Here is a 71,664-nt window from a genome sequence, read left to right as displayed (position 1 = left end):
GCCGTCTCTCCAGCCCTGGCCACTTCTTCTATTCCTTTGCCTGGAAGAGGTCTCTGAGTAAAAGAGGCTGGATGAGAAGCAAAAGAGTAACTGTTGCATTATGCAGCATCCAGTCATAACAAGGGGATTAGATTTTGATCTGCTTGCTGAAGTTTGCTATTTCTACTCTGGTACCTGGTGGTCAACTCGTTGCCAACATCTGTATAACATCAAACATTTGCATCCATATGGAGAATGTATAATTAAAGCTTGCTGCACACAACTGCGAAAACTTTCTCATATCCTCCCTAAATTGCACTGCAACCCCCAGATGAGGGCTGGGAGCCAAAATGGAAAAACTCTGGCATAAATATTTAACTAACTTGAGATATGTATTCTTCAACTATTAGCTAATTATTTTCTGCCAGCCGTAAAAGGCATCTGGTTCGTTAGCACAGGACACACAAGGATGCTGCAGGTTGGACACATAAGTGGGAAATGAAACGTGACTCTGTGCTAATTAATATTAATGAATGGATTGAGAACCAACATCTCTTTCTTTGAAAATATGAGCTCACCAGGAGCCCAAGTATGATTTGTTATGATTAGTGCTGGAGTGACAACCATTACCAATCCCAGAAAAGCCTCTGTTCCTTGCAGCATCTCTTTGGGAAGGACTTAATTGGCTTCTGGAAGAAGTGAGGATGAACAGGGGAGGTGGTTTCAGACCAACCTGCAGGTATGTGTTTGATCATCACCCTGGAATAGGCATAAAAGTAACAACAATTCCTTTTGTGTGCATGCACTGTGGTTCCCAAACTTCGGTTGGCTTGCTGAGGCAATAGCCACAGCCTGCTGTCAAAACCCCACCAAACTTATCCCTATCCCTCAAAAAACTCAGTCCTTTCAGCCCTCTGTCCCTCTTCCTCCAAACTTGGTCCCTTCTTCCCTAGACACCACCCACTTTGCTGCTGTTTCAGACTGCCTTGGCAGCCAGCTAGCTCAACTCTGAGGCCTTGTGCCTGAATTGAGTGTGCTTCTCCTGGGAAGGAGAAAGTTTGTCCTCTCTTTCATACAGCAGCTCCCTGGGGTATGTTCAACATGGAGCCAAGGGAAAGTCTGGATGGTTACCAGGGCAGTTTTCTTCCTTAGCCGATGTACAGCCATGTGATAGAAATTGCCATTCCGTTCCCTTCTTTCAAGTCTATGTGGGTTGCTCTCCACTCCTAAAACATGCTAGCCATTAACAGAAATGTTTGTCCTCATACAAAGATCTTGAGCAACCATCATTTTGTAGCCAGTTGCTTTGCTTAGCTATCACATCATATCACTTGGCTTTAGCTTTGAGTGCCTGTGCTGATAGAGCTGCAGCTTTTCAGGGCTCAAAAGGAAATGCTACACTCTCTTTCTTTGGTTAAGCCTGTTCAGTCAAGGAAAAGGTCTCCAATTTGGTTTCTGCCCTTGAAGCAGCTCTTGAACTTGCATTATTATATACATTTGGGAAATATATTGGGGTTTTGGATTGTATCAATCTTTTTTCTACCTAGGAATTACCACTCATCCCATCATTCCCCAACTGTTTCTTTGCTGTGTTCTCCATTTCTCAGTCAATTTTCTACTAACAGCTGACTAGTCCACCAGCTAATTTCCCTCTGGTCTTGAACAAACATCAGCAAAAAATCAGCTGAAGCTGAAAGCCTGGTGCTGGTTTATACTGTAATTTTCCTGAATCAGGCAAGTCCAAAAGACCCACTAGGACCATTAGTATGTCTCCAGAAAGGGAAGACAACCGCTGCCTCTGAACCACCATTGCAGTTCCCATTAGTACAGCTTTAACATTGCCACTCCGGCATTATCTTCACAACTCTCTCAAGTCTTTGTAAAATCAACCATGTCACTGAAGGCTAACAGAGAAAGAGAGAGAGCAACCGATGTGCAACATGTGCTGTGGGCTTATAATGGGAATCGGAAACTGGATCTAGGAATCTTTCCCCAAGGTCGTCTGTCATGTCTTGTGATTTTATGTAAAACCCTTATATTTCCTCCCATGTTGCTCAAGACTTGATGGAAAACTGGGTTAACGAAAATGTAAAGAATCCCTCAATGCAGCAGAGACTGCTTCAGAGCCAAGCTTCCCAGGGGAAATAAATGATGAACAAAAACAAACAACAGCACAGCTCAAATGATTCCTCCCCTCACCACAGTCCTGAGATTTCATAATTGCTCCCTTCATGGCCATTTTGGTTTGTAATATGCAGAGTAAAGATTTCCATTATAGCTGTGTTTACTTAATCACTATAATTTTTTTTAAGTGAAGTTCAGGCTGTTGAAAGCACTAGGCTGCCAGCCCCAAGCAAATTAGCCATCAGCAAGTTGCAGCTAGAGGCTTGCTCTGCTGCAATCCGTAGCAAAGGGTTTGCTCCCCAGCAGTCCCTTGGTTCTCACATGGGTCACCCACCTCTGGAAGCGAGAAGGCTATTTAACATGTTACACCCTTTACCTTAACAGGCAAGACGAGGGCTTCTTTTTGTGTTTGTATGTAAAAAAACCCTGATCTCTGGGAATGGGATACTCATGTGGCCATCTGGGACAAGTCTGACATCCATCAGAGGGAAGCTAGACAACTGCCAAATGCAGAATTCATTTCAGAAAACAGCAGGACATCGACTACATCTGCAACACAGTCTTTCCAGTGAGGTTACATTGAATATTCTCATCGTGCATGGCAGAATATCCTGGTATGAATATTTAATCATGCAGGGCAAATATAAATAGATTGAAATTCTAGGTGATGACAACTTTCAGATGACCTGGGCCAAGACTAGAATTTGTGATTTCAGATGGGAAGGCTCCACCTCCCATTCCTCTCCTCCCAAGCTGCTGATCCCCTATCATGGGAAGTGGGAAACACCTTAGCCTTTATAAAAGCAGCAAAAGCTACCACACAGGGGACTTAAGACAAACGCATGGAAACAGAGTCAGTATCTGCAGCTGCTGGAACAAAGGCACTTTCTTGGTCAGGGTGTGTGAGATCGGCTGTCACTCGAGGCACTTGGCAACATCATTTTCTTGGCACTCTCATGGTTTCCAGCACCCCAAATCACTATGCTCAAAACCAAACCAGCTATTGCCATTTTCAAGTTGGACTGACCTGAGCTACTGGACAAAGCCACCCCATCCTGTTGGCTTGTAACCTTTCGAGAATAAAAGATCCAGCCTCCGAAACAAAACCCAGGAGAGCAGTAGATGGGCTTCCTTGGCCTTAGTGGAACTAGGATCGCCAGCAGGGATCTCAGATTAGTCTAGTGGGCCCCCTTCACACGGGCCTCTCTGAACCCTCACCCACCACACCTCCCAATGTCTGTACAGATGGGAGGAAAAAGAAGTGTATGTGCATTGATTTGAGGAGAGAATATAGACCAGCTCCATCACAGTATCAGATGTGATAGAATCCCATAGAAACAGCAGAAAGCAGACACCTCAGTTATTCTGGCCTGAAGCTATTGCAGCACTGAGACCCAGCGCATGATCAGACAAAAAAGACATACATTGTCAAGAAGACAGGGCATTAACAAGCTATTCCTTTCTGTAGTTAGAAGTGCAAATTCCTCTATTCCCTTGTTTAACTAACTGTAACTCATATCATACTTTCTGCTGATAGGAATACAATTCAGTCATTTCAGCAGGGTTGTCAGGCACCACAAATGGTCCCTGCATTGGCAGCTTCAGGTATTATCCTCATTTCCTAGTGGGAGAGATTCAAAAGTTCAATATCATCTCTGCTTGCAGAAACAAATCCTCATAAAGTGAAGCTATCATAGCAAATATTAGTGAACATCTTTGCTTTCAGAGAGGTGGAGGGGGGGTGCAGGAGATATCTCACTGTACAGGCAACAGGCAGAGATTAGAAGAGCACCAAGTGGCCAGGTGGTGAGGGAACCCACTTCTGATTTACAATTGCAATGATTGCAATGAATAGGGAGAATCTATGATTAAAGACATGTCTGAAAATAACAGTGATGATTTCCACTTGTATGCCTTTGATCAGACAATCTCACAGTATTGTATAAATGAAATCTCCCAATATCTCTGCAAAGTTGGAAAGCCTTCTACAGACAGGAACATGTCAGAAATAAATAGCAGCTGAACGGTGTTAGACAGGTGATGGCTTAGATAATTCATCCTCTCTTGGAAGAAGAGCTTCTAGAGATAGAATTTGCCCCAATTAAAAGAGAGGAATAGATCCGCAATATGAGCTATCTTGGACTACATGCACAAATTACTGTGCAAAATGATCATCCAGCCCGTTCAGTTCTCATTTCCGTAGGTGAAAGTGCCAAGAAGGGAACTAATCACCTGTCTGTAAGGATGATTTTAAAAGACGGAGACACTGCCCATCAAGAACCCCACTGGGACTCATCAGCACTGTTCAAACAGGCTGCTGGTAACCACCAGGAGGTAAGAACTGTACTTTCAGTCACTGTCTCCATAGGATTAATTTGAATCAACCATCTGGAATGGAAAAATGTATATCCATTACCATGCCCTTGTGCACTACATTCCCTGGGACCATCACATCCAGCCATAAGCTGGAGAGTCCTGGACACATCACCTCACCTGCCTCTTTGGAAACCAGGACCCATGTAGGCAGCTTTTGCACAGGTTTCACTGGGCTTTGCAGGTAAATCCCATCCAGGGGCAGGAGACATTACTGAATATTTCTCTTGCAATAGGGGAGGTGGACCCAAAACTGAACAAAGTGTAGAATTTTCTGTGGTAAGACAATTGTTTATGTTTGGAAAGCTTAAAACAGTTATGTTTGGTCTTGCTTGGGTGCTGGTGGGGTAACATATGTGTGGGGTGCTGAGAGGGTTAAATGTGGCTCGTCACTTATTTCGCTTATGAGTATGTTCGTCCTCCTGTCACTAAGAAAGAACCCAAAATACATTCTGATATTCAGATCTGCTATTTTAGCTTGTGCTTTTCTCTATTATTCGGTGAGTATGAAACGGCTTTTCACTGGTTCAGAAGCTATTTGTATAGTATTTTTCGAGGATAAGTTGTAGGGGTCAGACACCCCAGCTTCACTGTTATGGTTGATAACCATAATTCCTGGTCTTCTTCAAGAGCCAGTAATAAGCTGCCTGCATTAATCCTATTTAGATGTTTGATTTGGGTATATCTGTCAGCAGACAGATTACATAAATACAAGATTTGATGAAAAAATCCTCATACAGAAATAAAACCAAGAGCAGTTTTACCCCTGGTCAAGAAAAGGAAAACATTACCCAGCAAATCAAATGCTGGAGATGCTCTCCAGGTGGCCAGAGGGACCTTGCTCCAAAAGAGATGGCAGTCGTTAATCTATTTAGGGCAATTGCAAAACACCATCCTTAATAACTTAGAATTTAAATATATTTTGTACAGAAAGATTAAATCTGCCTGAACTCCCCGAAAGCCTTCACAAAGGAGACTAGATGTAAAACCAGTGTGTTGCTCCTCCCTCACTGCTGCTGTCCCCTGCCTTAGGGACACTCTCTTCCAAGCAGGTACAACAACATGGATAAAACCCAACTCTGTCCTCACCCCTGTGTCACCAGCAGCAGCTGCAGTTTCTCGTATAAGCACATGAAACAGCCCAAGCCCCACTACGTGTTCCCTGTCCAGGTCCCCTAAGCCTGCCTGGCAGAGGCACCTCTTTGGCTTCTTCCCTGACCTGTTTCACTATGAGAAACCCCCAGGAAAATGTTCACTTGCTTTTTGGGGGGCCTTTATCTGCTAGATTAACGCCCCGAGCAGGTCAGATGAAAGCTATGTGGGTTGCGGCAGCAGTAGGCTGGCTTAGCTGCCAGGCAAGCCTCTGCCTGGAGGGGTGGTGTTGGTGGGGTTTGGGGCAGGAGGGCTGGTGGGTACGTAGCCCTGGCACCTGCGGTGGCTGCAGCAAGGAACAGGGCAGGCGGTGACCCTGAGCATGGCGCACAGGCAGGCCTGAAGTGGGTTGGTTTGGCCACAGCAGTGGAAATGCTGAGACAGCGCAGAGCCCAATGTGCGGTTGGGGATGTGAGGACCAGGTCCAGGGAGGAGGTGAAAGGAGGATGATGGCTGGGCATCCATCCCAGCACCCACTGTCACCCTGTATCTGCAGAGCAAGACGTGCAGGCAGAGTTCCTCCACCCCAGCGTTCTGGGGGCTGTGGGAGGTAGCTGGGCACAGCACCTCTCTGCACACAGAAGTGATGGGGTCAGGGCAATCAGAGCACAGGCTTTCCACCAGCAGCTGAAGAGAGATCAGCTGTGTGAGCCCTCCAGCCAGCCAGCCCACAGCAATGACTGCAGGAGCATGTTTGACCTCTGATTTATTCCTTTGGTAAGCAGTCATTAGCAGCAGTAGCCTCAGTGAGCATCAAAACACCCTCTGCTCCTTCTCTCTTAGCCTCCCTCACTGCCCCGTTTCGCGCGTTCCTCTTTGAGCCTCACCAGGGTTTGTTAGAAGGAGTAAAGCCGCACAGTTATTGCTCTATCCGCCCGATTCATCCTCTTACCACTGTCTGTGCCTCTAACAGGTGCTCTGTTAAGTGGATCCTGCTGTGTTTAATGGTCTCCCCCGCCCCCATGTAACCTACTTACATATTTTCTGTGAGCCTGCTGGCCTGGTGATGTTCCCGTTGTAAGGTCTCTGACAGCTGCTCCAGGAAGGGTCATGCAGCTCCTGTAATTAAAACAGGGAGAAAAGGCAATTCCTCTGCTTACCCAGAGGGAAAACCAAAATGGGGATGAGGGGAAGGAGACCCTTAGCTGCTAATATGAGGGGTAATGAGACAAAGCTGGAAGATCTTTAGTTTAATTGTTGACATGGAGTTGCACCAGAATTCATCAGGCCCTGTGCTGTCAACACTTGAGCAACATGAACAATTATGCTCATATATGGAAAAAATATGGTCACATTTGATATCTTCTGGCCTTCCTCCCTCTCCCTCACTACCCTGGAGTAACTCAGCAAGGCCTGGCACACCAAGCAGAAATGTCTATTTCAGGTACACCCCTTGCTGTCACCCCCAGTTCTGCAATCAGCAGAAGCAGCACTTCTTAGAAACACCATTGAGCACACCTCATTGGAGTTTGTCCTGCCGATTTGTTATCTGGGATTATCATAGGGCTATGTGTACGCTGCTACCATCCTCTGCATTTCTTCTAGTGTACGTCTGTGTCTGATCTTGGTGTATTTCAAGTGGAAACTTGTCAAGGCAGAGAGATATCCTCCTGGGTAGCATATGCACACTGTATCCCTGCTACTGAGGGAGTCAGGGAGGAATTTCCCAAATGCATAGGTTGGTGATATGTCCAACATTGTTGTGCCAACTTTGTCTCCATCCTCTGGACTAAGAGACACTGGTCTCCCATTGAAAGTGAACATTTTGTCCCTGCCCATGGCAGGGGGGTTGGAACTAGATGATCTTAAGGTCCTTTCCAACCCTAACTATTCTATGATTACATGGTCCTATTTGACATCATGGTGGCATTGCACATTGCTAAGGGCCACCCTTGTATCTGCAATGGGTGCAACGTGGGGCGTATGTGAGCTGTAGTGCAGGGCAGTGGTGTTTGCAATGAGAGATGCAGAACGGGGCTGCATTCCTGCTGGGCGGGTGGGGGGGTCATGGAGAAGGATACAACAGCTCGGTTTCATAAGCTGAATGCTGGGATGCTCTGCTAGAGAGGACTTGGGGCATGGCTGGGAGTTGTGAAAAGGCTAGGAGAAAGATGGGACCTGAAGGGAGAGAGAAAGGTGGGATGACGCTAGAGAGAGCTTTCGTGAAAGAGAGACAGCCACAGAAGGGAACTGTGAGTTTAAAGCTCACTCCAGGATGAATCTGACAACTGGCCCATCAATGCAATGTGAAGGAAACCTCTGTTCCTTATAACCTGAAAACAGGGGAAGATGGTCCTATGCCAAGGGCTGAGTGAGAGGCATCATTAGTATGTGGGAGTGCCATAGGGTAAGTCAGGCTGTAGGTGCCAGAAATAGCGCATTTATTATGGGGGCGAGGAGGTTGTAGTCAGGAAAAAAGTAGGGGATTTTTCTGCAGGTTATTATGAAATCACTTAAGAGAGCATGTTGCAAGTCATTCTGCTGAGGAGCAAAGGATCCAAAAGAGAAACTGCTGTAGGATGCATACAGAACTCATATACTGAGTAATTTGGAGAGTGGTGCAATGGAAGTTTATGAGTACCCTTCAACTGGCTGACTTTGGGAAGAGATGGAAGCAGAAGCTGAAGAATCAAGGGTGCAGAGTCCCTTTTCTCAGCAGAGCTGTCTGTTTTCAAATAAACTTGCAAGTACTCCATTAGCAGTCTCATAAATGCCGGATGGCTGAACCAAAGCCACTCCATAAAGAGAGATCCTAAATTAGCATAAAACAAGGGGATTCCAGGAACTTGCGCTGAAACATGATGAATCCCTGTAAAATCTCCAGGATACCCTTCAGCACTCTATTTTCACTCTGTGACTCTCCTGAAAAGATAGAAACATAAATAATGGACTGTAAGGAAAGGAGGGGTGACTTCTTGAAACTTCCCTCCACCAGGGAGAGGAGCATTGCTAGAATAAACCCTCAGTTTGGGCAATGAATGAAAGAAATTCAGATCTGGCGGGCAGGATGGAGTTAAGGTTGCAGGCAGATGTTGGTGGAGCCTTCTGCTGTTTTCTCTCTCCCTAACCTTGTTTCCAGAGATAGTAATCAGATGTTTAACTTTTCTTTTGGTATAGTAAGCTAACCTTGCAATTAACTGTCTGGTAATAAAATGTGGTCTCTCTTTAAAGCAGATCTTTTATTCAGGAAGAGTAAAGTGTTTTCCAAGTCTCTCTCAGCCAGAACTAACTGTGGCATTCCCAAGAGCTGGGACACAAGTTTTACATCTTCCCATAAGTGTTGGGGCCTGATAACATTTATTGCTATACCTGGAGAATGGAATTTCCCTCAGCATGTAGCAGAAGAGGCAGGAGCATGCCTCCTGATGCTGAGAATAACTTGCTCATAAAAAGCAACTGTAAAGGATGCTCCAGGCTGGGGGAGCCGAAGGTACTGCATGTGCTGGACAGGCTGGTCCCCATATGTTAGTCCAATGGGCCATGAGGCTCAGAAGGCAATTTGGCCATTATTTCTTCTGACAGGCATAGAGGTAGCACGGAGCCCTAGACACCAAGTTACCCATCCTGCCACAATAATTCTTCCCCAAACACCATCATTCCTGAGGCCATTTAGCATTTTGGCAGTTGCTCTAATCTACTCTGGGCTAACGCTTGCACAATAAACTATAATAAACCTATTAGATAGGTTTGCTGAAGTGTATTGCCACATTGGGCTGGAGTCATTTTTCACTGCATTCAGTTACATCCAAAGTAACGGACCAACATGAATTAATGTTGATGTGATGGAGTGGTGCGGTCTGAAAAATTACCTTTTCCTTTTATCCTAACACTGTTTTTGAAAGCTCTTCTTCTGTGGGGCAGAGCTGGTCTGCGTGACACCGCAGGAGGTGTCTTCTCCCCTGATGTGACACACAGCTGCTGTTATCCAGGTCTAGGTAACCGTGTTCTAGCAGCTTCTAAATTATGAGAGAAAGATTTTTTTTCTCCTCAGTATCTGAGGGCTTTTAGTATCTACAGTGTACCCTTTTCTTTATTAATTAATGTTATGTTTAAAACATAAGTAGGTTCTTATTTCTGCTCGCTACTTCTTATAATGCCCCGTCAGCACTTCATCACCTTTCTTTTCCCATCAGCCTCAGAGTTGGGTTCAATCTTTGATGTGTTAGTCCTGGTCAGAATTACAGCTTGCAACACCAACAACTCTAACACAAGGGCTGGGGTAACTTGTAACCCATAAAGGTGAGCCCTGCATGAGTGCAGATGAGGAGTGCCAGGCTGGGCTTTCTTACCTGGCCTCATGGCTGCCCTGTCCCAAGGCATCTCCACAGGGAGGTAAATGAGAGCATTTGGGTTTTTAGCATGTTAACTAGCTGAAGTGATGTCCACAGGCAACCTTCCACACCAATCTCAGTGCTGTACCTCTGTAAGGACTAATGCAATTAGTGCTTTTTTGCTAAAGAGAAAAAAAGGGGAGATCCTCCCAGGAAAGTTGATTCCCTGGGAAGACATTGGGCTCAGCGCTCTGCCAGCCTCTGCTGGGCAGGACACTGTCGCCAGCCTGGGCTGGTGTTTAACCACCACCCGAAGAGGCTTGGGTCTCATCGCCACTAGGCAGGGCACATGGGGGGCACGGGATGGAGAAGGTGCCGTGTGGGCACCACCACACTGACACAGCCTGTCCTCGGCGAGGAGACAGCCCTCAATTAGCAAGTGGAGCCACAGGCAGACGGGCGGGCAGGAGCTCGCCTCCCTCCTTTAAAACACAGCTATATTTAGAGGCAAATTGCAAACAAAGCGACGGTGAGCTGCTGCTGCTGCCCATAAATTATCCAGCTGTGTGGGATGCAGAGGGGCCCACGGACGCTGCCTGCAGATGGGGCCAGAAGGGGGATCCGGGTGGAGGAGATGATGCCTTCCCAACGCTTGCGAGGTTCCCCCTGCATTGCCCCCACCTCACCCACATTCCCCTTGGGCAAGCAGCCCCCGCAGCGGGAACGCAGTTCAGCAGATGGTTGCCATGGGTTACCTCTGCACCACAGATACTCCTTTCCGAAACAGCAATGATAATTGCAAACAGGGGCTCTGCACTGTCACTTCAAGGTTTGCTTCGGCTGGCTTGCAGTCCTTGCCAGCCAGGCACAACTGGAGCTCGCCCGGCACCACTGGCACCAAAACCTCCTCACAGCATCCCCTGCAGATGATGTGCTGGGGACCAAGGTTGCTTGCCCACAACATGACCTGGCCCAATGGGGGGGACCATCATGGAGCAAAGCCTGGGAAATAGGGACAAAAGAAGGGGAGGATGATGGAGGGATGATGCCTTGGCAGGCAGCAGCCCCACTGCATAAGATGCATAAGGCAATATTGAAATTACAGAGGTGAAGGCCATATCCTGGGTTACTCAGGTGGCCAGCAGCTGAGTTGGGAGCAGATCCCAGCTCTCCTGACCATGGCCCTGTGTTCACACTCCCTCTGGTGAAACAGTGCTTTAAAGGGGAATTTAGCAGGGCTTTTCCAGATGCTTTGCCGCACTGGCAAAAAGCTGGCAGGATGACCAGAGCACAAGGGGGATGGTAATTAGAGAGCCAGAGTACTGGTGGGGCACTACAGGAATGAGTGGTGAGCTTCATCTTACTTTAACCTATTCCTTTTTTAGGATGATTAATGCACAATCAGTAGGCTTGCAAAATTTAGATAGCATAACCTGCTGCCACCAATTAGAGAGATATTTCCGTTCTGCAGAGGGCTCTCAATCTGTAGCGTGAAGTATCATTACAGGTACAATGTCTGCAAGCAAGGAGGAAAGCTGGGCCCCTGCTCAGGGGGAAATGCTTCCCCGCATCTCCCCATCCTACGCTCAGGGACTTCCTGGCTCCTTTTCAGGCTCCATTCTCGCTGTGCTGTGAGGAGATTGCCCCTGCCTGGCCCAGGTCTGCTCTGAGGATCCCTCACCACCGCCTGGGAGACACTGAGTGCAGTGTGTGCAAGCACAGGAGGGTCTGTGCAGCGCTGTTCTTGCAGTCTGAGCATTAGCAATGCTGTTTCTGCATGAAGTTTCTACACTTCTGATCTATTCAACTCCTACACTAGTAACGTTTTACCTGAGGCTGCACCGCTTCGCATGCAGATGAGACTTTTCTTCTAAGGCGGCAGAGAGCCCGTTGAGTGTATCTCTTTTTGTGCTATCCTTTCCGAAGGTTCAGCTGTATCTTCCTTGGTGCCAAACTCTCTCACCTCCCACTCTTTCAGTCCTAAGCACCTCTGGGGTTGATCCCCAGCACTGCAGGCATCTCTAAGTGTCTTGTCAGGGCTTCTTAGTCTTTTTTGTGAGCTCGGAGGGACACTTGAAAAACTCTGCTACCAAAATCAGGACCTAAAGGCTACCTTAGCATCCCTTCTTGTCACATCCCTAAAAACTGAAAGCATAAGAGAGGTACCTTCAATCGTTTCACTTTATCAATCATTCTGGGAGAGCAAGATCCTTGCCCGGAGCTTTGGTGCCCTCTCATTTCATTGCCCCATCTCCAAGAGGCTCCACATTGCCCTTAGCTCCACAGGCTGCTCACAAGATTTTCATGAAGTTCTAATTCAAAAGAAAAAGGTGAAAAAACCCAAGCTGCTACAATTGCTCCTGTGCAATCTTCACCAGCCCTCTTAGTACCTGCAGTGTTTGCTTTGCCCTCTGCTTTCACAGATAAGTATTGGAGGTCAACATTATTCACATTAGAGAAACCCATCAACAGACAGAAAGGTGTAGCACAACACACTAGGTTATCAGATTCATTCTGCGTAAGGCAATGTCATCAGGAGTTTGACATCATCTGTGACATCTGGAAAGCATCAGGGTCTGTAGAGCAGAGCAAAGTAGCTTTGCAGCACTACTGGGGGAAGGACACTGCTTGCGATGTGTTAGCACAACGGGTGATGGTGTGCCAGAGTATGAAGGCATTATACAATGCACTGGAGGATGACTGCTAAATACCATCCAACATGCTATACTGTCAGAAAAGTATTATACTGCTAGGAAAGCTCAGAGCTTTGGCTTAGGAAAATACTGAAAGAGTTTAAGATGTCTTTCTTGGCCAAATGTCTGCTAAGGGTGTATAAGATCCTATTCTACAAGTATCCTAGGAGGTATAATGACCACAGTGGGGAAGTAATTGCATCCAGAAACCAAAGGGAGAATTGATAAATGGAGCAAGATGAAGCTAAGTTAAGGAAAAGAAAAAGATAAAGATTTTCCTAACAGCAAAATCTGTTGAGCCATAGAAGACAGAGCTCCCCTGGTTAAGCCATTTAAGAGTTAGAGTAGAGGACATGGCCTACATTGCTCTCTGGAGCAGAGCGGAGAGTACATGCCAAGAAACAGATCTTATTCCTTAGTCACAAGCCCATAACATTGGGAAGGCAGCCTTTTATTTCACTTTTTACAGCCACCAGAGAGCCAGTGCTGGATTTCCATGTCTACCTAGCTCAAGTCTGGCAGGACATGAGCAAATTTTAGGGAAAGTAGCCAAATCTTACAGCACAGCATCGCCAATTGCTCCCCAGAGCAGTCATCTCTTGCTCTCAAAGGCACATGCTGCAGTGCGAGGCTGAGAGAAGCATGGCCAGAGCCACTTTGCTGGCTGGCTGAGCGAGCGTGTCTCATTAACAGGGATTCATTAGCACTGTTGTTAATAATGCAGGAGTTGCTTGTCTCTAGGGGAGTTCCTCAGCAAAAACTGCACTGCTTCTGTATTTCAAACACAGCCTCTGCTGGCACAATGGGCTTCCACGCTGACAAAGCATTTTAGTTATTTGTTGTTCTCAAACGGCAGCTGTGACTGAGCTGAGTGGTACCTCCAGAATAGAGGAGAACCTGGCCAGTCTTGAACCTACCCATGTCTCAGCATCAGCAGGGACCAGTATGGCTGCTGATAAGAGAGCTCTGCTCCTGAAGTCATCTTTGGGAAAGGCAAGAGCAGGAGTTCAGGTTGTCCTGGCATTACCCTCTGCTCCAGTCACTCCACTATAGGGAGAGGGGATGAGCACACAGTGGTCCTGCTATCTCCAACCTCCTCCTCTTTCAGGAAGATCTCCCTGGAGCCTTTGTCGTGGACTTTACATCTCTGCAGCTGAGGCCAGATTCTCATATAAAATTGCTTAGTCCTCCTAGTACTGCAGCCTGCGCAAAGGATGGAGCAGATGTTGTAATTCCCTATCAGAGTCACTTGGAAGTCTTATTTTGTCATTACCCGCTTGTGTACGGCAGCATGTGGGATAAGGGATAATTTCACGCTGTACGATGGGGATGCTGCACCATGCCCTCTCTAAGGATAGCCTGAACACTGCCAGCCTGTAAGTTCTGCTGCCGGTGGGGCTGGGCAGACTTGTGGTGGAAAAAGATGCCCTTTAACTTCCACCCAGAGAGGAAACTCAGTAAGAAGAGACTTTAAAGTGAGCAACCTAGCAAAACAGCCTATAAAAAACCCAAACCAACCCCAAACTTGCCCTTTGGCCACTGTAAACTGTTCTCCAGCATCTTTGGCCATGCATAGAAGCAGCAGTCTTATGAAGAAATAATTGCCGGGGCCTGTAGCGTGGAGTTCCCCAGGAAGCGTGAACCTCCAGCCAGGGCAGCATGCCCATTGAAAGCAAATGTTTTGATCGAGGTAAGATACCAACATCCCCTGGGAGGAGTGAGCATTCACTCTCATCCTGGCCTGGAAGGTGGAAACACCTAACGCTTCCTGGCACGGCTGCAGGGACATCACATGCTGGGATGGGTCCAGGTACCGGTACCCAGTGCCTGCCCTGGTACCAGCACAGGGATCACATCCCTCTGCCCTGAGCCGTCACACAGAGCAGTGATGATAGATGGCTGAATGGATGAGCCTGCCATATGGGACTTTGTCACACCTCCTGACCTGCTGCAGACACGTCCCTGCTGATGGGACCAGTGTAAAAAACGGAACACCATAGGCCAAAGCCAAGAAACGTATCCAGTTTCAGGGTCAGCCTGGCCTCTTCATGCAGCACAAGGTCCTGGGACCACCCTCATTTCAAAGCACATTTGGTGGTTCATCCATAGAGAGGTGAGAACTTCCTTTCAGACATTCAGTGTGCACGGATGGGCAGCCCCAGCAGCAAGTGATCCCCTGCCTCGGATAGGAAGGCAGCACCATCCTGGCACTGCTCGGATGAGCATCTGTCTCCTTTTTGCAGTTAGACCAGCTGAAGAAGGGAGAAGCATTGCTCACAGCACTCTCTAAAAGCTCTGGGGAAACTAACAATGTGATTATAAAGCTCTGCAAAAATTCAAACTATTGTATGACTTTAGCGAAACAATAACAAAACGAGTCCTTACCTCTGAGTTTGGTTAACGCCCAGCATGTGGCTGAAAGGGGCAGCGGCCGTGGTGCACATGGACAGCTCAGTGGACACGGGGAGGATGTCACAACAACAGTTGTGGGGCCAAGCCAGCCCAGCTGCCTGGCAGGACATTCATCAGCTGATCATGTATTTCTGTAATGAGCCAAGGGCAGTGTAGATGGGAGCCATAAACACAGTTTATCTGGGAAGTTCACCCTCTTCTAGCCCAGGGTCCCAGCACTGCTGGGGCAGGAGCAGTCTTGGGCGGCACTAGCAAGCATTGCTAGCCTAAGACCCCAAAAATCTCAGTGCGTTAGAGGAAGCTGACCCTAGATCCACGTTTCTCTATATGGGATGGGTCTGTGCTAAGGCACATTCAGGTGAGTGGCTGCAGACAACTCCTGCTGGGAGACAATGCTTTCCAGAGAGTGCACACTGTAGCCCTCACATCTGCCTTGGTTTGCACTCTGCTCCAGCCACCCCAATGCCACAGACCCTCTCCCACAACTGTTTGTTTGGGCAGGTCAGGTGAACGAAGGTGCATCTCTGCTCAATCATCCAGATCTCTATGATGCCTCTCTCAGGTGTCCATACACCCATCCTGGTATCTCAGCACTTCTGTGGCTTTTTCTGCCATGCCCAGATCACCCCTGGTAGGTGGCCCTCCTTTATGGCATGCAAAAAAGGCTTCAAGAGCTTTTAATGATAGGCCTGGGGGACACACAGATGAACCTCTTTGCTATACCACTGCTGATCTGTCCCAGCCAGCAATACTCTGGTTATGCTCTGCCAGAGGCTGAAAGCCCTCTGCTCTTCTCTGTGCTCTACCAGTGCTGCTAAGTAAACCATATTTAAACAGAAAACTGGCTAGCTGGGGTTTGGGAAAGCACCCAAGAACTCACATCATTTCCATTCCCTCATCACACCACAGATCACTCACAAGCTCTCCAGTCCAGTACACCAGGCACTTTACACGACAGGCTCTGAGAAATTACTGTGACTTCTCACTTTGGCTAGGTAGTAGTGCAACAGCACTAGCCTTTTGCCACCAGAAAGAGAGGAAATATAAAAAAATCCACAAAAAAGAGTGACATGGAAAAAACCATCAGAATCTTCCTAAAAAGGTCCAAACATAGGCACCAGTGTGGGAAAAAGAGCTTATTTTCTAACCTCTCCTCAGCAGTGTAGTAACTTGGACTCCTTGAACTCTGCATCTGTGCCTGGCAGCCTGCAAGAGTAATGCCTTGTTCCAACAGGGACTTTCCAGTTCAATGTTTGGAAGAGCATCCCTCAATTTCTGCAGAACCTTTGAATTTGCATGCTCCCAGAAACTGTTTGTGGCTCCCTGGGAAGGCTTGTGGGTCAGTGGCAGCAGCAGAACTCATCTGCTCACATGCAGGCTCCTAAATCTCTGCTTTCCCAGGCCAGGCTAGTGCAAGGAGACAATGAACAATTGTTCTTTCCCCATCAGGACTGAACATTGAAGCTGTGAAAGCCAGAACCAAATAATGCTAAGAGTGAAAGCATCATCCTAGGCACTTATGTGATGACTTGCCAAGTGCCCATTGTTGATTCAAGCTGTGGGAAGACCCATTTTCTCTAGTGGTTTCTTGGAGAAGGCAGAGGGACAGCAAGGTTCATCTGACAGTGGTTAAAGCTGGGAGGAAAGAGGCAGAACACTTGCTACCAACCCTGCTGCCAGGACTGTTTGTGCCTGCTTTCAGAGGCCAGATGCTGTCAGGCAAGCGAAGATCTCCTTACGTTTGTTTTAAAGCTTGAAGAATCTCTTGAGATAAACATCCTAAATTAAAGATAAAAGTGCTTTCGGTTGCCAGCAGCCTCTGTCCCCCTCCTTGGAGATAAGCTCTTGCCCAAGTCTCATACACATCTTCCTGCCACATGCCCTGACCAAGGATTGCACCCAAGGGTCCTCCTCTCCAGGGAGGAGGTAACAAAATCCATCTGCCCCTCTGCCTCAGCTCCCTCTGATGGCAGGTTCATTGGGAGCAGTGCTGTGTCCCAGTTTCCATACTCAGGATCTCTTGGGAGGATGTTAAATCCCAGCTAGCCCTGGCTGTATTTAAAGTGATTGTAATTCACATGGATTGGGCTGTGGTTATAAGCTGAATTACATTCTGATTTAGCAGCAGGGATTAATGCTCTGCATTTTAACTTATTAACCCAATCCAAGTTAGGAGAATTCCTGTTGTGGCCCCACTAAGCTCCTGCACAAGGAGAGGCAAGGCTATGTGGGGGAAGTGGTGGGAATGGGGAGGGTTGAGAGGGCTGTGCGCAGGCTGGGTCACGGCTGCACAGCTCCTGTGGCAGGGGAAAAGCAGAGGAAAGGAAGCACGCAAAAGGGACTGCAGCAGTTGTTTAGTATTCCCTATTTCCTTTGTGTTATACCTGGAAATTTCCTTTGTGTTATACCTGGCAGAAAGGGGTACATGAGCAGTTCATTCCCCAGCTAGAAACCAGGGAGGTGTCTGCTGCTCGCAGTCACTGCTCCAGCCTGGGCCAGCGATGCTCTGGCCCTAGGACCTCAGTTGTCTCCCTCCCATGGTCTCTCAGTGGAGATGCTTGTGAGAGTTAGCTCTTCTTTTTGGGCTGTATCAGTGGTGGGACAGCTGAAGGAGATGCTTTTGCTGCTCTGGGTGAAGCAAGAGGAGCTCTGCAGGCAGCCCAGCGCACGACAATGTCTGTCCTCACTGCTCCTGAGCTGGAAGCCCTGCACCTCCAGACCCAGGGTTCACTCACTTGGCTTCTCTCTCTCGCCACCAGACAGACAATTGAAAACAGCCCAGGCACACTCTGGAAAACTTCACTCCATTTAATATTTAATGAAAACTCAGTGTAACTGTCATGTCCTTTTCTGTTTTCTTTCACTAATGCTGCTGGCTGCACAGGTATCTGTGTATAAACAAAGCCTGTCTCCTTTCCACTCAGTTGCACCTCTCCAGCTCAGGGCACAGCGTGCGATACCCATGCTCACCTTCAGAGGAACCCGTGGGGCAGCCCTACCAAAGACAGCATGAGTCCCTCCACGATGCCCTGACCACTTTGGGCTTCTGAGGGCATCCCAGCTCAGCCCAGTGAGACTGAGGGATGGCAGGCTCTGGAAATCATAATGATAGAATGGTTTGGGTTGGAAAGAATCTTAAGATCATAGAGTTCCAACCCCCTGCCATGGGCAGGGACACCTTCAGCTAGAGCAGGTTGCTCCAAGCCCCTGTGTCCAACCTGACCTTGAACACTGCCAGGGATGGGGCAGCCACAGCTTCCTTGGGCAACCTGTGCCAGTGTCTCACCACCCTGTTCCAGTGCCTCACCCACCACCATGGTAGGGAATTGCAAGATCACAGCAGCAATGTGGCATCCTGATTGCCTCAGTGCCAAGAGCCCAATGCTGCACGCAACATCGCTTTCATCTCCAGGCCCTGCAATTATTGGCAAGGAGGGAGGGAAAGCATTGCACTTTCATTCCCCTGCCAGTGCTGAACCACTGGGTCGTAACACATCCTACCTGCTCCCACAGAGTGAGTTGCAGCCAGAGCTGGGTAGATGATAAAGGACAAAAAGGTAGGATGTGTTTTTATGAAACAGTTTTTCCTCACAAAACTAAGCAGCAAATGGTGGGGGGAGAACTAAAAGTTTGAGAAATAGAAGTCATTAACATTTTCAATTTAGTTCAACGTAATTTTCCCTTCAAAAAAAACCCAAACACCCAAAACCCAGCATGAACTTAAAGTGTTAGAATGGAAGTTTCCTTCCATCCCTAAATGTATGTGTTATCACAGCTGCTGCACAGAGACATCTCTGAATGATTGCCCCAAATCAAAGGCAGACCTTTGAAGCAGGGCTTACACTGTGATTTGGAAGCTGGTACCAGACAAAGGCCCAAAAACATGATTGCTCTTCTTCATATGAATGCAAAGCTGAGTTACTAGTCTCTGTGGAGAACTGGGGGCTCTGCCCAGGAAAGCAAGAGGGGAATCTGCCCTCCTCTGCACTGAGGTCTTCCCTTGCCAGGGCATGGCTGTACACTGAATTCCCATGGGCAGGGAATATATATCCCATTGCTCACCAATGAGACCCCCATTTCTCCAATGCCCCATGCACAAGAGCAGACATGCAGAAACCCTAAGGCTTGGTCAAGAAATCCTAAATCTGTTTCTTGCTTCTTGAAATAAGTGCTTGAGGGGTAACTCCTGGCATTAGAGAGGAAAGAGAAGACCTCAGCTTATGCCACCCTCACCTTTTCCGCTAGCTGTAGATGAAAGGGATGCATGAATCCTGGTGGAGGATGCTGCTGCCAGAACCCCCCGCTGCAGGACAGACAGGGGCTGTGGGAAGGAGTCTCTGCCATGCACTGTATAACCCTTTCAGAAGAACCAGACCTGAAAAGCATGTCTGGTGGGGAAGAGCAGAAGTGAAGGCAACACCTGGGAATGCTTTAAGGACAGGGCTACACGCTGTGTCATCCATCCTACTGAACTTAGTGGCAGAACATTCCCATCGCAAAGCATCCGTGCCACAAAACCATAACCAAACCCTAGAGGGTAGGGCTGGCGACCGACCAGGACAGGGACCCTTTCCCACGGAGTCAGCTGCCACTGATGGGAAGATGAGGCATGCTCTCGGATGTGCCAGCTGGTAAACTCTCCCTGCTGTGGTCTGGCATGGCTCAACAACAGCAAATTTACTTAAAGAAGAAGAAAATGGCTTAACTAATCTTTGGTCACTCAGCTCTACTTCTGCTGCTGACACAGCAGGAGGTACTCACAAGCCCAATGGCTTTATTTATTTAAGTGTATTGATTTTAGCCTAGATTGGAAGAAAACAGGCGGATAAAGGGCAGGAAATTCCTCAGCTGTGAGAACCACGCAGACTACTAGAAATCAGATTTAAACTAGCAGATGAAAATACATTTGCCAGAACAAGGTAATGAATCATTCTGCCAGGAGCATGGAGATCTGGCCAAAAGCCAAACCCTGCCCACTTGAAAGCAGCAATTTGGGGTATTAAACAGTGACTATATTCCTATCACTGACCATTATTTAATACAGCAGCAGTGCTCAATGGCTCCCACCAGAAGTCAAAGCCTGCTGCGTAAAACCAAAGCAAAACCTGTCAGACCTTCCCCCAAGACCTTATTTAAAAATCAATGGCCTCAGAGTCAATCAGATTCAATGAGAGAGGGCTAAGCAAGAAGAATAGAGGACAAACCATATCAGAAGAAGTGTACGCAGCTATACGGGCTGCTGTGCACAAGCAGTGCATGGTGGCAGAAAACCACAAAGAGCACCAGGACATGAAGGAAAATGACAAGGGGAGGATTTTTGGAGGGTAATACTGTGTTCATGTGTCAGCTCTGATTATCTGATTAACATCTTTGTGGCTGGGACTCCATGAGAGAGGTCACCAGCTCTGTTGCCTGTTGTCACAGATCTTCCCTTAGCTACTGGTGCTGCGTGACATTGTCTTGTGGAAATGGGCAGGGAAAGCAAGGCAGCTGGAGGGAGTCCTAAAATTAAATCCCAGGGGCTAGTGGAAAGTGAACACATGCAGTCTGTTAAACCGGTTCCTACCTTCTCTGCCAGATGGGAGACCTTGAGCAGCTCAGAATGAGAAACCAGGCTCCAGGTACAAACCCCTCTCCTTCCACAGGAACCTCCCAAGAGCTTCTGAAGATGTGCAGATATGCTGAATTACTCATCCTGTGAACACAAAGACACTGCTCAGTGCAGAAGATGGAAGAGGCAGAGAGGTAGCAAAGGTGATGGAATGGCAGCCCTGCCTCAAGAGACAAGTGGGAAGCACACACTGTATTTCTCCTCCCAGTAAGTGTTATGTTCCTTCCAATGCTGGTGAGGCCTGACCACCCTAGTCAGTCAGTATGGCTTTCTCCACTCCTCCTGCAGGAAAAGCCCTCAACATGCTCTGTGAATATAGAGGCAGGAGCTGGGCTGTCCCCAGTCCCTCAGACCCACGGTGGAGAGCCTGTGCCCAGAAGCTGATGGCCATGAGTTCACTGTTTGCAGGGATGACAAGAGGCTATTCGCTGCAGAACGGACAGCATCACCATAGCCAGGACAGAGACATCATTCAGCTGAGCAGGGGAGCAGAAGGAGCAACAAGGTAGGCACCAGCTAGGAACACATTTAAAAGCAGGTAGCTTGGGTAGCAGCAGAATAGCGCACAACTTTTCCCCAGCTGTACAGGGAAGTTTATCTGGTTTAAGGTAAATTTTTGCATGGCTAATAGGCTGTGGACTGTCATGCCTACACTCAGAGACGTATGCAAGCAGCAAGCAAGCCCACCAGAGCTTGTATATCTGTACCCTCCGAGAAAACAGGCAGGGAAGAGCCCCCCCTGCCTGCACCATCTCCCCATGCCCTCTGCTGTGAAAGGCCTTGAAGGCAGGTGACTCACAGCTACAGAGACGGAGGCTTGCTTCTGTCTTGCAAGAGCAGAAGGGATTCTCCCCAGCAAGGTCAGCCAGGTTATTATCAGAGCTAACCAATATTCACATAAACATTCATTACTTGCTGCCCTGCAGGCACTGCAAAGGGCAAAGTTTGTCCCTGTTGTTGAAAACAAAGATAGGAGCATCCGATCTGATTTTTGCAATCCGAAGCCCTAGTGACCCATCTAAGCCTGAGGCAAACACCACAGCAGGAAGAAGCTTTGGGAAAACCAGATTGTGTCTGTGGAGCCAGAATCCAAACTGAGATATGCAAAACCCAGATATACGCCAAGCAGTTGACCCAGCATCTTTTAGTTACACATTTGATAATCGATGTGCTGAATGGTTAAGATATTTCCTTGAGCAAACTGTTGATTTGCCTCCCCTCCCACTGGTAAACCACAGATGAAAGACACTCAGAACAGCAATTTGAGAGCTTCCACTTAACCCAAAGCTGCAGGACTGAGTGTTTCCAAAGCAGCACTATCTTCCTCTCACACCTGAGCATTGCTATGGGGAAAAGTTCAGTTCTCAGAGCCAGGAGGAGCTGCCTTATTGCTTGGCAGGGGCTTGCACAAACCTTATTCTCAGTCCGCACAGGTTTTCAGGCTCTCGGGCTTTGTTTTGAATTCTGTATTCAGGACAAGTCTAAAACTTCAGAGAAACCACAATCAAAAGCGGCGGATTGATCTGCTCTTGCATCAGAGTTGCACTCAAATGATAGTTTCTTATAAGGAAAGGTGCTTTGATGCAGTCCGTCCAGCACAGTGGGAACTTGGTTAAAATGCTAATCTGCAGACAGGGTTAAGATTGAACTATATTTTAATCTGCTATTTTTCGGATGCCACTAAACGTGATAAAAATACCCCAAACTATGGATCTAACATGTCAAACCCACAGCTTGCCTGCAAAGAAGTTGGTGTGAACTGTACAAGCTCAGCACTTCTGGAGAAAGAAAGGCAGGCCATGTAAGTCTCTAAGCAGTCTCCAATACGTTGAACTGTCCAGCTATTTTCCTTCCACAGAGGAACCACCACACTGCAAATGGTGCCCCAGAAACATATGCCTTCATGGCATAACAAATCCTTAAAATAAACCATGGGCAAATTTGAGTTTGTAACAAAACCTAATGCTGGCAGAGATTTGTTTTGTTCTGAATGCTGCTGGTTTCACTCTTCAAGCCCTTGACAGATTGGGAGAAATTGGCAAAGGGCTCCATTTATTGCTGCACACAGAACTGTGCTCAGCGAGGACATGATGCAATGACAACAAATGGAGAAAGTGCTTTGTAATAATAAAATACATCCTCTTACACAGTGTTTTCATCTAAGAGGAGGTGGAGGTCCTGGCTCTCATTTGCACAAAGGTATAGTGAAAAGGACCACCAGAGAGGATGAGCAACATGCCCAGCACTTGAAGCCTGGAGGAAAAGGTCCTTTTGGGCTGTTGCTAAACATCATGTAACTAGAGCATTACACTGGTGTACCTGATGCTCTGAAACTCACAGCCAGGTTTTTTAGAGGTGCTGGATATCCACAGCCTCGTTGAGGGCCACAGTTGCAGGATGAAGAACCCTTGCAGAGACATTACCAAAGGGCCAGAAGGTGAGACAGCGGGTGACCTGCAGCTGAAGCAGCTTATTGCTACCTGGGTTAGAAGCATACATGCCCATCCTTTTCCTTTGCTATAGCCTTCCCTGAGCAAGGTTTGGGCAGTCCCTTTATTAGCATGGCCACTCAGCTCAACACCCCTGCTTTACCCTACAGTTCCCAGAGAGAAATCCAACAGATTTCACACTTCAGGCCAAGTTTGTATAAGTTTGCCCAGCCAGCCCAGTAATGACTACAAGAACTTGACAGCACAGGAGCCTGGTGCTCCCAGGTGGTGGTGGGGAGGCTCCAGCATCTCCAGAGGAGAGGGTGGGAGCATAGGGAACAACTACACCATCCCACAGGGAAAAACCTTATGGGACTGAATCCAAAACTGGAGGAGGGTAGTCTGCACCCGCCTTTGCTTTAAGCAGCCTGGAAGTGAGCAAAGAGGAAGGATGGGGTTTTGCTAATTGCTGAAGTGGCTGGAAGCAGAGAAACAAATTCTGGCAGGGAGAATTTACTCTCTTGCGCACACGGCATCACTGGACTTTTCAGAGGGGAAATGTTCGGTCTGGTGCCTCAGTCTGAGGTTTAGTCCAGGCATAAGCGAACATCTCCTGTAGAACTGAGTGCTCTTCAGTGTCCTCTCTGCTCTCCCAGAGCCCAGGTTTTCACCTTGCACACATCAGAAGGAGCAGGGGCATTAGATAAACAGTTACGCGTTCAACTGGCTTTGGAGACAGAAGATATTGAGGACCGGACACCACACATTCACTTTTCCCTGGGGACTGCCCAGGCTTGAGTATTGGGTACGCTCCCTGGCTGTAGATGGCCACACACTAACACTGCGTGGAGGAAAGCTGCAGAAAGGGAAAACTTCAGAGGACAGTGAAGCTCCTTCTGCACCAAAGGATGTGTGGGGTACACACTGAGGCAGCAACAAGCCCAGAGAGACTGCAATGAAGTTCCCCAGAGTTTCATGATGGGTCTCAAACAGCGGCAAATCAGAGGATAGGAATATATAAACAACTGGCTCTGCTAGTTTTGTGGGCTTTCTCTGATGAGATGACAGATTTACTCGACACATGTCACACCTACTGCTTAACTCCACGGCTAACGCCAAGTCAGCTTTAGGGAGGACTGCTGTTAAGTATTTGACATTCAACCGTACAACGTTCTGATTAAAAACATCAACAGTATATAATATCAATAAACCGCACATTGACTGGATTAAGAGCTGGCTGACAGATCTCAACAAGGTATTATCAGTGGTGAATCATCTTCAGATGGGAGTGTTTCTAGCAGGGTTCTTCACGGAGCTGCTTGAGGCCTGACACTTCCCAGCATTTTCATCACTGGGAAGCAAATGCAAATCTCAGTGCTGTTATAGTGTATAAATGACAAAGAGATTCAAAGCGATGAACAAGGAGGAGCACAGGGCAACCATGCAAAGCAATCTCTACATATCAGTGAGCAAAGCCCACTTAAACAACCACCATTTTACCGCAAAAAGTTGTTCCTGGGATAAGGAGTGACAGGCAGATTCCGAGGGTGCCATGTCTGGAAAATAGAGGCTCTGCAAAGGGTTTTGGAAATCATAACAGAATACGAACTAACAGCATAAAGCTGTGGCAAGAGGATGGTAATGGATGCATGCTCTGGGAATAATGAGTAAGCAAGTCATATGCACCTTTGATGCACGTTAGCAAGATGAATCCCAGCTCAATGCCTCCAGTGTGGTAAAAACACTCTGAAAAGATTGCTGGAAGAGGAGAGTATAGAAAGGAGCCAAATGATCTCAGTGCTCCACAGGGAAAAACCCCAAAGCTTTCCAGCAAACACAAAGCAATCAAATTATTTTGTTTATCGAAAAGAAAATTGAGTATTGACCTTAAAAGAAAGAAATACCAGGTGGAGTTGTGAGTGAGGAGGAGGATGGGGAACAAAAGAGAAAGAGCGCAAAGGTTGAGATGAGAACTTGGGACATGGACATTTCCAATGAAAGGCTCATGTGCTTAGCCAGGCAAAGGGTGTAGCCAGACAAGCCCCAGACCAAAATTCAGAGGGAGCTGTCAGAACAAAACAAGAGGCTAGTAGCCTCTTTCTAAAGGCTCTAGCAAGCAGGAGAGGAGGAAGAGGTATGCCACCAGAAATCTGAAGAACAGCATGTGATGGATACAGACATGTGCACACAAGCACTAAAGTTTTGCATACCTCATGTGAAGGGAAAGCCTAGATGGAAGACAAAGGTAAATAAAACTCAGGCAAGGTGGGTTTTGCACCAGGTAAGTCAGGTTCTGTACAGATGATACTCCTTGGTGAAATACTTCCCTAGACAAAGGCATGGCAGTAGATCGCATCTATCTGGACTTCATAGAAAATGTCTGCTCGTGGAAAATTAACAGTTAAGCCAGTAAATCTGAGGATTAGTGCAAGCACTGGAAGATGAGTAGCAACATGACTAGAAAGGAGCTGGTAGCAGGCAGCATTTGAAAGGAGGACAGGATGAAACTCCTTTCCATCTGCTGGTTTTCTTGTTTCGGGCTTTTAAACAACCTTAGCACAGAAAACCCAGGGATATGGTAATGCAATATTTTGGTGACAAAGGGGAGATCATTACCCATAGGGTGGAATACTAAAACACGAAGGAAGGAATAGATCACTATGAGAAGCCAGGCAACTGAAAACAAATAAGAGACAACAGCCCAGAAACTAGGGTCTGGCAGCCAGGAACAAATAGCTTGAATTCCTCTCACTCATTAGAAGAATAGCAACTGAAACTGGAGGTGGGGAAATTAAAAGACTTGAGTTCATCAGCATCCTTCCCCCACCCTGGTTTCCTACCTGACTTAGTGCTGGGCTGGATGGGACTGCCTGACAAGCACAACATTGGTTTAACCTTGCTATTCAGAGAGTGAGGCTGTATTCCTTCTCTTCTGCATGCTGCCCAGTAGTCTCCCCAGCAGCTCAATATCTCTTTGTGGGCTGTTCTTTTGAGATCATGCTTATAGCACCTGGGTTCACATCACATATTGAGTTGATTTTCACTGCAGCCCTGTAATATTTTACAGGGCAGAGGGAGAGAGGGGTGAGACTAAGACACAGATATCTTCTAGTTTTAGTACTACAAAATGCCCAGGTAATGAGTTTTGTTATCTAACACTTGATATGCTCAGACAGCTCTGTGTTCCTCCAAAGGAGACCCCAACATCTCACACCATCCAAAACATGAGGAGCACAGAGCTCACACAGCAGAGGTGGCCAAATTGGCATCACTTCATGACTCCACGTGAGAAGCAGGAGCAGGGCTGGCTGCAGGTCTCCCCTGGGGCTGAAGAAGCTTGCATTTCTGAAGCATAGCAAGACTTTTTATGAACATATTTTTCCTTGGTCTCGCTCTGAGAAACAACTGAACCAATTTTGCTGAAGCTTCTGTTTAAACGAGAAAAAAAAAATAAATGAGCCTGGGGCAGACATTTGGCATGGAAATATTCAGCTGGAACACTCAGTGTCTGGCAATACTATGAGCAGCTGAGAGGAAGGCCTCAGTCAGCAGTGTGTGTCTCTGGTGTTAACAGGGGCACCCCTGTTATCCCAGAGGAGCAGCTTGGTGCCACAAGGGCTGTGTGGCCGCTGCAAGCCTGGAGGCTCGTTTGCCCTTTCATGCCTCTTAGTGGAGACCGGAGCTGTCAGAACATCAGTGTTGCCTTCTGCCCGAATAATGGCATTTCCAGCAACACGGCTGCGAGGGGGCAGAGGTCTCGCATTGATCAGGAGGTAAGAGCTACTTACTGTATTAAGGCTGCTTCCTGGAGGAGTTCGCTCCAGCGATCCCTGTCCAAGAGCTAGCTCTCCATAATGGACCTGTCCTACAGTGAGAAGCCTCCCACAAGGACCCTCTGGGCTCCAGATGCAAGTATTAGGATCTGCATTTCCAGAGCATTTAGAGTTGTTCTGGCCAGTATTCACCTTTTTAACTCAGAGAGCAGCACAAAGCAGTGCGGGAGAGCACGTTGCCCCAGCACACTGGGAATGAGGGTGCTGGTACAGCTGTGGCAGCCAGGGGTGCAGTGCTTGTCCCCTGCCTCCTGCACACACAGGAGCTGGAGGGGAGAGCCAGGACATCACTTGTGCATGCCCGGGGCAGCCACTTGCTCAGCAGCCTGTGCTGCTGGGGCAGGAACGGCAGAGCCCTTTCACAGTGGTTTCCAGGGCAGGATGCTGCTTCTTTCAAATGATACCCATGTGGCTGGGTCATGTCTGGTCTCTGCTTTGGGAGGAGCGTGGTCACAGCTTAGAGACTGAGAGCTTCACTCAGCCACTGCTGTGTTTGGGGAAGCTCTTCCTCTACCCAGTAGAGGTGGGAAAGCCAGGATGGCCAGAAACCCAGCTAGATTGCTACCCCCTGAAAACAAAACTTCCAACTGCATGAGTGTGATGAAACTGGTCTCTTTGCACACACTGCATCCAGCCAGGGCAGGATGTTAAGAGGATCAAGTGCAAGAATAGGAGGAGCCAGCCCTGATGCTTCTTTTTCCTCTCTAAATCTACCCTGCAAAAGTGTGACAAATCTCCCTCTAACATCCAAACTTTAAAAAAAAGAAAAAAAGAAAAAAAAGAAAAAATATAAAGCTCCCCAAAACAAGGAACAATCCCAAAACAGCCACATCACTGTTTTGGAAGGAATTGAAATAATTTGCCAGCTAAAGTCGCAGAAAATTACATTCCTCTTCTCCGCATCCCAACAAAGATCTGCTACCCAGGACTTCTGCTCTGAGATATGTTTCCCTGTGGAAAAGGAATCGAAACTCATGGGTTCCAGCCACAAAGCATTTCGCTTTTATGAGCAGTGTATGCCTCAGGTCTCCAGGTTTTGAAAAGTTTAAGGCAAAATCTCAAAAATGCTATAAAAGCAAGTCTGTCTAGACTAGGTGAGTAGAAGAGGGAGGCTTGAGCCTTTAGGGAAAGAGAGAGAAAGAAAGAGAGCTTTCCAGCTGTCCTCAGAGGTGGAGGCAAGCAGAGCAAGAAATAAAAGCTGTGGGTACGTGGTCAGGACTTGGCATCAGCCTTCTCCCTTCACTTCAGTTTTATAAGGCACACCAGCAAAGCAAGGATGCCAAAGCATCAGCACAAGGCTTGCTGCCATCAGTGGGACTTGTCAGCTATGCCCAGGTCCTTGCCTCTCTCCTTGGGGGGACGCAGGACGGGACAAGACCAGCGCCAGAGCCAAGCACAGGCAGGAGCAGCTGTTTAATGGTGTGCTTTGACATTGTGGCATGGAGGAGCTGTCTGCCTCCCAGCCCTGGGCTCACTGTGAGGGATGGATGCCCTGGGGAGGAAGGGAGCCAGCTCTTGGCCGGATGTCCTGAGGCATGGGGCAGAGGGGAAGGTTGCCAAGTGATGGCAGGGTGTTAATTAAAAATAGTAATGAAGGTTGCAGCAGTAACACCCATCCTCAGAGCAGATGGAATCAGCTCGTGAAGCAGTGGTCCCAGTCCACCCAGGACGTGCCCATCTGAGCAGAGGGACAGGTAAACCTGCGCTCAAAGCAGCCATTTGTGCTGTTTCCCCATGCAGGGGTAATATTTACATCCCTTTGTGAAACATCCGGACCCTCTGGAAGAAGTAGCGCTGCTCAGGACCGAGACGTTAAAACAAAACAAAACAAATAGCCTGGAGAAATGCTGACATTCCCAAGTGCTCATTCAGACAAAGAAACACCTCCTGCCAACAGACCTTCTCGCAGGTGAGGGATGTGCCAACCAGTTGGGTGGCTGCACAGAGCAGAACTGAGGCAGATGCTCCAGCTGCAGGCCTCGAGGGGCTACCTGCACATGCTCTCCACAGAGTCTGTCTGGCTATTTTGGGGAGACACACACCTTACCTTGCAGGGTGACCCTCACTGCAGACAAGACGGGAGCTGCAGTAGCAGCTCAGACATGCATTGCCTGCTCCCTGGCTTGGGGTGGGTTGCCCTGGGCTCCCCGTTGCCTCCATGGGCCAGTTTCTCCCAGCACAGATGCTGTCGCTACCTGTTTCCCTACTGAGACCGACAAGAGCTGCATGGCTTTGGTGTGACAGCTCTTTGACCTGCTTCCCTACAGAGCTGCGATGGCAATGAGGTGTAGGGAGCCCCATAACACCAGGGGCTGAGGCTGGTGAGACAGCTTGCTGATGCAAGAACTGCTGCCTTATTAATGAGGGAGCTGAGCTGCCCCACTCCAGCCTGCCTGCATCGCAAGGACACCCCTTGCACTCCTGCAGAGACAGTCACCAAGCGCATCCCCCTCCTCCTCCTCTCTGGGCTACTGGAAACGCAGGAAGAATCTGTCTGAGAGGACGGGCTAGCACCCACCCCAACCCATTCCTAATTCTCCCAGCAAACAGAACCAGCATGGTAACTAAAGAGCCTGAGTTCCGCAGTCCACACTGGTATTACATGAAACCTGCCCTGTTCCTTCACACAGGGATAGAGAGTCCCATGTCCAGCCCTTTCTGAAGGACTCATCTGTCATTAGGTGCTTGGCAGTGCAGCCAGCAGCCACCAGTTTCCCCCCTCGTAGGGGGGCATCTCCCCGTGGCTTTCACCAGGCAAACTCTGCAGTATGAGCTGGATATGCAGGGACCTGCTCCTCCTGGAGTGGATCAGCCACACTAGTGCTTCAGTGTGCAGGGTTGTGCTTCCCAGCTCAGCATCGGGCCCCTTGTGTGCCCTCCGGATCAGGGAGCAGCAGGTTCCCACTGCTCTTACCCCTGTACCACTCCAACTCCTTACTTCAGCACTAGGACCCTTCACACTCCTCCCCAACAAAGGAAACGCAGCTCTCGGCAGGCCTCTGTTATTTCAGCTAAGGCTCATCAACCATCCTTCTGTCACTAAATGCCTTATTATGTGCAATTAATGGACTGAGAGCAGCTACAAAGTCATTCTCCTCGTGAACCGATGGAGGCAGCTGGGTTACTTCTAGTGACTTTCTAATGCTGCCAGCTTCATTACTAAGTGCAGCTGTGCAAGGGGAAAGCTGGAGGGAAGGCAGGCGGGGAAGATGAAGCAAACGAGTTAGCTCAAATCCAGCATCGTGCCTTTCAAACACCCGCAGGCAGCATGGCAAAGAGCTTCCTGCCATCCCCGGGGCCAGCACATCCCTTTGAGGGACACTCAAACACTGGTCACCATCCACAATTACTTACAGGCAGTCGGTGGCTCTAGCCCTGCCCCATGCAGATAGGTCTCTACCGCCATCTCTAACTTTTTTTATTATTAATAATACAACAAGAGGAAAGAGAGATAAGAGCAAACTGTCAGAGTAGGCTGAAACAGCTAATTTGACTGTAGCCAAACTGCATTCAGATGTGCAAAGCAAGAGAATAATTTCCGCTCTCTGATCTCTCAAAGATCATCCTCTTAGATGTCATGATTACATTTGAAAACAGTCTGATGGTACTTGAAGTCAGTTTCCCTTGACAATTAACCTATATGTGTGCACCCTTCATGACTTCTTGCTGCCATACAGGTGTGCGTTTTGAACCACTACTAGACTCCTCATATCCACGGTGGAAAAGAAATACTAGATATCAAAGGGCTCCTAAGCCAGTCTCAGACAAAGGGACACTGGTCTCATTGGAGCGTGGCACTGAATTAATCTGCCTTTAGTAATGCCTTGTTACCAAAAATAAGAGAGTTACAGCTGGCATTTGTGCAATCAATTCTTCCACTGTGCTAAGGCAGTTCCTAAGGACTCAGTGATAAGGAATTTGTTGTAGCTTATTTAAAAAAAACCCCAAACAATTAAAAAAGCAGCATTTAATGTATTTTAAGTCCCTTTGCCTTATTTCCCCTATGCAGAAAGTGTGGTGCCCTTCTACCAAACGACATCTGATTTTATATTTTTATTTTTTGAGGATGGGAAGTACAAAAGAAGTAGATGCATAAATTTTGGGGCCAAATTCGTCTGAGTGAATGGACCTAAGCCCTTTGAAGCAAAGGGCGAGGCAATTGCTTACATTAATCCTAATGACCCAAGCCAGCACTCATGGACAAACCCTTGCAGGGTTTCCAGCTCTTGAGCCTGAGCAGCTGTTACTTTTTGGAAAGGCAAAATGAAACCCCAAGGATTTGCCTTAAAACAATTTACATCCATCCTAACAGTAAAACACTCTGCTTTGAATATTAACAAAGGACTGGCCAGCATAACATGGCGACAGCTCTGAGGGACACGAGTAGCTCTTTCTCTGCTCTGCTGAGCTTAGACTAGAGACTGAGAAGTGGGGAAAGCCCCTTCTAAAAGCTCTTATTGGGACCCTCGCTGAGGCTTGGCAGGAGTTAGGAAAGCAAACATAGGCTCTTGGAGTAAAAGTTGCAAACAAAAATCAAATCATGAAAACTTTCCTTAGAGAGGAAAGACAGCGCAAGTACTGCATGAGGCGGAAGAGGCGAGCAGCCACACATCCACTCCAGCTTTGGGCAATGAGGAGAGGCCCCAGCCATATAGCACAGAGCCGATGGGAAGCTGCTGCCTTCCTGCCCCTTCCCGTTCCTTGTGCACCCAGGTAATCCTCTCCTGTTTGCAGAAATGAAGAAAGGAACCATCAATGAACCTCAGTCCACCACCAAAGGAGGATGACGGGGGTAAGCATCTTCCCTGGAGGTTTCACTGGTCTTGTGTCCATCAAAGGCCAGGCTTCACTCTCATGCCCAAGCGCACAGCAGCTCTCCAACACTGCCAGTCCCACTCCCAGATTTGCTCCCAGTTATTTCGGCATAATTCAGGACACAAGCTGTCTACCTGCGAGGTAGTTTTATAATCCTACCCCTCTTCTCCCTCCTTTTGCTGCCCCTCCACCTACAATTTACCTTTCATCAGCAGAGAGGACTTTGCATAGCACCACCTAAAAGAGTAGCAAAGAGGTTTGCTGCGCATGTAACCCAAAGGAAAACATGAGATGCTGTTTTTCCATTTCAGCCAAGATATGTTTTTAATGCCATGCAAGCTGGGAGCATCTTCAAGGCTTTGTTGTTTCTTAAGCAGAGGGGGAAGCACTAAAGGTTGAATTTGAACACTAAAAACATTTCTTTGAACTGGCAAGATTTACCAGTGTGCACATGGCTCCCAGTACAGATGCACGCTTGGAAACATAAGAATAAAAAAAAAAAAAAAGAAAATGGAAAACACGTCTATTCCCCCTCGGTTTCTGTCACCATTTGATTCCACTGTACTGCAGTTTTACCAGGGAAATTACTGGGGGAAAGGGAGTTAGATAGCATTTCCCTGACAGCAGCTTGTCAACCTGTTCTTTGAGTGTCAGGAAAAAGAGCTGCATCTTATGTCTTTAAAGGCCTGTTCTGTCACAGCAGAAGAAGAAGACACACATCTGGCTTCCCTGGGGCCACGTGCTCATCCCCTCTTTTCCCTCACCAGAGGTGCTGCCAACACACATGGCAGACCCACAGCCTATATTCCCCCAGCCCCTCAGCTGCCCAGTCCCAGGCGGTCTGGTTTCTCCTCAGCCCAACCTCAACCAGTATCTCACCACCAGCTGTATCCAGGGGCGCTGCACCTCCACAAGGGATGGAGAAACCAGCAGGGATGCTCAGTGCTATTATCACTTACAATGAAACATGAGCTTTTGCCTTCTCTAGTGGCTTGGCCCCAGCTAACACAGACTGAAAATCAGAGTCAGATTCTCTCATATCTCACCTCCACCTGATGACATGTTACATAATATAAAAGGGGAGAATAAGAAATGTTTCTGATGAGAACAACCGCACAAGGTTCCCTCAGTGCAAGAAGAGGCACACAATCCCTGACAGCCCTCTGGGACAACTCAGTACACCCTTTTTATGGTCTGAGAGAGGAGGCTCCATCTATCTTATCTGGAGCGTACAGCACTGACTCAAGCTTGTGGTGCTCCAAACTGATGGGTCCAAAGAGCCTGAGTATTTCAAACCCAGAGCTGACACTATACAAACCCCCCATTAACTCTATCCCACATTATCTGAACCGGGTCACAATTACTCCAGTAGCCACCGGTATTATCAGAGCACCACAAAACCCGCTGCTGCTGAGCCACTGCCACATGTGCTTTGAGCCCAAAGAGCTAGACCTCCCAGATAGTTTCATTTCAGAAGGAAATATCCTTCAGGCTGTAAATAACCTTATTTTTCAAGCTTCTGCTTTCTAAAAATGAAATAGCCCAAACCATAGCAGGCATTTCTGGAAGCGCAGGTTTAGCACTGGGAGAGGAAGGGATGCGGTTCACAGCTGCCATCAGGTTATCTCCTGCGATGTTTCCCTGGCAACCAGAAAGCTCAAGGTCTGGTGACAGTTGCAAAGTGTAATAGTTTTTGAAAGCCAAAATATACGTATTTTGTCAGTTAGTGTTGTGCTTCCCTTGAGATAGGCCAAAGGATCAAAAAGAAACTCCACTGAGAGCTGATTAGTCTCCATGTAAATAGGACAGTCAAGAAACTTATCAAAATACACCAGCACCTGGGGGTTAGCACTATGTTTCCATACTGCTTGCACACCCAGACAGCCACCCTTTACTGAGGACCTCCAGATATCATTTTAAAGTATAATTAAGGGAAACAAGTTACATATGGGACATGCTCAGGAACTACCATACAAACACAAGGCTAGAAAGCCAGAAAGAGTTCAAGATGCAGTGGGGAACATTGGGAAAGACTTGCCTGCAGCAATGGAGAGAGCGAGCAGCAGTTCCTTGATCAGGGCTGTAGGTCTCTTCACCTCCACTCATCTATAGCCAGCCCAACCAGCTAATGTCACACTTTTCCCAAAAGAGTTGAGTCCTCACCCCAAATGCTCATATAGGACTGCATGTATGAAAACTGAGCATGGGCACTAAGGCATATATAGATACATGCCCTCTGCATCAGTCTTCTCTAGCTTATTGTGTGACTAGCTACAGCTGTTGTGGGAGGGAGACCATAGAGGGCAATCAACTCATGTTCCCACACCTTTCCAATTCTTGCTGCAAGGGGTGCACTAAGTTATGAGCAAGAAATAGCTTTTTTTTTTTCTTCCTATTCCTAGTCTTTCTACTTGGACCATTTGTAAGGTAGCAGCTCCAAGTGGTTTCTAGCTCCTTTATACAGGCACTCAAAGCAACCATGCATTGGGCCCTCAGCATCACGGCTAGGCCAGTTTTTTTCCACAGGATCATTTCTCTGTTTTTATGCGCATTATTCCACTGGAGCTGCTGTCCTTTGAAAATTATTTTCTGATATGAAGTTTCCCATCTATTTGTGAACAGCAGCAGATGTGTGAAGAATCACCCTCCAGGTGATGCTGCCCACAGCTTAATAACAGGGTTACTATTTCTTCTCAGATGTGGTGCTGGGGTGTGAGTTGTAGCTTTCAAGACAAGAAGGTTTTGTGAAAACAAACTTCTGGTGGTGGTGACATCAAGGGCAAGAAACTCAAAGCTCTCCTGCAGTGTGGGCAGAACTTGGCTGCAGAAACCTAAACATCTGAGCATGTGTTTCTTTCCCCTCCCTCCCTGCCTGTCCCTCATGCTCAGCTCCTGGATCTGTGAACAGGAGCTCCCAAAATCCTAACAACCTGGTCAGGTGTTATTCTGCTCCACAAACATTTGCCTCTGGGAGGATAAGCAAGTACACGTCTGGCTCTGTACAAGCCATATCTTTAAGCTGCTCCCTGTGGTTGTGCTGTGTGAAGGCTCAGGTTGGGTGATGCTGAGGTTGGGCAGCTAGAGAATGTAGCATTTGCCTGGCTCCCTGGCTTTGAGAGACTGCTGAACAGCACAGTGCAGACCCACCTTGTCCCTCGCAATATGCTGTGGTCAAATCATACAATTATGGGCATAACGCCAGGGCTGTGCTGCTCTTGGTGCTCATGACAGGCAAAAGACAAGCAGATGGTGCCGGCTTCCTCCTTAGGTGCGTGGCTCATGTGCCAGCCATGCAGTGTGGACAGGACAAGAGGTTCCTCCACAGAAGCGCTCCCTCCTGTTGTGCATGAGCTGCTGTGTGGTCCCTTTAAGACAGTTTTGCTGCTGTGGAAATATTTATAGGAGGCTCATCACCATGGTATCTGAGCACTACTGACTAATGGGGCGTATGAAATGCGCCTGGTTGTATTTGTTATTAATTTCTTTAAGGGTGGATTTTTTGACATTTTGTTTTTGTTCTCTGCTTCAATTTGGGCGTACTGCTTGTGTGTATAGCACCTTTCCTAGTGGCGTCCCTTGAAGGCACCGTGGAAGAGATGAGCGTTGAGAGCGAGGATAATTAAAGGAAACCTGTCAGCTAGTTCCATCCCCAAGGTTTAGAGGTGGTTTAAAAAAGGAAGGAGGAAGGGAGGCAGTGATGTTATTAAAGCCATCAGGAATTAAAATGCTTTCATTGTTTAAAAATGAGAATATAATGAAATGGGTAAGTCACCCATGTGATGAAAGGAGGAAAGTGACACCGAGAAGTCAGTGACCACTTGGACAAAAAAGAGTGAAGAGAGGGGAATCAGCAGTGGTACCTGCCAGGACGAGGGATGCTTGCAAAGTGTATGACAAGCAAGCTAGGATTTTTTTTTTCATTTTGGCTAGAAGAGAAAAATTATATTGGCAGTGGTCCTAGAGTAATAAACCCTGATGAAAAACCAGAGTCAAAACTATGACTTTTCTTTGAATAGACAATTTTGCTGGTGCAACTGCGTAGAGCTGAATACTTCCGTTAGCCCCTTGGCCAGATCTGGCCAGCTGGCAGCTCCCTTTTGCCAAGGAAGCCTTTTGTTAAGACGAAAAAAGCACATTGCAAAAGGGAAGTGGAGTAGAGCAAATCCTTGCTGCAAGATCACAGTCCTCGGGAAGTATTTTATGGTTTTAGCCTTTGCACAAGGGGATTGCTGGAAAAGGCTGTCGATACGCAGCCGTGCTCTGTGCCACTTGGTGTGACAGCCTGGAGGGCTGTTCTGCTAAGCACCTGGATCGAAGCATCCCAGATATGTCCACAATTCTGGCCTTTCCAGCTCTTCACAAACACATCCATATTGCCTCTTCCATGCCCCTAACTCACCTACACTGCATGCATCTCTGGACATAGTGTGAGTGTCACTAAAGCAAAAAACCACTTCTAACAAGAAGCAGTGGAGCCAGAAATCCAGGTGATTGTCCCACGATTCTGACACATTCTGTTTGCACTAGTAAGCAACAGAGGGGCAAATACCTGCTCCACTAAGCTTGCTTGAAAGCTCCAGACCTTGGAGTCTCTGGGGCTAGAGCACAAATCCCTTGCTGTTTCTGGTGTATGTTGCAGGGACGAGACCCCCTCTTCCAAGGGTGCCTGCCCTCTTCCTGGCCCAGATCTCACAGCCTCCATGGTCAGCGGGACAGTTCCACCAGCAGAACCCACATTTTGCATCCCAGCGAGCCTCGCTCCCTTTGGGCTTGTCTCTCCTGGGGAGAAAACAAGGGGGCCAAGCACCCTGCAGTTTGGAGAGGGAATAGCATGTGCGAGCATTCCAGCCTGCAGCAGAGGACAGCTTATTCTCTCATCCCTTCTCCATACTTCAACTGCCTGAAACTCAGCTTTTATTTTTTCATATTTCAAAATCAACGAATTTTTTCCCTTGCTTGTGAGCACAGGCCTGGCTTTGACTTTGCTTTACTTTCCAGGTGTTATCAAAGTCACTAATCTGTCACATCCTGGAGTAATGGGAAGCGACTCCATCTTCTTGTGGTTATAGGAGACAGCCAATTTAGACCTACAGATTTGCCTCTGCTCAGTGCCATCTTCCAGGCTTTCCATAATGGAGTCTTTATGCTGTGTCCAAAAGGTGCAGGAAAGTCAGCCCAGATCCTGAGAAAAACCTGACAGGTTTCTCTTGCTGGCCCATGTGAATGTCCCTGTAACCCCTTAGCTTTTAACAGTAGAAGTCAGATCCTGAAATAGACTGGATAAATGCAGTCAGTCATTTTACAGCCCTATTTAAGCCACAGGACTCCTTGCACAAATCCTTACAGTGAGATTAGGTTGCCTACAGAGTCAAAAACTGCCTTGCAAAAGGTGAAGATAGGGTCCTGCTCAAGGACTGAAAAATGAGCTTGGAAGTGCTGCAGTGGCACGCCTGCAACGTTGGCATTTAGAAGAAGCCAGCACGAACCCAAAGCCTGGGGCTCCACTTTCTGTAGTCAGCCCCTGCTTGCAAACACAGACCTAAAACATGCCCTCAGCTCATCGTTGCCCACTTGGAGGGCCTGCTAGCCAGCAAGACACCTTCGGTAGCTCCTGGGCTGCCAAGCAGCAGGGATGTGGCAGAGCACTTGCCAAAGCGGCGAAGGCTGAGGACGTAAGAGCGCGTTTGAGGTGAGAAGCCTGTAGGTGAACCTGGATGGCCCCATCTTTTCCTGTCTCTTCAGCACACCTGGCGTGCAGCGAAGCAGCTGAAATGAGAGCAGACAGCTCTGACCCGGAGCAGCCGAGGAGCACACGCGCGCGTGAGAAGCTGCCAGGTCGCAGCTGCCTGCACTGTGGGCAGCGACCACGTCGTGCAGTGCCAGCGGCTGCCTGATGCCAGGGGAGCCAGTGACTCCACTGCCACCCCTGTGCTGAGCCCTGCGAGGGCAGTGCAAAAGGGGCTTCTCCCAGCCCCAGCATCGTCCCATCAGCTAACACTCACATCTTCAGGGTGGAAAGGAGACTGACGACGCTCTCTGTCCGAGGAAAGGCACTGGGTGATTTCCATGCTCCTTGGTCCAGGGATTATCCCCTGTTTCTTCGCCTGGGAGGAGTTCTCATTATTACTCTGTGGTCTGATCCTCCACCAGCTCCTTCTTGCATGTTTCCCTTGCTCTTATCTTTATAATCCTCAGCTGCTGGTCTTCAACAGTTACAGTCTGAGATTGGGAGACTTGCAAGGCTCAAAATTGTTTTAACTCTTTCTTCCCAAGAGAAGGCTTGTTTTAAGTGGTCTATGTGACAGTGCTAATGGTACCCAAGCTCGCTTGGACAGCACACACCCTCTCCTGCCCTCTGTTAGCTTGGCTCCTCCAGCACCTCAGAATGGGTACAAGGCAGCATCATTCCCACTCTCCTTGTCCTTTGCATTTAGCTTCAGCTTCAGAGAGGACTCTCCTTTCCCTCATGTCTGCTGCTCTCCCCCCGTGTCTACATCCTAGCCCGCAACCAGAGGCCAGCTCCTGCCCCCTCCTAGCAGCCATTCACCCCATGGGGAGCAGGGCTGACACTAAGAGAGTCCTGCCTACTTTGCAAGGATGATGGCAGGCGGACCTACCAACCCCAAAGGGAAAGGCTGCCATGTTTTCACCCAGCTCCCCAACAAGCCCTGGCATCCCTGTCCCCTCAGGCTTGGCTGCAGGGAGACAGGCAGAGGTGGTGGCACAGGGGTTTGAGGTCTTGCTCTTGATCTAATCAAATCCATGTTTTGTTTTCCATAACACAATCCTTTAAGGAGCTCATAACCAGGGATGGGCTACATTCCATAGGCTGCTAGGTTATTTCACTTGGGAGCGTGTGGATAAAATGCCACCATTTTACAGCAACTATTCTAATTCAGCAGGTCACTGGTAAAACATTTTCTGATTTGCTTAGTTGTTTCCCAGGCATCTTGAAGTGGTGTCATTTCAAGAGGAATTTCTGTTCTGAGAGAGAAAGAGACGTCCAAAGAATGCAAACAGAATGTTATTTTGAGCCTCAGATATCCACTTTTCTTCAGTCCAGATTTTTAACTTGGTCACCAAGCAGGAAAAAAAAAAATAATCAGATTTTCACACAGCCTTGTTTTCTGAAAAGAAAGGTATTAACAAGGACAAGACAATTCTGTGCAACTCTCATCCTCACCTTAGCACAATTCTTTCTAAAAGCACCCAAGACAGATTAAACATATGAACACTCACAGCACCTCAAAATGGGAATGTGATTAGTAACTGATTTATGTCTTCTGGAAGCAAGGCAAAGACAACTTAAGCAGCAAATAAAAGGTAGGGTTTTTACCGCTTTGTTGGCTAGCTTTATCTGCTCTTCTCTCTGCAAACACACTAGCAAGATCTAATAGCAGGGGATTTTAACAATCCTGTGTTCATTAAAATAATAATTTTCTTACCATTTATTACACGCAATTTCACAGTCCTCTTAGTCTGCAGTGTAGAGAGGGTACGGTGCTGACCCCATTGCTTCTTTTTATTGGGGATGACATTTTGTTTGGCTCTGCTTCCCATTCTCCTATCTCGTTTGTAGAGAGAAAAGTCCTTCCATGGAGATGTGTGCCTCAAATCACTTTCAATGCCTCAGTACGGATCCTTCACCTAGTCCTCCCAAGGTCTGGGGTAACATCTACCCCATGAGGCCCACAAGAAAAAGGGGTGAGTACACACTAATCTGACAACATTTTGTATTGCTGAACACAGGAAAATATTTTCAGCATCCTTTTTTAACCTCTTCCTAAAGCACCTACTACACTGCATAGATTTTGTCTGCGCAAGCATACCTACCTGGATAGGAGAGACTTAGTTACAGCAGGACAATTGCTGTGTGGATGTGATTTGAATTCTTTTGCTGCCAATCGTCACAGGCAGAACAACAGGAACAGCATTTGCGTATCGACACTGGGGATTTTGCAGCATAATGCATAATTCAGTCTGTTAGGTGTGAGATATTTCTCTCCTGACGCTGCTAATTCTCACCAGCAAGACTCACCCTCTCACCCTGTGATTTGCTTTTAGCTGCTGCTTCCATCAGGCAGGCCACGAAGATGCAAAGAACATATTAAAAAGCTTACAGTTATATCAGATCCCACAGAAACAGACATACCATGCAACTCCCTCCCACCCCAAACGTGTGTTTCATAACAGCGAATGGTATTTGTTGGCATTTTTGCATTTACCTCTCCCCATTAGGTTCCTTTGAAGCTGCTCAGCTCTTCTGAGGGGTTTCAAATCCCAGCGCACTGTCAAGAGTACATGCTCAGCCCATTCAGCGGTCCCTCTTTAGAACGCTTTTGGTTGCTTAACAGGGAAGCATATTTGTTCAGATGACCTGGGAGCCCACCCTCATGTGAATTCACCTGAAAGGAGAGTTTATCTATCATCTCCTCTGTTGTGTTTGCCTAGCTCCAGAGATAAGCTGGTTCCTTTGCTGGGGGGAGGAAAGGGAGGAGGAAAGGAGGATGAGGAGAGAAATTGATGCAGGTATTGTTTGTCAAAATGTCAGGTGAATTGATGCTTCCTGAAGCACTGGGGAATGCAGGCAGCCTATTGAAAAGACCTGATGGTCTCAAATTGAAGGCGACACAGCTGTGAAATGTGGCAAACAATGAACTTCTACCCAAAAAAAAAACTAAACTCAAAAACAAACCCCCACAAAAATTACCAAAAACCCACCCACTTGTGACTAGGTGAGCACAGCCCTTCCCAATTAAGTGACATTCCTCTTCAGCAACCTCACGGGTGCTCAGAGCACCCAAGAAACCCGGAGATATTTAGCTTGACAAGCCACAGGGAATAAGCTCCACTAAACCCCAAAAATACAAAGATGATAGGCGTCGGACACCCCCATTCCTTTTGTACTGAAGTGCCACCAAGAAAACCTGCCTTGTCCTCTGCTCCCCAGCAGACAAGGCTCAGGGGCATTAGGGTTTATTACCCCTGTATCGTGCCTGCTATCTCTGCTTGCAGACGATATGGGGAGACTAGGTGATGTGCCCAGTGACACCTCAGGTGCCCACAGCCACTATTCGGTCCCTCAGGTATCAATAGCTCCTGATGCTTCGCCCTCACCCCGGGAGCACCAGGGCTGCTACAACATGCTTCATACAAGGCCAAGTGCCTGTCACCAGCTGTGATTTGTCCCCAAGACCTGTGAAGGACAAGCTGTCCTCTCCCCCCTGCCCCAGCATGGTGAGCCCCGGTCCTGCCTCCAGCACCAGCGCCTTGCCCACCCTGTGCAGCTTCTCTGCCCCTCTGATTTAGGGGAGCAGGCGCGTGCTCTGCTAGCTTCAGTCGCCATGTAGCATACTGTGGCTGACATGAGCAATAAGGGACCGGCCTGAAAGCTAGTGCATTATAAATGATTTATTGGTCTAATAAAGAACCTCAAATTACCCACCGCCTCCTTCCTTTCTCCCCTCGCCCCAAGGACCAATAGAGCTACCGTACAAACATTTTCTACCTCACATTATGTAATGTCACAGAGAAGAAAAACAAGTATACAGCCCCCCGGAGAGCCACCCTGCCGGCGGCCCCCCCGTTGCCGTCAGCAGCCTGGTAGACAGCAGCCTTGGATGCTGCAGCGCAGGCATCATTGCCACACAGCTGGGGCAGGAGAGAATTGCTCCATGCTCGGTAATGGGAACCATTTTACTTCTCTTCCCACCCTTCCCATGCCTCTTGCCTCTGGCATCCCAGAGAAAATGAGTGACCTGCCCTCTCCCCACAGCCTTGCCATTCCCTTTGGGCTGCCCACAGCCAGGGGTGTCCTCTCCCGCCTGGCTGTGCAGCCCCTGCCTATCGCCCTGTGCAGGGATGGGGCTCTCATGGTCAAGGGTTTATAGCCCCAGAAGTGACAAGAGCTTGGCTGTGCTGGAGGGAGGGCCAGGCCAGCGGCTGGAAGACCTCATTTATTTTAGGAATGGAGATTTTTGTCCCCCCCGATGTGGGACCCCTGGTAGCTCATCCAGCCTCCTACTCACCATCCTCTTCTCTAATCCATATACTACTTCATCACCGTCCTTTTTCACAGCAGTCGATACAAATCTTTGGTTGATAAAGCCTGGGAGCTTGTTATCTACTATTACACATGCAGCCTTTTTTGTTCAGCTCCTCAGGGACCTTTCCTGCTCCCCGTTTAGCCTAACCTCCTGCGTGCACTTGTGCTGATTACTCCAGGCAGAGGCCCTTCTCAGGACGCAGAGCTATAAGAGCCACTATACGTGCTGAGAGAGCACAGGGTCCTTCCTGTCCCATGGTTCAAGCCTTTAAGTCCTGCCTCTCCTTCCAGCTCACTTGAACAAGCCACAACTTCTCACCATACACAGAGCAGGAGTAATAAATTAACCCACTTTAGATGGCTCGCAGGCCTTAACAAGCAACCATTGCTAAAGGGCTCGTGTTGTCTCTGGAAGTGGCACTGTAAGCCAGGAGAATGTTATCATCCTCATCTGCTATTATCCTGAAGACCATGAGGTCAAATGAGGTGAACTGAATGCAACAGAAGAGTCTTAAATATTCAATGTCAAATTATTTGAAGGGTGGTAAAGCAGGAAAAAATAAAAGAAAGGATAAAGAAAAGCTTCAGCCCAGTTGTCCTTTCAGGCATTTTAGCTTTGGCATGTGACAGGACCTCACTTGGCAGGGAACACAGGAGCCCTCCTGGGCAAAGTGGGCATCCCAGGGCCCCCTACAACTCCCAGGATGCTCACCAGGGCTGACAGCTTCCCATGCACAAACCGGTACCTGAGCCCACAGTGTCTCCTCAAGTTGCAATAGGCCAGTGGGACCCAAGAATTCTGTTCATCAGACAGAAAAAGAAGGGTTGAGGAGCAATGCAGAGATCCGGGAAGGGAGGGACACCCATCTGGGGCCTGAATTGTTTGGCCGGGGTAAACAGAGAACAAAAATTCTGGGAATGATGTTATAAAAAGAGAATTCTGAGTACTTGCATTCCTTGCAAGGCTGCCCTGTTTGCAAGCGGAGGGACTTTAGCCTCGGGGAAAAATTAATACTGTTAGAAAACAGGACTGAAGAGACCCAAGGTGTCTGCTGCGCGGCTCTGTGGGTGCCCAGGCAGCCTTGGGCTACAACTCTGAACCATCCCAATAGCTGATAGTCTTTTCTTACCTTTATCCTCAAGGCACACAGCTATAGCACAGCGTGTGGTAGAGCCCAGTAAGTGGGGCTGCCCTTAGGGAGGAAACACAGCCAAGGAGGAGACTTAAAAGCCTTGGCCCTGTTGCTTCGAATAGACCCAGCCCTCCCCATCTTGATTACCACACTTGGTGTGCACAGGGAGGACCTTGTTTGCAGACATCTTGGTAACAGCAGATCTCTATATATAGTTTGTTTGTGTCTCCATGTGTTTGCTTCATTTGAATGGGAAGATGGCCGAGATACATTTTAGCAGCCATGCTGCATTATGGTTTCTGATGGGATTGATGGGTAGATCCCAGGACTGAAATCTGCAGCCCAAGAGCAAGAGAGGACCACAAAAGAGGCCAGGGCTGAGCAGCTGGAGCCGAGTCAGAGCAGCCTCCCAGGCACACACTTTTCCCATGGGAATGGGTGTGAGCCAAGCTTCAGCAGAGGCATCCCAGCTCACTCCTTTCCCTGCCTCCCCAGCCACCAGTCTTAACCTGCATCACTCCAACCCAGCGCCTCTGTCCTGCCATGGGGCTGCTTGAGCTCACATGCATGATACCTTCTTTGCCAGTTATTTAAATGAGTTCCACACCTCATCCTGGTTTCAGGCTTAAAGGGTCCTGTTTAATCATGCATGATAAATACAGCAGAAGTCTATTTCCCCTTGCTGGGAGGCCTCGATATGATGGTTTTGGCTGGTGGATGAAGGAGATGCAGTTTGATTTTCTAGTTCTCTCCTACCCACTCCCCAAAGCACCTGATTATTTTCCAGAGTGGAAAGACGCTTATAACCATGCAGTTTCCAAAAACCTCCCCTGAGTATCTGAGATAAGAGGGAATCTACACCTCCTCTGCTCCTACATCTCATCTTTTTCACCAGAAAGATGCAAGCTCTTACCTGCATCAGCTCATGTGTCATATTTTCAGACATGCTTACTGGAGCTTTCTGCCTTGTTGTCTCTCACATTAGAGAAGGCTTCCCATAAACATCTGAAAAACTGCTTCCTCCTTCCCCTCTAAATCCCTACTACAGCACACCTGAGGACTGCAAAATACTCCACAAACCCCAGGCTGCTGCTGTGCCAGGTCTACCACATATCATGCTGCCCTGCACAGACCTCTTGCCTTCTTGCACTTCTTCCTCCACTGCCTGGAGCCATCTCTGACCTCTCTCCTACACTTTGCAGGCACCCTGTGGCAGGAAACATCTTCTCAGGTTTTTGTTTTATAGTACCTTGCAGAAATAACCCAGCTTCATGTTCTGAAATACAAATGGGCTCAAAGGCACTAGACCTCTGTGTAGCTATTCCAGCAGAGGACCTGAGCATGCCCATTTGCTCAGGAACAGGTTATTGCCCAAAGACAGGAAGGTTTACCTGGGACCACAGCAGTCTGCTTTTGCCCTCTCCATATGGTCCTTCGCCAAGCATTTCCTACTAGCCCCTGACAGTACACCACAGCCAGTACAGGAGAGTGGTTCAGTGGCTCCCAGTATGCCCGTTTGCATGTTCTTTTAAGTGGGGCTGGAACAAACTGCAAGCAAGAAGCCTGATTCTTAATAACTGCCTACACCTGTCTGCTCCCTTCTGCTGCTCTGCACTGAATGGGTGAAGAAGGCTGAACTTGCCTAAAGCTGTAACAGCAGATACCAGAGGCCAAAGGGCAAAGTATTAGGATGCTAATTTCTCTTAATCTACTTCTTTCTCTCAAGGCGAGATACTCCTATGGGAGGCAGTCAGACTCCAGAGCACAATTTCTTATTGCTTGTAGTTGACAGCCAAGTCAGAGCAACTGCTAAAAGCAACAGGGATATGTAGAATATAAAAATGCTACTAAATAAAGCTGCTTACCTCCATATACTCATCAGCTCAGTGTAAAGGACTGGGTCTGAAGAGCACAGGATCAGGATCTGGAACCACAGGGAAGAAAAGACAGCATGTCAGGATGTTTCCACTGACAGTCATGAACTCCTGGAAAATACCTGGGAGGTGGCTCTCCACACTTGACTCTAGCATCACCTCCAACCTCAGCCAGCTGCTGCACTGACCTTCCTTCTGCAGGCGCAACCACCCCAATGAGAGAGCCCATGGTGTGGCAGCAGAGCTTGGCCAAAGCCCCGGGACAGCCCGGGTGGGCAGTGTGGGTCACAGTACCCACAGCTCTCATGGCAAGCTGCCTGGTGACTCTGGCCTTCACATTTTCACAAGGGCACATAGTGACAGGACGAGGGGGAATGGCTTTAAACTGCAAGAGGGTAGATTTAGATTAGACAATAGGAAGAAGTTCTTCCCTGTGAGAGTAGTGAGACACTGGAACAGGCTGCCCAAAAAAGTTGTGGCTGCTCCATCCCTGGAAGTGTTGAAGGAGGGAGCAACCTGCTCTAGTGGAAGGCGTCCCTGCCCGTGGCAGCGGGTTGGAACTGGATGAGCTTTAAGGTCCCTTCCAACCCAAACCAGTCTGGGATTCTATGGTTAAAACCAGGGAGGCTCCCTCTGCTCTCCCACACCCTCCCAGCCACCACTGCCAGCCCTTGCTGCATATCAGCAGCCCCTTTCACATCCCTCGCAAAGAGCTATCTGTCAGAAAAACGGGAATAGAAGACTTTAATCTGAACTCAACTTAAATGACACCAGTGTGCACTACTGCTCTTTGAACAGGCGCTTCGTCACAGGGGGCTGGGTTACATCGCATGCCCCTGCCAATGCGCAGGTACCGGGAGGCACGTTACCCACCACGCTCTCCCCAGCGATGCACGGGGGCATCCATCTGTGCACGGTCCCCCACGCTGGGGTGAGTTATGACCCCGCACCTGCAGAGCAGCCAGGGGAGCCAGCGAAGGCACGCTGGCAGATTTGCTGCCCACAGGAGGCAGCTACCCTGGCTAATTGGTTGCCTCCCTGACAGCTCCAGTGTTAATGCTCATGCTCCTTTACATAACCCGGCGCTATGAAACTTGCTACGGCTGGTTTGGGATTGCTGAGGAGCCGGCACAAGTGCTGGTGGCTTTTTATTATTGCTGTTATTTATCATTATTTGCATTACAATAGTGCCCTCGAGCCTCCGTTAGGATTAGGATGCAGTTGTCTGGGGTGTGGGGAATATTTAGCCTGAGACTTGCAGCTGAGAACAAGGTGTGTGCTTAAACTCTCTTGGAAAAGCGCTGCTGTGAATACAAAGGAGTCTCTAGGCCAGTGGGTTTTAGTCTTTCCTACTGACTTAACATTCCCACCTCTCAACACGGCACCTCCTGAGATCCACCAGCCTTAGTCAAGGCTTAGAGGCTGAGCAGGAGTGCTTTTGTTTCTGATTAACAGATGATCCTGACCGTTCCCTCACCATCCCCAAGATCGAAAGGCTGTCCAGAAACCAAGGAGACACATCATGAAGTCTGCCAGGACCTCCAAACACAGAGAAGAGCCACATTCATGTTTGGGTTGGCAGCACCCCTCTGCCTCGACACTACAGAAGAAAGGTGGTGGGCACGGCTGGTGGGGAGCAGTTCTTGCAGGTCAGCCTGTGGGCTCCCAACCAAACTGCTCAGCTCTCAGCATGGCCACAGGGAAGGAGAAAAGCATGGAGAGAGAGTGATCTGCCTTGGCTGCTGCCCATCTCCAGAGCCTCTGCATGGACAAAACTGAAGCCAGAAGACTGCAGCAAAGCAAACACCCCAAAGACCCAGGAGCTTCTAAGGCATAATGTGACAGATACCTAATGGCACACAGCAGTGCCAAGCAACAGCTTAAGAAATGCAGTAATGATTGCTCTGTTACACTATTACCTCTTTTTGCTATTTATTCAGCCCCAGCAGCATTTGTCAGAGAAAAAGGAAACCAATCACTGTCCCAAAGAATTCAACCTCTTTCAGTTGTCAGGCCATAAAAATTCAAGGTGTGGGATGTGGGGATAAGAGCTGAAATCACAGCTGAGGGGATGAGGTGTAACGTAAATGTCACTACATACACTGTGCTTCAGACATTGACAGGAGTGTCTTTGGTGACCAGGTTTCATTTGGATTGTCATTTTTCCAGCTGCACACATTACAGACTTTGTTTAGTCAACAGCACCACCGTTCCTCACAGAAAACAGGATGAAAGAAGCCTGTAGCTCCTGTAGGGCAATCTCAGCAACAAGCAATTCATCATCTGTCTCCCAACCATACGCTAAGCCTAGCCAACCTTTGTGAGCTATTGAAAAATCTGGTGAAACTATACCTATGGGAGATAGGCGGCTAAACCTGGCAAAGACTTTCCAGACTGGTTCCAGGTTGCAGTCAGATCAACACTTGCAATGTGAAGGTCCTGCAGCCTCTAGCAGACTGGTCAGCACCTAGCTAATGGGGTTGGACATCTTGCTTCCCTCTGCGCCAAAGCCACCCCATGCACTCTGTCCCCTGGTTCTGAAAGCAGGTAGCTTCTTCCATGATAAGCCACCATGGGCAGTGCTCTCAGACTCTGCGCTTTTCCCTCTTCCATCTGCAGCTTTCCTTCTTACCTTTAGGACCAGCAAGTGAATACAGCCCTCCCTGCCCAAGAGAAGCTTCACCCAGGTACCCCATGCTGATCTCACACACACATGGTACCAACTCTGACATGACTATATGTCCCTGGATAAAAGATCACTTGAGGGTAGTCAAATAAAAAGCTTCCACACTAGGCTCACTCTGCAGTAAATTTATTAGCAATGGGACTTTCTAGATAACATAGGTGAAAGAGGGCAACTTGCTGGTATATGGGGATCGACAGGTTTCCACTGCTCGATCAGCTGGCAAGGCTCAGCGGGGACCGTGCCTCCAGCATTCAACAAGCTTGGCTCAGCATGGATTAAGTGAGTCTTGCTGTATTTAAAGAGACGGTCTCAAGGGTTCCCTTTTAATCTCATCTCTGTTTGCAATTCCCCCTTCTGAGCCTATGAGCCACATTTCTTTCCCCTTCAAGTGCTACTCTGCTCTGTTCAATTTTCTCTTCATCCCTCCCTGCCCTCTCCTTCCCTCTGCTATCCCCATCCCCATGTTTCTTTAATGGAGCTTGAAATTATAATACAGTGATTCAGCTTCCTTTCATGTCTGCCAAGAGCCAGTGGTGCAAGCCTGGAAGTAGGGCTTGCTGGTTTTCTCAGCCTGGTCTGCAACAACCTCTTTGCTCACACCGTGAGGCTGGGGACCTTCTTTCTATCACAGTGGCAAGGAGAGGAACTTCCCCAGGAGCTCCTGGGGTTGGCCATGGCCCACTGCACAGGCATGGAACATGATGCACCAGGTTCAGGATGTATTACTCCTTGCTGGTCATATGGATGTGGATTTGTTGGGGGGTGTTTGACCTGAAGGGCCTGGGTGGTGCCAGCTGGAGTCCCAGTGCTGCCTCCCCTTCCCAATGCCTCATGCACTGGTTTGTATTGGGGCTGAAACTCACCCAAAGCTCCCATCAGCCTGGTGCCCAGCATGTGTGTATCTCTCCATTCCCTCCCTCCCTTCCTAGCAATGTTCATTCTCCTGGACAGAATTTCTTGTGCCACCAACTCTTTGCTCCCTTTCATTCACCAGCCTTCAGGTGCTCCAGCTTTGGAGTCGTAGTGTTGACACTCTCCTGGAAGAAAGAGTGTGCAGTCCAGCTCCTAATGTGATTACTGGTTGTCTTCTTCCTTTCTACATGAGCACGTTGTCTTGGCCTCATTTTGTCAGCTGCTTTCCCACCTCCTTCTCTGCTCAGCCCTTTCTCTTGTCTTTCTACTCAGTGCCCGTCTTACTGCACATTCATTCTTAGCCAGTGCTCTAAAACCCCATAACATCTCCTTCCTTTGTACTTCACCCTCCTTACCAGACTATTTCCTCTCTTGCATCTTCTTCATCCACAGTCTGTTTGCTTCTCTCAACCCCTTCCACTGCAGCATCCATGCTCCCTCTCTCGCTTCCTGCAGGACGTACAGAGGTCTCAGGGGAAACGTGCTGTGTCCTGTCCCACTTCTACCTGAACCATGGAGGTGTTGTGCGATCTCTGCTTGTGCCCAACACTGGACACTCTTGTGGCTTGCTGACCAGCAGCACCACGTTCAGGTGTGCTGCCCTGCAGTCCAACACTCCTGTATCTCCCTGAGATGAATGTCAATGATTAACAACGACGCCTGCCAAATTCGCCTTTACTTTCAATGGCAGTGATGTCAGCAGCAGTTAGCCTTTTCCTCCATGCAGCAAGCGGGAACAAAGAGGCATTACATGGTTATATATGCATGCATGAGGTGACCATTACCTTGAGGACTTGTAGAGTAAGAGAGCATGAATTTTTATGGCTTGAGCCTGAAAGCTGGGCTGCCTGCTGGAGAGCAGGCACACATCCCCTGCGGGTGAGCTGCAGGCAGGGAACCGCAGCTGCTGAGCCGTGAGCCATGCGTGCACGTGCAGCAGCAGGGATGCATGGAGTGAATGTGTACGTGCCGAGTCGTTCAACATGCCATCAGCGTGGCTGGGACCACACAGGGAGTAACGAGCATGTTTGTGGGTACCGTGCCTCTACCCACAGCAGAGACCACTGCGGTGAGCATGTGCACATGCTTTGAGCAGCCTGGACGTGTCTTCTGGCCTCTTGGGTTAATTGATTTAGGAAATAGTTAGGCTTTTCCTCCATTAGTGAGGTAACCGTTCATCCCCAGAGCTTACCCAGGGACACTTTCCAGTAACTGTTCAGATAACAATAAATGATGCATGAGCTAAAGGTACTACATCAATAAGGAGAGGTTGTATAGTAATCAGGAATTACATGAAGGGAAGGGAAAATAAAATCCTTGTTTCAATTCATAGAAGTTGAATCCTCCATACAAAAGGGAGAAAGCTGGACCTTTTTGAAGAACTGGCCATTTTAAAGAAGCATCAATAATCCATCTCACCTCTCATTTCTTTAAAATCCTATTTAATGGTATATAATGGTAGCTCAGCCAAGGCAAGACTTTGCAGGAATGTGAGCAGTGTCACTTTGGATAGACTCGGAGCACCATAGTATCCCTGAACATCTCCTGCATGCTGGAAGCCCTCTACCATAGGTGCACTCTTACATAGGTGCACCTCTTAGACAGGTGCACCTGCCAGCAAAGGCAGAGAGAGCAAGAGCTAGTTGTGCCCCCATGTAGTGAGAAGCCATCGCTGCAAGGCCACCAGCATATCCCAAGCCAGGGTCTCTGATCACCAGACTGCTCTTGGTCCCCTGCAGGTGCCCTCAAGAAACGAGTTTGCTATGTTGGTGATTTCCAAGCCTATAGGAGTATCAGAAGTCTGACAAGAGAGGAAAAACCTATGCATTTACCGGTGCCTCTGGATCTGTAATCCTAAGGCCCAGCAGTTCAAAATCCTCACTTCGGATGATTTTAATTACTGGTAGAATTGTTTTAAAGGAGAGCGTCAAATGGCTTCTGGACACTAAGGTCATGTTTGCATGAGATAGGTGCTCTGCTTTGGCTTACTATCCTTGCCGCAAAGCACTAGTTGCTTCACATGAAAGTGTCAGCTTCAGCAACCTTGGTGTAATCCAGGAATGGAGTGACAGTGAGGAAAAAAGGGAGTCCGTGTCCCTCTAAAAGCCTGTAGTCAGACTGCTCAGCCTCTGAGAAATGCTTTTTTCTCAGGCAAAACAGAAGGAAACCCCCATGCCACTTATTTCTTACCACACTTCTTTGCAGCTGCGAAAAAGACAGCCCTGCTCCTGCAGACCTGAGGGCATCTGCTGGGGCAATGACAAGATGGAATTAGTTGCGGTGACAACAATTCTCACCACCATATGGTGGTCAGACCTGCTCAGGAAGGGAGAACACCTCTGTTTTCTCACCTTTCTTTTGCCCCATGGGAAGCTTCATTTCTGGATAGTTCATGACAGGGTGCAATAAGCATAGAGCCTGTGTGTGTACACAGCCCTTCCTCTTCACCCCTTAACATTAGGCTGCTGCTTTCTGGCCCACTGGGTGCTAAGACTTGTCAACACCCTGCTCAGGAGGAGAGCAAGATCACAGTTAGGCCAGTGGCTCATTCCTTCTTGTGGTCCCTGCCTAAGAGGACTTTTCCTTGCCATTTCACTTGTTACCTTCCTCTTCCTCTCTCCTCTACTGTTGTATCAATACTCTCTCCAGCTGTCCTCTCCCAGAAGGAAGTGGGGGAGTCTGGATGGCTTGAACCTCCTCTCCTCAGAAAGCCTGCGAGAAATACTCTCTGTGGCCAGGGATGCTCTCCCAGGTCTGTGGTGATGGACTAGCCTCTGATAACACGGCTGGTCTTTGCCTGAGCATCTCAGACAGTAGGAGAGAAATTTCTGGCTGCTTTAGTTGTGTGGTGCCATTGTCTCCTTAAAATCATCCTAAAATCTGGAAGAACAGTAAGGTTATTCTACTATGTCATCTTCTGCCACACACTAAAGGCCTACACTGTTTTTGCTAACCTGCTTTTCTGTGCTCTAACTAGCCCAACATACCCCTTTTAATGTATTCCTTCATGGCAGCAATGAGGTTTTCTGGGCAAGAAGGCATGTTCTTCTTGTGTTTAATAGCCCTAGGAGGGATTTTTTTTTTCCGTAAGTTTGTCTAAATGCTTTTTGAACCATGTAAACATAAACCCATACCATACTGTGGCAAGATTAATACTGCCTTGTATTGGGAATCACTCCCTGTTGTTTTGAACATCCAGCATGCTACCAGCAGCTGGTGTCCCTTTATTCTTGTAGGAAAACAGCTAGTGAATGGATGTTCCTTGCCTGCCCTCTCTGTGCCACATGAGATTTTATAGACCTCTAAGAAAAACTATTCAGCAAATTCCCAGCTGAAGATTTCAGCCCTTCTCAGGCAGGCTGCATTGATTTATGCCAACTGGGGTTCCGGCCTTCCATCCTTGCTGAAAATGCAGGATGACCTCTAAAGACAAGGTAAGCTTTGTGGATACACTTTGTGTAGTGAAGGTCAGTGTGTGTCTCAGGCATTTTCTCTTCCTGCAACACACACGGCTACAGTTTTCAGCTCAAAAATTTCTTTTCAAGACAATTATAGCAAGACAAAGCAGGCATGAATCGACTGACCAACAGCTTGTTACAGAGAAATTTGTTCCATGGCTTTCAAGGGATGTGTCGATTGAGATGATCGGAGTAGCTCAGGCTTAGTACATCTTTACATCATTAACAGTTAATATTGAGCCAGAACAGTGGAGTAAGCCGTACTTATTGCTAGTCAGATAGTCTGCAATGGCCAAGCAGAAAATAATCACTAAATGCAAGAGGAGATTAAAGTGAGGTGACAATGTCTGAGTGCTTGTTTCTCTAAAAGTTGTAGATTTACTCAGCGGTGCTCACAGCCTGTCTATTCACTAATATTCCCAAGAGGAAGGATAATCATTTTCCTTCACCAACCTGCTTATAGCAAGCCATCTCCCTTCCTTAACCTCAGCTTGAGTGAATGCGGGCACACGAAGCATTGGGCACACATGAGGAAGGGACTAACCTTTTAGGAGCCCAGGACATGGAGATTCATTTCCCACCACATGCGCAACTCCCTGGTCTCCTGCAGCCCAAAGGAAAGAGGGAACAAGCCACAGCAAAAACATAAGATAAGCAAGAAGGAAGCAGAGTTGTAGCTCCCTCCTAGTGCCGCAAGCTCGTTGGAGATGCTGCCATGAGCCCCTCACCAGGGAGATCCTCATGAGGCCACTGCAGGGAGAAATGGTGTCCCCGTGATCCTCCCCTGAAGCACTGCTCCTGACACAAGCCTGCACATAGATTATGTCATTTTCCCCCGAGGCATTAAAGTAAGAATAGGAGATGCTGTGTTACTGATGCTGCAGCTTGCCTTTGTTCCCCAGGGTGAAACCTTGAGGCCAGATTCTGCCCTGGTCATGCCCCAACACTGCTGCAGAGGAAATCAGGCTCCTGAGGCTACCAGCTTGTGTGAGACAAACCAAGTGGCACTTCCCCTGCTACTGGCTGCTCTGCCATATGGATACCTATCTGCTGGAGAACAGGTTACCCTGGGTACCAGGCTGGAGTTAATTTGCAGTACCAGCAACAGACGGAGGGTCCCTAATCTGTAGGTGAAACCTGACACGTTTTTTGATTAAAGCAGTCCCTGAGCATGGGCAGGGTTTTGTGTAATGGCAGCCGCACGCCTGAACAACCACCACCACCTTTTCTTGCAACAGTGCTTATTTAGAAAACAAAAAGGAAATCTGAAGAGCTCGAAGCCTGCTGAGTATTAGTGCATGTGCATTTCACCCACCTCCACAAACCGCCACAGTGTCTGACCTCCACAGTGACTGGCTATACTGTGCCTAACCATGTGTGGTCAAGCAGCCCTTTTCTGTGCCAGAAGAAAGATTCAGAAGGGAAACAGCCCTTCTGCAGCATTTGCAAACTAGTGTAGTAGCCTAGCCAGCAAACTACACAAACCTGGGTCCGAGAATTAGCGATGGCAATAGACAGAGCATCCAGAGTAAGCTGGGGTTTCATCCGTCCAAGCTGCTGAACCCAGGGTATACTGAAACCAATCAAGCTGCTTACATCAGAGAGCAGAAACAAAAGTCCTACTTGTGAGCATGGCTGGGCAGCAAGATGAGACACGGACTGCCTCCACCTGGCTATGCTCACCATGAGGGATCTGCGTTCCCAAGCCCCCTGTGCAGGGCCGGGGTCCTTGCTTATAAACTGCACGCTATATACAACATTTCCTGATGCTGCCCAGTGTTTCCAAAGGCAGTTCAGGGCAACTCATCTGCTAGGGATGCGTTTATTTTTTGAGAGCTACTAAGTAGGTCTCTGTCCTGTCTCAGGAACTCAAAAAACTCAGATCTTTATGCGCATTTCAAAGTGGCCCTTGAAAAACAGAGCCCGCTTTTGGAAATGAGGGCTGTGTTGCCAAAAAAGACTGAAGCTCGTGACAGGGATTCAGGGAGACATGCGCTCCGAGGCAGGTGGATATTTGGGCTAGATTGGCGCTGTCCAATTGGCACTAGAAATAGAAACTCTTGCTTAGTCCCCACAGTCAAAACATCTGCTTCACAGCTCTTGGCTATAGAACCTTGAGCCCAAATTCAAGTGCAGCTCTCAAAGGCAACACAGACCTAAAGTACCTCTAAAAGTTGGAACTAGATGATCTCAAAGTCCTTTCCAACCCTAACCATTCTATGATTCTATTATTTCTGCATGTACAGGACATACACTGCAATCATTTTTATTTCAAAAGCATGAACCCTTCAAAACATCTTACAAGGGAGATATCCAGGAGCAGGACGTTTGTGTATAGCCATGCTTCTCTGAGAGTTTGCTCTCCAGCTTCACCCGTTAAGACAATCCTGAGATGTTAACACACCACTGGGCTACAACGCTCACATGCATACGTGAAAAGAGTTATACTGAGGACCCTTTACCCCTTCAACAACATAAGTGATGAAACGAAAGCACTGCTGTTATCTCTTTTGACTTTTACCCCTTACTAAGAACCCATAGGGACACCAATGAGTGCCTGTTACTGTTGCTTAGTTTATGCAGCTTGTCGAGGGTTTTTTGCTACACTGAAGAACCCCAAACCCTCAGTCACTGGCACCCTGGGATGTAAGAGCTCAGGACAGGAGGTGGGTTGCAGCAAGGTAAAATCCCACCTGAGTAGCTACACCTTAGTATTGGTAAAACTACGGTGTATAGACAGGGCCACAGTTTCAGCTCAGGCTTATCCTCTCTAGTTGCATGGTCTCCCATGCTGTACTTAGCCTTTCATTTGACATCTACAAAACTGTCCCCAGACTTACCTCTTCTAACCCATCTGCCCCTCTTTGCTCCTCTATGCCTCATTCACAGATAGGGTTCTCTGATCTGGTCTTTGCTGCTGTGGCAGAGTTCTTGATGGCCACTGCTGCTCAGAAGAGCCTCTTGCCTGTTTCGCCCAGCCCTCCCAAAACTTCAACTGCCCAAAAATATTTTTCTCACATGAGTCTATTCTTCTTTTCCTTCCCTTTCCAGGGACTTGAATCTGTGAGGGACACAGGTGGCGTGAGAGATGCCATTCACACTGAAATACTGGGAAGCCCATGGTGCCCTTGGAGGGCATGCCATGCTGGGGAACCTGGAGCTTCTGGGCTCCAGCCCCTCACTCACCTCCATCTTTTTCGACCTTTGGGTTGAACACTTGGATGCCACCACCAGATGCTAACACAGTGACTGAAAGTTGCTTGGCGTTATTGCTGTTATTGTTTCACATTGCCCTCCTCGATGGTGCATTAGGTGTCATGCTGAACAAACGCCTCGGTGCCTGCCGGAGCTGGCTTTTCCCTCCCCGCAGCCCCCTGCCAGCACTGGCTTTCAGGGTGCCAGCTGTCACTCGCTCTGCATCCTTCCTGCTGGGACGCAGGCGTACCAGCGCAGCAGCAAAGGCACACAGGCAGAAAGACAGAGAAAGGCATTTGGAGAGCTGGAGCGGCACCAAGGGAGCGAGGAATAGCAAGCGAGGAGAGCTCTTCAAAGAGGAACATCAAAGCATCTGAGATGGGAGAGAGAGCCGGGAATGACAGATCTGGTTTAAAGAGCCATCTATCTCCCAGCTCTTACTATGTAAATTACTCCCGCTCACTGGCTGCCGCTGCTGTAAAGGTAATTGCTAATATATTTTGGAAGCACCTCCTGTGTGCCAGGACGCCAGGCCCTCTGCCGCCAGCCCTCGCGGCGGTGTTAGTGGCAGGGATGTCCCCCACTGTGTGGGAGCCATGCTGTCCACATTGTGCCAGCGCTGGTAAGGGTATGAGGCCAACAACTTGCTTTTTGGTTGGCCCATTCTCCATCTGCCCTCTCCAGCTTCCAAATCTGCACAGGCTTCTCGCTGTGCTGTTAGTCTCAGTCTTTCCATCTCATCTGCTGATGTTACTGCATTCTCTCTTTCCCATCGTCCTCCATCCCACTCATCCTTCCACTTGCCACTCCTCATCCTCCTCTTCTGGGGGCTCTCTTGCACCCTGGCCCCTTTCTGCTTGCCTAGCTGAGTACAAGTCTGCCCTTGGAAGGTGCCTTCTTCCACAGCCTGAACAGCACAGTGAGGGGAAACAGATGCTGGCCAAGGCTGGAGTTAGCAACATGAAAACAGAGAGACTGAGGAAACTCTCTGTGCTTTCTCTTGTCAGGTTTACAGCACTTCAATCTCCCAGTTGAAACAGAGGCACAATATAGCACCCAACCGAGGGCCAAGGAGGTGGGTATTGCCTTTTGGAGTCTCTCAGTCAGCCTGTTGCCCAACGCCAGAGCCTCTTCCTTTTGGAGGAGCACTGCTCATTTTGCTATTGACACTGCTTCAAAGTCAGCCAAGCCAAAGCTGTTCACGGCAGATTTCCCTTTTCCTTCTCAAGGTGACCTGACTCCAAGGCCAACCACACATATCCTGCTTTCTCTCCATGCACCTATTTCCCCTCTCTCAGCTCCGGTGCCTTTACCAAGAATTGCATACTTTCTCCTTTCCTCACAAGGGCAAGTCCCTACAGTCCCTTTGCTCCCTCCCACACCTCAAGCACTCGCAGGCCCAGCATGAACTCTTCTCCCCATCCTTCCTCCTCCAGTTGCCCTTCACTGACTATTCCCCATCCTGGGAAGAGCTAAGCACAACTACAAGTTAGAAGAGAAAAGTAAATGAATATCTGGGGTGGGTGGGAGGCAGACAGCTACTGCAGGATGAGGTGGGAGGACACAAGTTTATCTGTCTCTGAGAGTCTTCCCCACTTTTGTGATAGTATCAGGAATAATGGCTCACCTTAATCCCCATGGAGAGTAATGGTTTTGGATGCACTGCCCTCCCAAGGGTTAAGACGTAACACATTTTCTTCCCTAGCTTCATCTAGCTTAGTGGAGGGGACAAGGTCCCGAAATTCACCTTAAGGGCTGAAAATGAGCATGAGAAATTGCAGCCCAAAGGGTCAATTTTCCAGAAATATCTAAGTACCCAGGAACAGGGGCTCGGAATGAAAGTGTCTCTCGAGCCATCTCTTCCTTCACTGCTGTGGTGTGATAATAAGGTGCTTTTTATGTAAGTAAGTGACCTATTTTCCAGGGAAGCCAGTTCTCAGAGTGGGGAATTGGAAAACGACTAGTGCAGCAGTTTTGTACTTTAATATGTTTTCATTCTCCACGAGCAACAAGCAGCTACTGTACCCAGAGGACAGAAGAACTGTCTGCTCTCATCAGGGATGCTCCCTGGTGCCTAGCCCAGACAGGAGGCAGGAGGTGAGCAAACAGCATGTGCTGTGCAAGTCCCTGCCAGGCAGAGCTTTCCCCTTGTACCTGCTGACAGAAAAGCCTGTCCTGCCTCCCCAGCCCATTTTTCTGTAAAATCCACTAACATGAGGTTGGGTGGAGGAAACTGAGAAGCCAGAAAGTTGCACGGAGTGGGAATAGTGAGCTGGCTGTGGGCTTTGGAATGAGTTGGGAAAGAGGGGTCATGGCTGGTGGCAAGCCCTGGCTGCCCACCGTCAGTGGAGCAATGTGTCAGGCAGCATGGCCAGGCATGCTGAATGTAAAACGGTGGTGTAGAAAGGAGGGAGGTAGGGACGCCACTGCAGGAGGCTGAGCACCAAAAAGACGCTGCCTGCTGGGAAATGGGTAGGTGTGGTTTGAATTTGGTATAAGGCCAGAGCATGGTTTTAGGGCATGAAAAAGATTGCTTTCCCAGTTTGAGGACAGTGATTCCTCAGGAATCAAACCCAACTCGCTGTCCTCATCACCCAGAAGTTTTGTGTGACATGAGGGCCACTGAACACCAAATATCAGCCCTCTCATGTCGCATCTCCTAACTAAAAACTGCACTAGTCAGACACTGCCCATGAACCAGCTGGGTGACACAATCACATGATGCTCACAGGGAAGACAAAGCCAAACTTCCAAGACACAAGCAGTCCTGTTAAGACTTAGGTCCATCCCATGACTGCTGGAAAGAAGGGAAGCCTAAAGGGGAGGAATCAGCACAAAGCCTGTGTTGAACAATGCGGTTCGCTTTCACAGTGATCCTATCTATGGCTTGGTTGTGACCACATTCCCACACTTCCCCAAGCAGTGCCACTGCTCCCAGTGCCTTGACAAGCACAGTGGACGCCCTTCACTTAGGAGAAGCCTTGCACAAGGGCAGGGGTAGCAGCAGTGCCCCAGCATCACTCCCTATTGCTATTGGAGAGATGTGAAACCCTTCCAAGATGAAGCTTGCCATTCCTTTGCCAGTTGCCTTGTATAACCCTGCAGGTCTGCGCCCACCTCTGGCAGGTCGGCATAGGGCTAGCAGGAGACATGGCACCCCGCTCCTCCCTGACATGTTAGCCAAGCAGGAAAGTGTAATTAGGTTTTGTCCAGCACGAAAATAGTGCCGGCATTGTAATTCAGCGTACTCGAAGTAGAAGAGGAAGAAGTACATGTCATTCCCAAAGGAGCTCCCTTCCTATTCAGGCACGTGGCATCGCAGCAGTTCCACCCTGCTCGCACATTAAGGGTTCTCCCTTTGCTGAAAACTCACATTTTTAAAAATTAAAAGCTGTGATTCTGGCATGAGAGATGCATTCACCAGGGACAAGTTTCAGCTCACCAAGCTGCTGTGAATCAGTAGACCCCTTTGCCCCAAGGCATCAAGAGAGATTAAAAACCATTAGTACACTAGAAAGACAACAGCGGTTTAATCAAAACGTCTTGGGAGCAGCTTATGAATACTGTTAGCAGGCAATATTTTCTAGAGTATTTGTCTCTCATTAAGAAGAGCCTAACTTAAGCAGCTTCCTTTTGAATTTTTGCTTTTGCAGACTTGAATTTGATTTAATTGCTAGCTCAAAGGCCTGGCTGGCCACTCGCTGCCTTCTGTTCCTCCTGTATCCATCACTTCAGTTCGGCATTCCTGATTTTTAGCCAGAACGCTGATTGCAGCCTCTTTTGTTTACTGGTTTCCTTCCCCTGGTATCTGCAATTCTAAATAAGTTGAATATTTATCATCAGCTTGTTGTTTCATACTGAGGACTGAGATCCCCACAAGCTGCACATCCAGACAGGCTTCTTGGGGTGAGGAGTGCCTCCCTCCACTTTGCTGTGGCCCAGGCAAAGTCCTCGGGGATCACAAGGGCCATGGATGGTACCTCTGGGTTCACATGGAGGAAAAGGCATTTGTTCAAAACAGAGAGCCAGAACTGCACTCACTGTGCATGCCTCGGCAGCCTCTGTGGGTCTGGCTCCATCCTGCTGGCCCTGAATAGCTGCCACCCCAGAGGTCTCACACACACCACCCAACATGAGGTGTGTAGGACCAGAGGCTGCTTCCTGCAGCCCACAGAGGGCACAGCATCGCTGCTGGGCTTGGTAGAGCTGGCTGCTGTGGCAGGGTGTCCAAAAATAAAGGGGCTTTCTGCCATCACACAGGGGAGGAGAGTCAGGAACAGGCTGTGGACTGAAGGAAGCTATTGCTGGAGAGAAAGCCCCTTCATTGCCACTGCCACGGTATGGGCTGCCTTCACTTGCTGGCCAAACACTTGCTGCTGGACTCTTCTGGCTGAGCTGATACCAGCTGGCAGCATTGTGCAGAGGCTGGGAAAAGCCATGCTGGGACTATCTGAGAAACCAGGGCAGGTAGGAAGGATAAGACTGTTGTGATCAGGGACAGCTTTACAGGGAAACAAGGCTGGGAAATCCTAACCACTGGGCTTTTCTTTCCTTGTCCACTGTGCACAGCTGCAGAAATCAGCCCTGCTGCTTTGCTGCAGCTTTGCAGTACAGCCATGCATGAAGGAAACTGGGCAGCCCAAAAGGAGGCCCACTGCAAAGCGGCATCCAGCAAAGTGGTACCCACTCTTGTGCCATGCATCAGCTAATGGGTACCTGATCTGTGCCCTTCTCCCATGACGCTTCCCTGCATCTGACCACTGCAGAGGCATCCTTTTGCACAGCTAACACAAAACGTGCCTAAACCTATGTTATGGGAGACTATCCAAGTGACCTTCCTCCAGTCCCTCTTGTATCTACAATAAAGTGCACAAGGTAAAACTTCAGAATGAAAATATCTCTTTTTCTGTAGGATTAACAACTAAAGAAACCTCCCATTCCCAAACAAAAAACAGTGAACCAACCTTCCTCGTAACTCTGTAAAGCAAAGTAAACAGCATTCGAAGTTGCTGAAAATGGAAGAGCATACTCTCCGTCATCCTTTCTCTGACAAAATTACCACGATTTTTCCACCACTAGGCTAATATACACCATCTAGTATTTGTCCAATCTTCTTTTTAAATAACCCAATCATACAGAAGATTCCATCAGTTCCCCAAAATGCTGGTTTACAGCCCTGATCTCACCACTATGAAATTCTCCTGGTTTTCATCCTACATGTTGTTATGCTTTATTTCATTGCTCTAGTTAGTCCGCCTGCCGGACGCCCAACACACCAGAGGGCTGCTCAGTTACAGCGCCTTGACATGCCACTCCGTGACTTCTGTGAAATATAGGGCTGAAATTCAATCTACGTGCCTGTAGCCCAAAGCTATTAAGACCAGGTCGTAGATTTATAACAACACACTTTTTCTCCTTGTCACTGGCCCAAGGACTCGGCTGCTTCACCTGCACTGCTGTGACCCCTGGGACCCGGGTTGTTGGTTGCACACATCGTCTGCCTGCTGAGCACTGGCTGGGATGCAAATAGTGAGGGCAGAGGAACACTGGTAGGTGCCACATATGCCCCATCACGCCTGTCCCATCTCCCCCCACAGAAGTATCAGAGCAACAGGACAGCCTGGGGTCAGTCCCTGGCAGGACACAGAAGAATTTGTGCTCAGGCTGCCCCAATTGGTGCCAGCACAGAGGTCACATCTTGGGTTACATCAGGACCAAGTCAATCAATATAGTTGTGCAGATGGTTGTGTGCTTTGGGTGATTAATAGGGTTCACACTGACCTTCCTTCCCTGCTGTGAGATTCACCAAGCTGAACAGACAGGTCCCGGCTGCATGTCTCCATCTTCCTTAAAGTCGCAAGGCCATGAGAAGTTTGAGAGTTGCTGCAATAGCCATGCACAGCACACTTAGGAGCCCCCCAGCAAATGGTGAATGCAGAGAGAAATCACACCTCTGTTTCTGCTCATTAAAGGGTTCTGGGTATTTGAGGCTCTCAGAGGATGAGCTGGGCAACCTGCCCCATTGCCTGAGCCACAAATGCCCTTTTCCCACAACTTCCAGCCTGGCATGCTGTGGGAGAGGCTGATCACCACACGGAAACCTGAGTTACCATATTCATCAAGTTATAGTACACCTTCTGGCTCCTTCATTGGATCCCATTTTAGGAAGTCCTCAAAATCCAGATCAGAATAAGTCCCTGGGTAATAGCAACGCTCCTGGGGCCTTTGTACTTTCAGCCAGCAGAAGACGGAACAAACTCTTCTCTTAAGGAAGCTGCCTTTGTACCAGGTTGCATTTTCCCACCTCCCAAGGAGCCATGAGATGGGTAGAAAGTCAATCATCCAGAACTCAAGCACCTTGAGTCAGGATGCACAGAAATTATTATAGAGAAGAAAAGAGGATGCTGGATGTGGAAGATCAGGACACAGGAGTGGTGGGTCCCAGATTACACTGTGGCATGCCTCACCACTCACAAAACCCATTTGGGCTTGTGGAGCGGGTTGTAGGGCACGGCATGCCGTCACCCTGCCTGTACATCCCTGGCCCACCAGGCAAGGTAGCATCAGCTTTGCAGATGAGCCTGAACTGCTTGCAGAAACCACTAGTGGCCTTAAAGGCTGGGATGAGCTGCCTCTGCCTCACAGCACAAAGCATTTTGTCTAAGAATTTGGGGCAGCATGGGGAATTTCCAAACACACACAAGAGCCCAGCTCCTTGGAGGCACCATCTAATCTGCACGGTTGGCTGCAGCTCTGGTTCTGGTGGGGTAACTCCACCCCACAGACCTCTTCTTCTAATGAGCAAAGCCTTCTGCACACTTCACAGATTCACCACATATAAACAAGTAGGTCATTCTGGTAATCTTTTCATCTGGGTATTAAAAAGATTGTCCAAATTTAAGCTTGGGGTGTGTCAGCCTTATTACTCCTTAAGGTTTCTGTTGTGTCTGGCAGAGGCAATGCCAAGGCTGCTGAGGTTAACAAGAGCCTTTCCAATGGCTGATGAGTGCCCTGCATCATGCTTCTGGGGACTCTCCAGCCAAAATGCACCTCCAACAGAGCCCAACTGCCCCAGTCCCAAACTGGGGACTGGACAAACAGGCTGCTTTATTTCCAAGCACAGAGCGCTCCAAGTCCACAACGAGGGACTCCCAAGCTGCTGCCAGGAAGACAGAGAGTTTTCTGAAGAAATACTGCCTGGCATTTAGCTGCAAAGACCCTGATTTTATCAGAGAGAATAGATATGTGTGAATGGGCGGTGAGCGATGGCGCGTGAGAGCAAGAGGGCACTTTGTTAGCAACTCAGCCTCTGGAAACCAGAGCCTGTGAGGGAGCTGACTCCAGCTCAATATCCCACAGCAAATTGAGGGTGCTTGTTGCACACAATGCAATAATTGTATCTGGGTCTAAATGAACTCAGCAATCGCTCCAGGATATAGTTATTATTATAGTTAACAAGAAGCTAACACCAGTTACTGTTCCGAAATGTACTCTTTTCTTGTCTCCTGATTGGATACCGTTACTCTCTTGCTCCTAACAGTGATTACTTTCCACAGCCTCCATTCATTTTCCTTGCAACAAATACAGCTGCCTTGGTTTTTGACTCCTTCCTCATTGCATTGGTCTAGCTTATATTTCTCTCCCTCTGTCCCACAGGCACCACAGCCTCCAAAATGTGAAGCCTAGGCCAAAAAAAAAAATCAAAGCAGTAAATTTTCACCAGGAAAACGTACAATCAGATGCCGTCACTCCAACACAGGGGACATCACACCACTGCGGGTATATGCCACAGGTCAAAACCCATTTACAAGCCAGTAAATTCTTACATCCAAAGAATGAGCTTTCTTACATCAAAGAATGAGCAAAGAATAATTTTCCCAACACAAATTCCTCACTCTGGGATTTGAAATGATACTGCCGTAGGACTGCCTATTGTGGTCTACTGACAGAGCCCCACAGCTCAATGGCTTTCTGGGGAATGTAAAATCAGCTGGTGTTACAAACCTTGGCCCTTATTTTCTCCCTTTCTACTTTTGAAGGTTCACTTTCAAATACGGCACCTCTCAAGGACAAGACAGTTAAAGGTTTCAGAAATCAACACAAAATGCTTTTCATGCTCTGGCTGAGATTCTCCTCTAAGGTACACACTGACCCTAGCTTCACCTTAAACAATATATACATTTCTATACATGTTGCTGTTCCTCTCAGTGGTGCAGATAGCCACTTAAAGAGCAGTTGTCTGGTTTTGCACTATTATGGAACAACACCAGCGTGGCTGACACAAACTAGGAGGTGGATGGGCACTTTGGCTGGTGACAGCCCCTGCCCTCGCCCTTGAAGGTGCAGGTGGAGCTCCTGTGAGACTCACCTCTACATGTGAGGGGCTAGCTTGGGCATTCAATCCCATGGCCAGAGGGCAGATTAGGACATGGACATCCCCTGTCTCTGAGGCTGGAGGACAGAAGGGCAAGGAGAACTCTGCCTTGTCATCATCAACCTACATACTGGGTCTGCTGCCCCTACAGACACCCACTCCTGCACTCTCCCTGCAAGGGTTAGAAAGCCAGTGGGGAGCAGGGATTATGGGTGGATAACCACCCTTTCTACTCTGCCACCAGCAGCCTGCTCCACATATACGTGAGTAGAGCATCCATTTATGTTTGGGGTGCATGGAGAAACAGAGCACGTCTCCTCATCATTTCAGGCACAGGTAGGCAGGTGCCCGGGTGGGTCCTCTCATAACCCCCGCGGGTGGGATGTTGCAGCAGACCACTCTGTGCAGCCACCTCCACTGCAAAGCACTGCTGATCCCTTCACAAAAGCGCCGGCTCTTTTGGTGTGTCTACAGAGCATAAATCACAGGCGAACCCAGCAGCCACATGTGCTGGCACGGCTGGGAGCACGGCGGCCAGCGGCGCCTGTGCTGGCAGGGCTGCCCGTGGAGCACCTCAGGCTGGTCCCCAGCCAGCCTCGCCACTGACAGTGCCTCAACGCCCTCTCTTGGCAGCTGCATTTGCATGTCCACAGTTCCAGCTCCTCCGCCTGCAGATACCACTGCCTCTTAACTGCAAGGGATGGGCAGGGATGCTTGCCGGGACCAGCTGCGAGGACCACAGAGAAACAAGTACGCAACCAGCCTGCCAGAGGGTGGGAGATGCGGGGACCTCTTCTGACAGTGTTGTTGGCTAAGTGTTAGTAACAGAAGAGGACATTTTCCCCTGCTCTGTGGGTGGGACAGGACATTTGCACTCACGCAGCACAAAAGGCATGAGACACCCGCCAATACCAGGCAGAGGAGCTGTGCTGCAAGTGCTTGTTAGTGAAGGATTAGACCCTTGCAACTGGTTAGGGAACCTCCAAAGGAAATGTTCAGAAAAGGGGAGGACTTTTGTTCATTCTGAAATCAGGGAAGGGTTTCATAAGCTGCTTCCCCTGTAAAGCAGAGCTAGCGCGCTGTGGTAGCGGCTGACGTCCCGCTGGAACAGTCTGTGTGCTATAATTAAACCTGCAGGCTGCCCAGGCAAAGCCCTGCTACCTCTTGGGCTGGGACATGTTAGCCAGTGGGTCAAAGAGCTGCACATCAGCTTATTGGTGGCTGAGTTTCAGCAGAGATTTTTCCACAGGAGCTACTCCAGGCTTGAAAGAGGTACAACTAAAGTAACTAGCATCATCAGCTCCCTCTGTCTGCACATCCCTTGGTGCCAGCCAACCAAGTTAATCAAGCAACGCTTAGGGACCAAATAATTTGCACCAGTGTGGTTTGTCTGACTACATGGGATAGATATGCCATCAGCTGATTTGCCCACAGAGGCAGAAAGGAGCCAGGCAGCAATGGCTGTAAAAGCCTGAGTGCAGAGGGAGGCCGAGAGGAAAAAAAGAGAAAAGACTGCAGATTGACAGATCAGGATTTTGGGAGCAGGGAAAGCAATCACTGTGTATGCTACACGTACCTCAAGGCATCATTGCAAGGCTTAATTAATCAATAAGGGCCCTGTGAAGTTCAGGTGCTACGGGAGAGCCAGGCGATGGCACCAGTCTCGTGAACACTGCCACCTTCAATGTGAGCTGCCCTGGGGGCAAGGGGGAGAAAAAGATCCCTCTTGTTTAGATCAGAGAGCTTGCCTGACACAGGAAGAGGAATTGCACCTCTACTTCATGAATCTTCTTCATCTGTCTGTTTTGGGTACAAATAAGAGTAGAGAGATCATTTTGACAGCGGTGATGAGATTGCTCAGAAAATGGACCTGTGAAAATGGATTCCCGAGCCCATTGTTAGGGGTGGAAAAAAAGAATAATATCATGTTGTCCAGAAATGCAGGTTTTCCAGTTTGTTTGCTGACATCTACCATGGAAAAAATTAAACACTGTGGGTTGGCTAAATCCTTGCTTTTGACACAAAAATTCAGTGCCATTTACTTCATTTTCAGGGCCTCTATTTTGCCTGGCTTTTTTAAATCGTATTTCACAACAGAACAGCGTTTCAAAATGAAAAAGTGAAATGTTTTGTTTAGAAACTGTGGGAATAAAACATTTAGATTGAAAAAAGCCACTCCCCATTATTTAAGCCCAAACTATTTGTCAAACTTGACATGCATGTGCAAATGGATTCAGTTGCCTCGAAAATTGAGGGGTTTTTTTTGCTTGCTGATAGCTGCTTCGGGGGCAGAAGGAAAATAGCCTATTTCTGCCTTGGAGTTCATTTGTTCTTGAAGCTCTCTAACTCAGCTGGAGTCAGAAACGTTCATCTTCACTGTGGGAATGACCAGGCTGCAAAATCAGCCTGAAGGCGTGGGGTGACAAAGGTGCATCACCCCAATGCATCTCCTTGCACCACAGTCTGGAATGGGGAGGGCTGCAGACCCTGCTTTGTTCTGGTGTCCTGACATCCCAGGAGATTACGGAATTTGGGATAGCACATGGGGGCCAGTCGGGAAAGTCTGTGGGAGCCTTGGCAATGCTGTTTGGCTACAGGGGATGCAAAAGCATGCTGTTTTCAAACAGAGTATGTCACCAGAGCTCCACTCAGCACAGACCCCCTGTGCTCACCACTGCACTCAGCTGGGTGGCTTTCATTAGGAGCAGCAGCAGTGAGGTGTGAAATCTGGCTGCAGGATATAACAATGCCCTAATACCCCTTCCTACCAGGGGGGCAGCATCTCTCTTTATGGTAATGGTCTTCAGCACTTATCCAACATTTCTGCTGTTTATCCTACTTCTGCATTTCTAATTAAGCTCCTTATTAAAGCAATTAATTCTCCAAACACAAAACTGCAGTGAGTGAGAATTACTACCAACCAAAGGCTGTTTGGTGGAGTGTGGTAAACGAGTTGCAGAGCACTGTGTGTTAGTCCTGGTCCCCATGGATAAGGATTGTTGCAAGAAAGCCTTCCTCCACTGCTGAAAGGTTTTTTTGCTGGGGCTCAGCAGAGGACAAGGGCAAAGAGAAGCACAGAGATCCTCCTCCCCTGGGAGCAGCACTACGAGAGCCTCCAAACCTCATCCCTGACAACACAGCATGAACACCCTCTTATTTTGTGAGGCGCTGGGTACATTAGGGTTTAATAACAAGCTCAAGGCCACTCCTCCCTCCAGAAGCCGTCTCTTCCTCTTCACACCTTTCTCACCCCAAGCTGTCAGCTCTCCTAGAGCTCAGCTCACCCTAGCAAGAGATGGAAAGAACTAAAGCTTCTTCTTTTGCTAGTTAGATGTGATGACCTTGTATAGCATAAAGAATCTTCTCCCTACGAATCTATCATTCCCAAAGGTGGGCTGTGATAAGCCCAACCCCTAATTCTGCTCTCCTCCAAAAGAAAAGAGATGAGAAAGAAACAGCAACACAAGGAGGATGAGAAGTAGCTAGGGCTGAACAAGCAACCCGTCTAGCACAAGGAGGGAATTCATCTGTATTTCAACTTCCCTGTTTAGAGCACCCCATGATTTGCTTAAGCAGCGGGGCAGTAATAAATATTTATTATCTATTGAGTGACAAATGTAAGAAAACTCATTTCCCATCGTCACCCTGTTGATACATGTTGTGTAGTATTCAAAGAATACCTTTTTTTAGAGCAGACTCACTTCACCAGCTAAAGCTTTCTTTTTCTCCCTTGAGCATTGTTCTCCCCACTCCAGACCTGCTGGAGCAGGCAAGGCACCTTTCCAGGCAGCCACAGCAAGCATTTGGCAAGCACGGTGCCTGTCAATGAAACCAAGAGGGGATGAGCTCTATCACCAGCAAGCCAAAAGCAGTTCCAGCAGCCCTGATATCCTTTAACTTCATCCATCCCTTCCCCAAACTTTTCATGCTCTAGGTCTACCACAGTGTAATGCCCAGTTGGCAGATGTCCCTTTCCCACCATCTGGCTCTATTTCCCAGGGGGATGGTCCCTGCTGTGTTTTGGCAGACAAGGCAGTCCCCAGATTGTCCCGAACTCTACATTCTCCAACATCTGGATGCAGTCTATAAAGACAGCATCGCACACATGATTTACCTCACCACAGCTCTGCTTCTGCACCAGGGCCAGCTCAGGCATTGTCCCACAGAGAAGGATGGATGCTATGTAAGATGGCCAGCAAGCAAGCAAGCCAGCCTCTTAAACACTGACAAAGATGGAGCATCAACCCCCCTTCCAGTAAGGAAATGCTTTCTAATACCCAGTTTGGACCTCCCAAGCACAGCTTTGAGCCATTATCCCCTAGTCAGGCTACAAGCCCAAATTGATTAAAAGCTGCTGGAGAAGTCAGGGTTTTTGAAAAGAGGGCCTGGAATACCACCACACCCAGCACCCACAGGTGAGGCAGGGATTCATTTACCCTACCTACCTACCTACCTACCTACCTACCTACCTACCTACCTACCTACCTACCTACCTACCTACCTACCTAACCTTCAGCAGCCAGTATTTCACAGGAGCTGAGGTTTTTCCTGCTCTCCTGCTTTTCAGAGAATCACAGAATGATTTGGATTAGAAGGGACCTTAAAGGTCATCCAGTTCCAACCTCTCTGCCATGGTGCAGGGACACCTTCCACTAGACCAGATTGCTCAAAGTCCCATCCAACCTGGCCTTGAACACTTGAGTCAGAAGCAAATAAAAAGCGCTGCCCTTGCCCCCCATCACAGCACTGTGCAGCATCACAGCACAGCTCAGCCATGCGGTCACCATGTCACCAGGACATAGCAACATCTCCAGAGAGTAACAGGCTCCCCAACCAGTCAGCAGCAGCCCTTCAACCATATGCAAAAAGCCCTGGAAAGCCCCCGCCAGCACGTGGAATCCTCCTCTGGATTTCTGCTGTCTGAACGCTGTCATTCACAGAGAAACCAGGCTGACACGTGGCTAGCACAGCACAGGGAGACAGCAATGCGTGACAGGCTGTGCCGTGTGCTCCCTGGAAGTGGCCCTGCCCCTTGCCCCAGGCACAGAAACAACACATCCTTATCTATCTTTATGGCCATTTCTGGGTGCCAGCTGTGGAGCAGTGCTGGAAGGGAAAAGCTGCAGCAGAGCAGACTGCAGCAGGGCAAAGCAGGTATCCAGCCTCCAGCATCCCTCTCTGGATGCTCATCTCATGCATCAGCTAGATGCAGAGAGGCTGCCAGCTACTGACAGTGTTGCTGCTTTTCATTTGCATTTGAGAACAAAAAAAACCTATTCTGATGCTTCTTCTATTTACATGCTTTGGGTTCCTTGAGCAAACATGAGGTGGATCTCTGTGGACCTGCAGAAGCGGAGCCTGTCAGGCAGCTGTGGCTAGAGCATGGTGAAGGGGAGGCTTTGACAGGCATTAAAAACATGTGTTGAAACCTATGCAATCCATGGCCATTTGGATCAGCTTGTCACACACTGGTATCATCCTGCATTGCGACAGAGGTACCAAGCCCTGGAGCCCTGGCAGCCCCCCTTGCCATGATGTGAAGGAGACACGAGCCAGCTCATGGGCAGAATCATTAGTTCAGTTTCCTACTGGCATCCCATGCAGCAGCAGGAGGTGCAGCCGAGCCCCCGCTGTACACCACCAATGGCTCACAGATGGAGTCAGCTCTTTCTTGACTTGCAGGGGCCCCTTTCTCCCAGGAGAGGGGTGCAGGCATGTTTCAAGGGGCCAGCACAGAGGAGCACAGCCCCTGATGAAGGGCTCTGCTCTCGCCCTGCGCCTGCAAATGCCACAGACACTAAACTTGCAGATAGATTGGACAAATTCTGCCTAAAATGCCCCCCAAACCACACAAACTCTTCTATCTCTTGTGTTTAACTGTAGCTGCCACAGCTCCACCTTTCCATACATGGCTCTAGCCGAAGCCAGACCTCTTATCCATCCTCCAAACTTTTTTCCTTGCACAGCACCCAGAAGAGGAAGTTCTAGAAATGCTTTGTGAGTGTTCAGTCCCCCCACCATTGATTCTAGCATGTCAGAGACCCCTTTTCTGCCAAGGTTTGAGCAACCTCGGAGTGACTTGCTTTTCCGCATGGCAGCAGGGGACCTGCCTCTCCCTGGTACCCCAGAAGTCCTGCATCCCATCTGCCCCTGGTTGCCAGGGACTCCCATTGCCTGCAGGAGACCTCCTGCCCATCTGGACATGGCAGAGCAACAAGCCCTCTGTACCACCATGACAGGCTCTCAGCATGCACCCCATGTGTCCTTGAGCAGAGAGGTGGCAGCCCCCAACTTGGCATGAGCCCAGGGACCTCTCCCATTTTGGTGGAATTCCGGAGATTGATGCCAGCCAAGGGACTGCCCTGTTGCATGTATCAGTTCTAGGGTAGGTGGTGCCCTTCTTTCACAGCCAAACCCCCATGACCCCTTTCTAAGGCTGCCACCAGAGAGGCCAGTGCTGGGAAAAACCTCCTTCAGCCAAATAATCTCACTCATCTGTCTGTTGGGAGATGACAGAAAGCAGCAAAACACTTTGGGATGGCAGCCAGGAGCTGTCATACAGCAAGCAGCTGGCTGGCTCTCCCCCAGTGACAAACACACCACAACCTCAGCACAGGGAGCAGGAGAATGCAGCTTAAGCTGCGTTGCTTGGCCCTTCGTGTTTGTGGGGAGGAGGTCTGTGCTCTTTTGGGTGCTGCTGCACCCCAGAGCAGGAGGTGGATCAGAGCCATGCAGCTATATCCCAGAGAGCAGAGCCACAGCAGCAGTGAGGCAGCTCCATCCCTCCCTGCCTCCTCCCCTGCCTCATCCCTGACAAGCCTTGCAAGAGAGGCAGACAGCCTTTGTAAGAATAGCCAGGAGAGACACAGCAGCACTCCTGGGGTCAAGCCATTTAACAGGCTGCTGAAACAAGCCCGGGCATTAGCTCCTGTACAAAAAACCCTGTGGAAATACCAGTGCAGCACCAGTGCGTCCTGCACCAGTGTGTCCTGCGAGGCTGTGGGCCTCCAGTTCCATCTGCAGAAGCTAAGAGATCAGAAGGCAAGAGGCAAGCACCCATGGGGCAAGCGAGTCCCAGCAACTACAGAATCATGCCCTCTAGGACATGCTGATGCGTAGGGAATGGGGTGGAGGCCAACCAAACCACCTGCCATCCTTTTGTCTTCCTTCAGGAAGCCAGTTGCCTCCTTGCCCTGGGGAAAAGAAAGGGGCTCCTCATGTGACTCCGAACTAAGTGCTTTACTATAAACCAGAAATCAAAGAATCACTGCTTCAGGAGGGAAGACAATAGCAAGGCACTCATTTTTCATCAGCCTCTGATCTCCCATGGCTCTAATTGACCTCAACAGAAAACACAGATGTGCTACGCTTCTAGGAAAAAGGAAAAATCATGCCTCAGTGTTAGCTCAGATATTCCCAGGAGAGGTAATAGCCAGAGAAATTTGCTTGTTCACATCTATCCACAGGAGCTTTGTGTCCACAAAGACATTTCTATTGGGTTTCTGGCTGATACCAAATGCATCCTCTTTGATGTGCATTTTTGGGTCAATGCACTCCAACATCCTCCAGGTCCCCTTTTATCCTGCTTGAGCTGGAGAACCTATTCTGATGGGAGAACTCATTTACAAATGACTCCAGAAAGCTGATCTCTGTCTGTACTCTGTACCCCCTGGGGAAATGGGCCCCAAGCCCCAGCAGATGTATCAGGAGGTTTGCTGCTGCCCTGTGAGCCTGGTGCTGTGGAGGCACAGGAGAAGTGCCAGTGAGCGCTGGGGTGCTGGGAAGTGAGAGCATTCGGTGCCTCTTGCACACAGGAGCTGTGCTGGGTCTTCACGGGCTGCTGTACCTCCTGGCTCTTCTTCCTGGTGTGGTTTTTCTTCCCATTGCCTAACACTTTTCTTCCCTGTTGCAGAGGAAGCCTTTCAGCTCTGAGCAATGCCGGATAAATATTGAGGCTGATTTTCTTTACCTATATGTTGGCTTTCTCTGTTCGTAATCTCTGGAAGCTCCCCGGCCAATTGCTTGAGAGCATATTTTATAGCCACATGTGACAGTAAGGAGAGAAAATATGCTAATACATTCCCAACACGGAGCGAGAAACACCGGGTCAGACTGTGGGAAAGGCAGCAGTTTTGCAGAGGCAGCAGCCCTGCAAGGAGAAGCAGCTCTGCACTGGCAAGGAGAACAGGCCACCAGCTGTGCTGGTAGCATGCCAGGCTAGGAAGGGGCCACGTTTGCTGAGCTTTTCAAGTGAAATGTGGCTTTCCTTCATGCAGAGAGTGGATTTACCATGGA

At 48.6% G+C, this 71,664-nt stretch overlaps 2 long non-coding RNA genes across 2 annotated transcripts; both read right to left on the bottom strand.

The window, feature by feature from the left end:
- Window positions 1–20,339: 20,339 nt before the first annotated feature.
- On the bottom strand, window positions 20,340–39,813 carry LOC115601638. Its single transcript, XR_003989429.1, has 2 exons — window positions 39,138–39,813; window positions 20,340–20,699 (listed from the first exon to the last, which is right to left on the bottom strand). It is a non-coding gene; the product is annotated as an uncharacterized LOC115601638 (long non-coding RNA).
- Window positions 39,814–44,010: 4,197 nt separating this feature from the next.
- Window positions 44,011–67,536, bottom strand: LOC115601637. The gene is made up of 4 exons (XR_003989428.1): window positions 67,484–67,536; window positions 54,955–54,960; window positions 44,736–44,794; window positions 44,011–44,077 (listed from the first exon to the last, which is right to left on the bottom strand). It is a non-coding gene; the product is annotated as an uncharacterized LOC115601637 (long non-coding RNA).
- Between the last annotated feature and the right edge of the window lie 4,128 nt (window positions 67,537–71,664).

Source organism: Strigops habroptila, chromosome 2 (genome assembly GCF_004027225.2).
Source record: "Strigops habroptila isolate Jane chromosome 2, bStrHab1.2.pri, whole genome shotgun sequence".
Taxonomy (NCBI): domain Eukaryota; kingdom Metazoa; phylum Chordata; class Aves; order Psittaciformes; family Psittacidae; genus Strigops; species Strigops habroptila.
Note: the sequence above shows the minus strand (reverse complement) of the source record. Positions and strands in the feature narration are given on the sequence as shown.